We start from the raw sequence: 72,089 nt of genomic DNA on the forward strand, positions 1-72,089 counted from the left end.
GTGTCACAAACTACAATGGATCACACTCCGGGGGTGAAGCTTCTACCACGGACCGCTCCAGGCGCCATCTTCCTCCGCTTCAGTGATGTCATCGCTGCCTGCGATATTCTTGTAAGTGCTCAAATTGCTTCGGATCCACTGCAGAAAACTTCCTTCGGGTTGCCCCTTGTGAATCGAGGGGTCTGGAATCTATTTTACTTCTGTTTTCATTGGACACATCGCCCGGGAAGATCCTGTCACGGACCGCTGTTTCCATCGGTTCCCTGGCTTCTCGTCTGGCGGTGACGTCACCGCTGACTGCAGCCATCTTCTGGAGGCTGCAGAAGATTACAGCTGCTCTGTCTGCATAATATTGACTTATTGCTTGCTTGGTTTTATTGAGGGTGGGGAAGGGGCGGGTATTTTTTTTGCCTGAAAAGGTCTTTTTTGTCCATTTCCTTTTAGCAGTTACTTTTAAAAAAGTGAGAGTTGTTTCTGATTAATATAATATTAATAATAATAATTATAGAAATCTTATAACAAATTTATATTGTATATTTATATATTTGACTATTTACATATTAGGTCACTTTTATCTGTTTCTTATTGGGAGATAACATTTTAAAGTAAGAGGTTGGTAAAATATATAACAAGTTTCTATGTCATAACCTATACAATATCACATTGTGGTGGGACCTTGTCTTACCTTCAATCACTTTTTTATAATACCGCTGGACACCATGAGTCAGACTCATCTCACCTCTAAATCATCTTGTTCTTCTAGAGCTCAAAAACAAAATAAGGACCCATGGGCTAATCGTGGTTCTTCAAGGGACTTGGTTAATTTGCTGAGTCCAGTTAAGTCTCGTTCTCCTATTGAGAGAGAGCTCTCACAGTCCTCTATCAAGGCCCTTTCTCATTCCGCGTCCACACCTAAAGCTTGCTTAGCAGAGCTCGGTGTGGAACTTCCCTCTTCACTCATTACTACTGAGACCATGGACCTCTCTTCCTCTTCAAAGTGGAAGGGTCCCTCAAGTTGGGGCGAAATGCGGTCCTCCATTACCAATTCTTCGGAAGAGGACTCTACTAATTATTCTCCCAATCCTAGTCCAAAAAAGTCCAAACCAAGGACCGAGAAACCATCTGTGTCTTCCCTGACTTCTTGTACCTTTTCATGATGCAACGTCGCTTGAGGCATGTATGGGATACTCTGGTTGATAAACTTAGCACCAGATTATGTCTTGATATGGACAACCAGGGGTGTAGCTAGAGCTTTTGCCGCCCGGGGCTGTTCCCGAGTTTGGCGCCCCCCCCCCCCAGAACGTATGCGATTTTCACACTTAGTCATGTACCGACGAGCTCCTCTCCCTTAAGCTCCCAATGTTCAGTGAAAAACTGAGAGAAGCAGAAGAGAAGCTCATTGTTACAGGACCATGAGTATGAAAATCGCATATGAGTGACGTGTCCATGTGTCGACGACTGGAACCTGCAGAGCTGAATCCTGACATCGCACGCTTCTGAATTCTCACAACGCATGCACTGCACACTTTTAGGATTCTCCCTTGCCAGTGGACAGTCATGTCAGCACAAGCATGTGATTTGTATACTTCTGACCACATTCCGACTAGACGTGCTCGGCCTCATTCAGTTCATTTTCATAGAGTGAGGCCACACATGTCTAGTCAGCACGTGACCGCATGTATGTAAATCGCCAGCACCAGAGAATCCTGAATGACTGCAGACTCATTACAAACCTGGACATCCCCTTTAATGCTCCTAACATAAATAAAAACATGAGAGTTAGTATCACAAATAACATTTACATCCAGGTACCTGATAGATGACGTCTCCTCTGGAGCCGTTCTCCCCATGTTGAGTTTTCTCATCCACAGCTGTCTCTGCAGACTTCCATCTTCTCCGCTCTTTTGCAGAAAATCTCCACATGACGCCTTTAAAGATACAAGTGTCATTATAATGCTCCTGAATATAAAATTTCCCCTCACTATATTGTCTGCATAAAATATGACCCCCACACTGTCTGTCTTATGGTACATGCTCTTCACACTGACCTCCCCTTTCTATACCGGACCTCTCTTCACACTGACCTCTCACACTGTGTCCCCCCTATAGGGCCCAGTATTTATACTGTACTCTCTCATCACACTCCCCCTCCTTTGTATACTGTCCCCTCCTGGCTGTGCCCTTACACTGTCCCCCATGCTACGCATGCACACATCCCAACACCCTCACTCCCCGTACTCTGTCCACATACGTTTTTCACATCGCTACTCATACTGTGTCCGCATACATTCCCCCGTTTGACCCTAAGCTGTCTGCACCCATCCCCCATACTGTTTCCTCATATATGCCCCCATCTCCCCCTTTGCTCTTCATTTTGTGTCCTCAGATCTCCCCCACACATTAAATCCCCCCATCCCCATGACAAATCTCCCCCCACACACAATAAATACCCCATCTCCACTCATATTAAATATCCCCAATCCAATAATATATCCCACTATCCCCACTCACATGAAATCCCCCCACAATATATGCCCCCATCCCCACTCACAGTAAATCCCCCCCACAATATATGCCCCCCATCCCCACTCACAGTAAATCCCCCCCACAATATATGCCCCCATCCCCACTCACAGTAAATCCCCCCCACAATATATGCCCCCATCCCCACTCACAGTAAATCCCCCCCACAATATATGCCCCCATCCCCACTCACAGTAAATCCCCCCCCACAATATATGCCCCCATCCCCACTCACAGTAAATCCCCCCCACAATATATGCCCCCCATCCCCACTCACAGTAAATCCCCCCCCACAATATATGCCCCCATCCCCACTCACAGTAAATCCCCCCCACAATATATGCCCCCATCCCCACTCGCAGTAAATCCCCCCCCACAATATATGCCCCCATCCCCACTCACAGTAAATCCCCCCCCACAATATATGCCCCCATCCCCACTCACAGTAAATCCCGCCCCACAATATATGCCCCCATCCCCACTCACAGTAAATCCCCCCCACAATATATGCCCCCATCCCCACTCACAGTAAATTCCCCCCACAATATATGCCCCCATCCCCACTCACAGTAAATCCCCCCCACAATATATGCCCCCCATCCCCACTCACAGTAAATCCCCCCCACAATATATGCCCCCCATCCCCACTCACAGTAAATCCCCCCTGCACCGTCGGTGTCTTCAGCTCCACTGGAGCACTTACCACCGATCTGCGTCTCCTGCTCTGCCGCGCAGGTGAGTGACGTCAGCAGCGTGATCACATGACCTGATCACGCTGCTGGCGTCGCTCTGACCCGGCAGTCAGAGCTTCAATTGTACTCGCATCACAGATACGAGTACAATTGAACACTGGGAGCCGGAGCGCTGCAGCTTCTCTGTGCCGGCTGTCAGCTTGACAGTCGGCACAGAGAACAGCTGACTCCCAGTGCGGGGGGTGACAGAATGCAGCCGCCGGGGGAGACACTGCGGACCGCCGCTTTAGGCGGCCCGACTGCGCCCCCCTGCCGGCTGCTCCCCCCTAGATATGCCACTGACTCACCCCCGCATTGTGCCGCCCCCCCGCATTGTGCCACCCGGGGCGGACCGCCCCCCCGCACCCCCCTTCCTACGCCACTGTGGACAACCAGATGAAAATATTTCGGGAGGCTCTCGAGTTTTTCACTTCTCAATTGGATAACCATGAAGCCAGACTGGGAGAATTGGAAAAGACACATGCACTGTCCCTAAAGGAACAGTCTGACTCTAAGTCAGAGAATCATCAGTTGAAACTTAAGTTGGCAGATCTAGAGGACAGATCCTGTTGTAACAACATTAAAATAAGAGGTATATCTGAAGATATCTCGCCCATTAAGCTCCCTCAGTTTGTTAAGGGGATTTTTAGGAGGATGATTCCCAATCTTTCAGATGCAGATCTCTTATATATTGTATCCATCATCTTCCTAAACCTCCTTCTGTCCTTAAAGACCTCCCTAGAGATGTTATCATGAAAATTCACTTTTATCATATTAAAGAGAAAATACAAAGCCTGGTCAAAATTAAAGGAGGATTCCCGGAACCCTATCACCATCTTAAGTTGTTTGCTGACCTATCCAAAGCGACTATTGTGGGTCGGAGGCACTTTAGACCACTCACCTCCATGCTGAGAAAGAAAGGCCTTCCTTACAAGTGTGGTTTTCCTCTAAGGCTCATCTTTAATTGTAGGGGAAAAATGCAGTTTTCTTACACCTGAGGAGGGTCTCCTATTTTTGAAATCCCATGGTGTTATTTCTTCCGTTCCTGCATCTACTTCCACAGGTCCAGGCCATGTCACTTGAGCTCAATTTGTCATTGTTTGATTTGCGTACCTGGGTTTTCTAATATTGTATGATATTGTGCTTCTATTATTCATTTGTTCAATCTTAAATATTTGTTATTGGTACTAATGAGGGTCTCCTTGGCCTTGCGCTGCATGGACTTTTCCCCCCGGTACAAGAAGGAGAGCCATTTTCTTGGTTTCCCTCTAATGCTCTAGTACTGTAAAGTTTAAAGTTGTACTTTTCTTTGTCTATTTAGTCTTGGTAGTGATTTCTTTTTCTTGTTCCTTTCCAGCCAGTGATTGCCTACCAACACCAACTTTTTCTTTCTTTTTTCTCTCATGGTGCTTACTTTGGTTACCTATAATGTGAGTGGTCTTAATAGCCTTTTCCTTTCAGAGGGAAATTAATAAATCTGTTGCGGATGTGGTGTGCCTGCAAGAGACTAAATTTAAGATACATAATCATCCTGCATTTTCCCTAAAACATTACCCACATGTTTTTGAAGCCTTGGGTTCCTCTAAAGGGGCAGGCGTTATGACCCTGATCAGAGACTCCTTGTCATTTGAACTATTGGAGGAATTGGTTGATGTGAATGGTCATTTTCATGTCCTTGTTTGCAAGTTAAATTCCCAAATTCACACAATTGTAAATATTTATGCTCCTAATAAGGGTCAAATTAAATTTTTAGATAAGTTGCTGAAAAAATTTGAACCACTTAAAAAAGGCATTCTTTTACTTTTAGGAGACTTTAATTTGGTCCCTGATAATATGCTTGATGCCTCATCCTCAAATAGGCTTAACTTTCCCTCCTTAAGTGGCTTTTCACTTACGAACTTTATGACATCTTTAGATGTTTAGGCTCCACTTCAAGGGAATACACATATTTTTCTGACTCCAATTTGTCAGTTTCTCACATTGATCTGATATTATCAGATGTGTTCTCCCGTCCTAGATTTTCCTCTATATCCATTGGTAATAAATCCATTTTGGATCATGCCCCTGTCATTGCCAAATTGATTGAAGGTCACTCTATCAATAATCAACCGTTGTAGAAGTGTAATGCTTCTATTTTTCAAAATCCTACATACCATGAGGAAATTTCTAGATCTCTTAACCTTTATTTTTCTGAGAATGTGTATGACCCTTCCAAGCCATTTCTCCAGTGGGACACGCACAAGGTGGTTCTACGTGGTGCTCTCATTCATATTTCCTCCTGTATTAAAAATTTTAACTGCCAAAAGATTAAACGTTTACAAGCCTTAATTAAAGAGAAGGAGTTGGAACAGGCATTGGCCAATAGCCCCACCCCTTGTTCCAAAACTTTGACTGATTTATCCCATCTTAGGAATGATTTAAGAGCCACAATTTTTTCATTTTATGACTCTGCGGTCAAACAATCAAAAATCAATCACTATATGTCCCTTAACAAGCCCACTCGTTTTATGTTTAATAAAAGGTTAGAATATACGTCACTGAATCGACAAGATCATTTCTCCTAAGGGCATTTCTCTCACCCACCCACAGGACATTGCAAATGAATTTGCACAATATTTCAATCAATTATATAATTTGCGGTCTGATCCCTCTCTTCCCATTCCAGGTGCAAGATCTATTGATGACTTTTTGTCTTCTGTCAATCTTCCACAACTTCATTCCATGGATGCAGAATTTTTGGCTGCTCTTTTTACTGCAGAAGAGATTAGTGACACAATAAAACAATTGAAATCTTATAAGGCCCCTGGTCCTGAAGGTTATAGCAATAATTATTATAAATCATTCTGTGAAATTCTTGTCCCCCATTTAATTCAGATTTTCAATGCCGCTGCGTCCATTGGTTCTTTCCCTAGGGAAAATTTGAATGCCACAATTATACTTGTTCCCAAGCCTCATACTTGTCCTGATCAAATACTTAATTACCGTCCCATTTCATTAATTAATACTGATCTCAAAATGTATTCCAAAGTCTTAGCTAACCGCCTTAACTTTATTTTGCCCAAATTAATTTCCACGGACCAGATTGGATTTATCAAGCACCGGCAATCCATTGAAGGTACCAGGAGGCTGATAAATATTATTAAATTAATTAATTCCCGAAAAATTTACTCCACTTTAATTTCCCTTGATGCAGAGAAAGCGTTTGATCGCTTAAATTGGACTTAACTCAAATGTTTCTCAAATGTTGGCTTTGATTTGGACTTTATAAATAAAATTATGGCTTTATAATCTGATCCTCAGGCAAAAATTTATATTAACAATCACTTTTCTTCCCCATTTTCAATCTCTAATGGTACCCAGTAAGGTTGCCCCCTTTCTCCATTGCTTTTTGCCCTTGCCATAGAGCCATTAACCCAGCTTATTAGAGATAATCTCTCCATAGAGGGAGTTCGCAAGGATCGTAAGGAATTTAAAATCAGTTTATATGCTGATGATATTCTTCTGTCCCTTACCAATCCTTGTCGTTCTATTCCACATTTGCAAACCCTTCTTAACCCCTTTCTGACATCAGACGTACTATCCCGTCGAGGTGGGGTAGGCCCGTATGACCACCGACGGGATAGTACTTCATACGCGATCGGCAGCGCTCACGGGGGGAGCGCGGCCGATCGCGGCCGGGTGTCAGCTGCATATCGCAGCTGACATCCGGCACTATGTGCCAGGAGTGGTCACGGACCGCCCCCGGCACATTAACCCCCGGCACACCGCGATCAAACATGATCGCGGTGTACCGGCGGTATAGGGAATCATCGCGCAGGGAGGGGGCTCCCTGCGGGCTTCCCTGAGACCCCCGGAGCAACGCGATGTGATCGCATTGCTCCGAGGGTCTCCTACCTCCCTCCTCACCGCAGGTCCCGGATCCAAGATGGCCGCGGCATCTGGGTCCTGCAGGGAGGGAGGTGGCTTACCGAGTGCCTGCTCAGAGCAGACGCTAGTAAGCCTGCAGCCCTGCACAGCAGATCGTCGATCTGACAGAGTGCTGTGCACACTGTCAGATAAATGATCTGTAATGTCCCCCCCTGGGACAAAGTAAAAAAGTAAAAAAAAAATACCCCACATGTGTGTAAAAAAAAAAAAAAAATATCCTAAATAAAGAAAAAAAAAAATATTATTCCCATAAATACATTTCTTTAGCTAAATAAAATAAAAAAAACAATAAAAGTACACATATTTAGTATCGCCGCGTCCGTAACGACCCAACCTATAAAACTGCCCCATTAGTTAACCCCTTCAGTAAACACCATAAGAAAAAAAAAAAAAAAACGAGGCAAAAAACAACGCTTTATTATCATACCGCCAAACAAAAAGTGGAATAACACGCGATCAAAAAGACGGATATAAATAACCATGGTACCGCTGAAAACGTCATCTTGTCCCGCAAAAAACGAGCTGCCATCCAGCATCATCAGCAAAAAAATAAAAAAGTTATAGTCCTGAGAATAAAGCGATACCAAAATAATAATTTTTTCTATAAAATAGTTTTTATCGTATAAAAGCGCCAAAACATAAAAAAATGATATAAATGAGATATCGCTGTTATCGTACTGACCCGACGAATAAAACTGCTTTATCAATTTTACCAAACGCGAAACGGTATAAACGCCTCCCCCAAAAGAAATTCATGAATAGCTGGTTTTTGATCACTCTGCCTCACAAAAATCGGAATAAAAAGCGATCAAAAAATGTCACGTGTCCGAAAATGTTACCAATAAAAACGTCAACTCGTCCCACAAAAAACAAGATCTCACATGACTCTGTGAACTCAAATATGGAAAAATTACAGCTCTCAAAATGTGGTAACGCAAAAAATATTTTTTGCAATGAAAAGCGTCTTTCAGTGTGTGACGGCTGCCAATCATAAAAATCCGCTAAAAAACCCGCTATAAAAGTAAATCAAACCCCCCTTCATCACCCCCTTAGTTAGGGAAAAATAAAAAAATGTATTTATTTCCATTTTCCCATTAGGGTTAGGGTTAGGGCTAGAGTTAGGACTAGAGTTAGGGCTAGGGTTAGGGTTAGGGCAAGGGTTAGGGCTAGGGTTAGGGCTAGGGCTAGGGTTGGGGCTAGGGTTAGGGCTAGGGCTAGGGTTGGGGCTAGGGTTAGGGTTAGGGCTAGGGTTGGGGCTAGGGTTGGGGCTAGGGTTAGGGCTAGGGTTAGGGCTAGGGTTAGGGCTAGTGTTACGGCTAGTGTTAGGGCTAGTGATAGGGCTAGGGTTATTGCTAGGGTTAGGGCTAGGGTTAGGGCTAGGGTTGGGGCTAGGGTTGGGGCTACAGTTAGGGTTGGGGCTAAAGATAGGGTTAGGGTTTGGATTACATTTACGGTTGGGAGTAGGGTTGGGAGTGTTTGGGTTAGAGGAGTGGTTAGGGTTACTGTTGGGATTAGGGTAAGGGGTATGTTTGGATTAGGGTTTCAGTTATAATTGGGGGGTTTCCACTGTTTAGGCACATCAGGGGCTCTCCAAACGGGACATGGCATCCGATCTGAATTCCAGCCAATTCTGCATTGAAAAAGGAAAACAGTGCTCCTTCCCTTCAGAGCTCTCCCGTGTGCCCAAACAGGGGTTTACCCCAACATATGGGGTATCAGCGTACTCAGGACAAATTGGACATCATCTTTTGGGGTCCAATTTCTCCTGCTACCCTTGGGAAAATACAAAACTGGGGGCCAAAAAATAAGTTTTGTGGGAAAATAAATATTTTTTATTTTCACGGCTCTGCGTTGTAAACTGTAGTGAAACACTTGGGGGTTCAAAGTTCTCACAACACATCTAGATAAGTTCCTTGGGGGGTCTAGTTTCCGATATGGGGTCACTTGTGGGGGGTTTGTACTGTTTGGGTACATCAGGGGCTCTGCAAATGCAACGTGAGGCCTGCAGACCAATCCATTTAAGTCTGCATTCCAAATGGCGCTCCTTCCCTTCCGAGCTCTGTCATGCGCCCAAACAGTGGTTCCCCCCCACATATGGGGTATCAGCGTACTCAGGACAAATTGGACAACAACTTTTGGGGTCCAATTTATCCTGATACCCTTGTTAAAATACAAAACTGGGGGCTAAAATATCATTTTTGTGAAAAAAAAAAGAATTTTTATTTTCACGGCTCTGCGTTATATACTGTAGTGAAACACTTGGGGGTTCAAAGTTCTCACAGCACATCTAGATAAGTTCCTTGGGGGGGTCTAGTTTCCGATATGGGGTCACTTGTGGGGGTTTGTACTGTTTGGGTACATCAGGGGCTCTGCAAATGCAACGTGACGCCTGCAGACCAATCCATTTAAGTCTGCATTCCAAATGGCGCTCCTTCCCTTCCGAGCTCTGTGATGCGCCCAAACAGTGGTTCCCCCCCACATATGGGGTATCAGCGTACTCAGGACAAATTGGACAACGTTTGGTGTCCAATTTATCCTGATACCCTTGTGAAAATACAAAACTGGGGGCTAAAAAATCATTTTTGTGGGAAAAAAAAAGAATTTTTATTTTCACGGCTCTGCGTTATAAACTGTAGTGAAACACTTGGGGGTTCAAAGCTCTCAAAACACATCTAGATAAGTTCCTTAGGGGGTCTACTTTCCAAAATAGTGTCACTTGTGGGGTTTTTTAATATTTAGGCACATCAGGGGCTCTCCAAACGCAACATGGCATCCCATCTTAATTCCAGTCAATTTTGCATTGAAAAGTAAAATAGCGCTCCTTCCCTTCCGAGCTCTGCTATGTGCCCAAACAGTGGTTTACCCCCACATATTGGGTATCGTAGTACTCAGGACAAATTGCACAACAACTTTTGTGGTCTAAATTCTTCTCTTACCCTTGGGGAAATAAAAAAATGGGGGTGAAAAGATCATTTTTGTGAAAAAATATGATTTTTTATTTTTACGGCTCTGCATTATAAACTTCTGTGAAACACTTGTTGGGTAAAAGTGCTCAACACACACCTAGATAAGTTCCTTAAGGGGTCTACTTTCCAAAATGGTGTCACTTGTGGGGGGTTTCAATGTTTAGGCACATCAGGGGCTCTCCAAACGCAACATGGCATCCCATCTCAATTCCAGTCAATTTTGCATTGAAAAGTCAAATGGCACTCCTTCCCTTCCGAGCTCTGCCCTGCGCCCAAACAATGGTTTACACCCACATATAAGGTATCAGCATACTCAGGACAAATTGCACAACAATTTTTGCGGTCCAATTTCTTGTCTTACCCTTGGGAAAATAAAAAATTGGGGGCGAAAAGATCATTTTTGTGAAAAAATATGATTTTTTATTTTTACGGCTCTGCATTATAAACTTCTGTGAAGCACTTGTTGGGTCAAAGTGCTCACCACACATCTAGATAAGTTCCTTAGGGGGTCTACTTTCCAAAATGGTGTCACTTGTGGGGGGTTTCAATGTTTAGGCACATCAGGGGCTCTCCAAATGCAACATGGCATCCCATCTCAATTCCAGTCAATTTTGCATTGAAAAGTCAAATGGCGCTCCTTCCCTTCCGAGCTCTGCCCTGCGCCCAAACAATGGTTTATACCCACATTTGGGGTATCAGCGTACTCAGGACAAATTGTACAACAAATTTTGGGGTCTATTTTCTCCTGTTACCCTTGGTAAAATAAAACAAATTGGAGCTGAAATAAATTTTGTGTGAAAAAAAGTTAAATGTTTATTTTTATTTAAACATTCCAAAAATTCCTGTTAAACACCTGAAGGGTTAATGAACTTCTTGAAAGTGGTTTTGAGTACCTTGAGGGGTGCAGTTTTTAGAATGGTGTCACACTTGGGTATTTTCTATCATATAGACCCCTCAAAATGACTTCAAATGAGATGTGGTCCCTAAAAAAAAATGGTGTTGTAAAAATGAGAAATTACTGGTCAACTTTTAACCCTTATAACTCCGTCACAAAAAAAATTTTGGTTCCAAAATTGTGCTGATGTAAAGTAGACATGTGGGAAATGTTACTTATTAAGTATTTTGCATGACATATGTCTGTGATTTAAGGGCATAAAAATTCAAATTTGGAAAATTGCGAAATTTTCAAAATTTTCGCCAAATATTGGTTTTTTTCACAAATAAACGCAAGTTATATCGAAGAAATTTTACCACTATCATGAAGTACAATATGTCTCGAGAAAAGACTGTCAGAATTGCCAAGATCCGTTGAAGCGTTCCAGAGTTATAACCTCATAAAGGACAGTGGTCAGAATTGTAAAAATTGGCCCGGTCATTAACGTGCAAACCACCCTTGGGGGTGAAGGGGTTAAAAAATGTTCATTTTTTTCGTATTTTAAAATAAACGAGTCCAAGTCGAAAATTTTCAATTTAACCTCACTGATTCTCAAATCCGGAGTATAAAGCATATTTCGCCCTGGGGTTGGGCGGAGATGGATATTGCTTATTTGGGTCTGAGATTTTCTAGAAACCTTAATTCCTTGATTCCCAGCAATTTGGATTCTGTTATTGCTTCCATTTCTAAAGAGCTTAGATTTTATGATGATAAAGACTTATCCTGATGGGCAAGGTGCCTTATTGTAAAATCAATAATTCTTCCCAAGATCCTCTATATCTTCTGGTCCCTTCCTTTACTTATTTCTACTTACTATTTGACCAGTTTGCAGGCACACCTCAATCTGTTTGTTTGGGGCAACAAGAGGGCTCGTATAGCCTCTAGTTAACTGTATAAACATAAATTGCATGGGGGTACAGTATGGGTCTACCAAATGTTTCGGCCTATTAATTCTCTAATTTAATTAAACAGAGTCTATATTGGTGGTCTGCAGATCATACACCTTCATGGGTGGAATTGGAATTATATTTTAACAGAAATTCTCCACCTTGTAATATTATTATCAATTTATTCACCTCTAAGTCTTTGCTTTGGTCTGATCATCTGATATTTGTAGCTGTTCTTGTGGCATGGTGGAAATTTCTCAAAATTAAAAGTGGTTTCACTAGGATGGAACTTATGCTGAGACTTTTTGGCTACTGTTTTCTCGTTTGATCTGCATTCAAGTTGGGCTGACTGGGGAATCTCTAAACTACATGACATCTTTGATGGTAACAAGTTTGTTTCATTTACCCACCTTAAAGATAGGTTTGGTGTTCCCTCATCGGCTTTTATGCAGTTTACTATTTTAAAGGATTTTTTAAGGCCACTGGTGACTGGTCGCCCTCCTTTATCGGAGCCGGCGATTAATATTTTATGCAACTCCGGTCATAGCATATTTCGGTCTACTTAATATATCTACCAGTGGTTTAATAACAATTTCAAAATTATAAAATCCCCATACATGAGCAAATGGGAATCTACTTTGAATCTTTCTGTAGCTCTAGATGATTGGGAACTGGCCATGTCCTTGACTTATTCTGCCACCATGTCCATGGCTCTTCATGAGTCTTATTTTAAACTTATCTCTAGGTGGTATTATTCACTGTCTCCCTTAGCATTTATTAATCCTTCCAATTCCCTTCTCTGCTGGAGGGATTGTGGACATTATGGTAGCCTTTCCCATTTGTTTTGGTTTTGTCCACGTATTAGACCTTTTTGGGATGAAATCTCTTCTATTCTATTATATTAAAACGTTTAGATTTTTCTCGGTCTCCTCAGTTGGCCCTGCTTTCGTTGAATGCAGATCAATTGACTCCACCTTTTAGGAAACTTGTTATACATCTGCTTTTAGTTTCTAAGAATGCTATTGCTTTTTTTTGAAAATCTTCTAAAATACCCTGCTCACAAGAAATTATTGACAAACTGGCTTTGCATAAATCCTATGAACAAAAATTGGCATTACTGAATGGCTGCTTTCCTTCCATTTTGAAAAAATGGTCTCGCTGGCTGGAAATATTTCCATAAGAATTTACTGTATTTATTGTTTTGTTATTTTATTTTATTCTATTTTTAATTTTATGCTTCATGAATGTTTCATGCCATTACATTTATGTTAACCTTGCTCTCTCTATGTCTTGTTTTGGTTGAAAATGTTAATAAAATTGTTTGGAAAAACAAATGGCCAATATTCTGAACAAATGATGAAGGACCAGGACATTCAGGAAAGTCATTCTTATTTTAAGGTCAATTATTGTGATTCTGTTTTTCCTTCATAAAAGCTGCTAGTTCTTATTGGTGGACTCTTAGAATATTTTCCTCTGGCAGCATTAATAATCAACATACTGCTTTCTAGATAACCTAAGCTATAATAGAGATATGAAAAATAACAAATGTGAAATGATATCCCATTTAAGATGCTATGTCATGGTCATTTAAAAAAAACTATGTTGTTTCAAACTAAGAGCAGACTTTGGGGTTGTGGAACTAGCAGGAAATTACAAAATACATCTCCTTGGGATTTCACGTTTCGTACTGAAGTGGTTAACTGATACTATCAAGTGTGTTTCAGCCATTCTTCCGCTTTTCTTGGAGGGTAATATCTGCATTATCTTTTTCATTTTAGAGTATGCTAAAGTATTAGATCCCTGATGTTACTAGGATAACGTGTGTAACATTGTTAACAAATGGTGATTGCAGATTTTTCTTTCTTATATCATTAAAAAATGGACTCAAGTTCAGTAAAGAGATAATTATGTCTACCTCAGACATTGCAAAAAAATTCATAGATTTGTAAGAAAATTGTTTCCTACATAGCTGAATTTAGGTTTTAATCAAACTGGAATTTAAAGAATTTCCCTGTTGGATACATTTTAAAATTCCTATTTATGCTGTTCCATCTAACAGGTTAATCTATTGTTTCTTATGAACAAAGCAGGTTTCATGTTCTGATTGTTGTCTTCGGCAGTAGATACGGTGTGCTGCAATGTTTACTTGGAAGAAGTCATTTTAAACTCAACACAAAAGAAGGTTACATTATTTGCATTACATCGTGTTGCACTGGTGAGTGGGCAGATGGTTTGATAGGCGATATGCAATATTTTATATTGCTTGGTTGCTATTATATCATTAGTAGCTTATTGTTGCATAAGAAGACAAAATTTATTCTATTTTCATTTGTTTCCCTGTCAAGAATGCTTATTCCTTTTATATCAATTTTCTTCCCTGTCAGACTCTTTTTAAAATTATCTGGGAACAAGCTGTGACTTATATACTGCATACTGCAAAACTTCCATCTAATTACTTAACCACTGGAAATCCTATATAAGTTTTAGGGAAAGCAACTGAATTTGAAAATAAAAAGGACTTTTTATATGTTTCCATTGTTCATGTTAATAGATTCCCAAAAGATACACAGTGTTTAACTGAAACCTCACAGTGAACATGATGCACACTATTAGAATTCTCCAGAGTCAAGAGCAGGAAGTCACATCACCACATTCTGACTAGACATGCACAGCTTTATTCAATGCAAGTGGATTGAGGGAGTCAGAATGTGGCCAGTCATTGTTGACTTATTGTCACACTTAGTGAGGGAAAAGCTAGGTGCACAACAATGGAAAGAGGGTGGGGTAGCCTAAACACTAGGAAAGGGGGAAGTGGAAACCCCTAGGCAAATCTGACAACACCCTGTCTGCCATAACATCCCTAAATAGGTTTTGCAAAAGTCACCAACCAGGAACCTAATCCCTGAGTGCCCGATAGTCAGCCCTCACTACGGCTAAAGACAAAGGAGGAAGACAAATGAGAGAATACACTTAGCTTGAGATGACACAAGACAGCTCATGACACCAATCTTCCAAGAGGCTCCAAGAAGAAACTAATCAACTTCTAGCACTTCTAATAGACAAAGATAAATAGATCTAACACCAGCCTTGCTGAGGGGACTCAGGGTATTTAACCCCTTAGTGACAGAGCCAATTTGGTACTTAATGACCGAGCCAATTTTTACAATTCTGACCAGTGTCACTTTATGAGGTTATAACTCTGGAACGCTTTATCGGATCCCGCTGATTCTGAGATTGTTTTTTCGTGACATGTTGTACTTCAAGTTAGTGGTAACATTTCTTCGATATTACTTGCGATTATTTATGAAAAAAATGGAAATATGGCGAAAATTTTTAAAATTTTGCAATTTTCAAACTTTGTATTTTTATGCCCTTAAATCAGAGAGATATGTCACAAAAAATAGTTAATAAATAACATTTCTCACATGTCTACTTTACATCAGCACAATTTTGGAAACAATTTTTTTTTTTGTTAGGGAGTTATAAGGGTTAAAAGTTGACCAGCAATTTCTCATTTTTACAACACCATGTTTTTTTTAGGGACCACATCACCTTTGAAGTGATTTTGAGGGGTCTATATGATAGAAAATAACCAAGTGTGACACCATTCTAAAAACTGCACCCCTCAAGCTGCTCAAAACCACATTCAAGAAGTTTATTAACCCTTTACGTACTTCACAGGAACTAAAACAATGTGGAAGAAAAAAATTAACATTTTACTTTTTTTTGCAAACATTTTACTTCAGAACCATTTTTTTTAATTTTCACAAGTGTAAAAACAGAAATTTAACCACAAATTTTGTTGTGCAATTTTTCCTGAGTACGCCGATACCCCATATGTGGAGGTAAACCACTGTTTGGGCGCACCGCAGAGCTTGGAAGTGAAGGAGCACCGTTTGACTGTTTCAATGCAGAATTGGCTGGAATTGAGATCGGACGCCATGTCGCGTTTGGAGAGCCCCTAATGTGCCTAAACAGTGGAAACCCCCCACAAGTGACACCATTTTGGAAACTAGACCCCCCAAGGAACTTATCTAGATGTGTGGTGAGCACTTTGAACCCCCAAGTGCTTCACAGAAGTTTATAACGTAGAGCCGTGAAAATAAAAAATCGCATTTGTTTTCACAAAAATGATTTTTTCGCCCACAAATTCTTATTTTCACAAGGGTAACAGGAGAAATTAGACCACAAAAGTTGTTGTGCAATTTCTCCTGAGTACGTCGATACCCCATATGTGGAGGTAAACCACTGTTTGGGCGCACCGCAGAGCTTGGAAGTGAAGGAGCACCGTTTGACTTTTTCAATGCAGAATTGGCTGGAATTGAGATCGGATGCCATGTCGCGTTTGGAGAGTCCCTGATGTGCCTAAACAGTGGAAACCCCCCACAAGTGATACCATTTTGGAAACTAGACCCCCCAAGGAACTTATCTAGATGTGTGGTGAGCACTTTGAACCCCCAAGTGCTTCACAGAAGTTTATAACGTAGAGCCGTGAAAATAAAAAATCTCATTTTTTCTACAAAAATGATCTTTTTGCCCCCAAATTTTTATTTTCACAAGGGTAACAGGAGAAATTAGACCACAAAAGTTGTTGTGCAATTTCTCCTGAGTACGTCGATACCCCATATATGGGGGTAAACCACTGTTTGGGCGCACCGCAGAGCTTGGAAGAGAAGGAGTGTTGTTTTACTTTTTCAATGTAGAATTGGCTGGAATTGAGATCGGACGCCATGTCACGTTTGGAGAGCCGCTGATGTGCCTAAACAGTAGAGACCCCCCACATATGACACCATTTTGGAAACTAGACCCCTTAAGGAACTTATCTAGATGTGTGGTGAGCACTTTAAACCCCCAGGTGCTTCACAGAAGTTTATAACGTAGAGCCGTGAAAATAAAAAAATCGCATTTTTCCTACAAAAATGATATTTTTGCCTCCAAATTTTTATTTTACCAAGGGTAACAGGAGAAAATGGACCCCAGAAGCTGTTGTACAATTTGTCTTGAGTACGCCGACACCCCATATGTGGGGGTAAACCACTGTTTGGGCGCATGGCTGAGCTCGGAAGCAAAGGAGCGCCATTTGACTTTTCAATGCAAAATTGACTGGAATTGAGATCGGACGCCATGTCGCGTTTGGAGAGCCCCTGATGTGCCTAAACAGCAGAAACCCCCCAAAAGTGACCCCATTTTGGAAACTAGACCCCCCATGGAACTTATCTAGATGTGTAGTGAGAACTTTGAATGCCCAAGTGCATCACAGAAGTTTATAATGCAGAGTCGTGAAAATAAAAAATATATATTTTTTAACAATAAAGATTTTTTAGCCCCCAAGTTTTTATTTTCACAAGGGTAACAAGAGAAATTGGACCCCAAAAGTTGTTGTCCAATTTGTCCTGAGTATGCTGGTACCCCATATGTGGGGGTAAACCACTGTTTGGGCGCATGGCAGAGCTCGGAAGGGAAGGAGTGCCATTTTGGAATGCAGACTTTGATAGAATTGTCTGCGGGCGTTATGTTGCCTTTGCAGACCCCTAATGTACCTAAACAGTAGAAACCCCCAACAAGTGACCCCATTTTGGAAAATAGACCCCCCAAGGAACTTATCTAGATATGTGGTGAGAACTTTGAATGCCCAAGTGCTTCACAGAAGTTTATAATGCAGAGTAGTGAAAATAAAAAAATATTTTTTTTCCCACAAAAAAGATTTTTTTAGCCCCCAAATTTTTATTTTCACAAGGGTAACAAGAGAAATTGGACCCCAAAAGTTGTTGTCCAATTTGTCCTGAGTATGCTGGTACCCCATATGTGGGGGTAAACCACTGTTTGGGCGCACGGCAGAGCTCGGAAGGGAAGGGGCGCCATTTTGCAATGCAGACTTTGATAGAATTGTCTGCGGGCGTTATGTTGCGTTTGCAGACCCCTAATGTACCTAAACAGTAGAAACCCCCACAAGTGACCAAATTTTGGAAACTAGACCCCCTAAGGAACTTATCTAGATATGTGGTGAGAACTTTGAAAGCTCAAGTGCTTCACAGAAATTTATAATGCAGAGTAGTGAAAATAAAAAAATATATTTTTTTCCAACAAAAAAGATTTTTAGCCCCCAAGTTTTTATTTTCACAAGGGTAACAGGAGAAATTGGACCCCAAAAGTTGTTGTCCAATTTATCCCGAGTACGCTGATGCCCCATATGTGGGGGTAAACCACTGTTTGGGCGCACGGCAGAGCTCAGAAGGGAGGGAGTACCATTTGACTTTTTTAGCGCAAAATTGGCTGTCGTGTTTGGAGACCCCCTGATGTACCTAAACAGTGGAAACCCCCCAATTCTAACTCCAACCCTAACCCCAACACAGCCCTAACCCTAATCTCAACCCGATCCATAATCCTAATCACAACCCTAACGATAATCACAACCCTAACCCAAAAACAGCCCTAATCTCAACCCTAACCATAACCCTAATCAAAACCCTAAATCCAACACACCCCTAACCCTAATCCCAACCCTAATCCCAAACGTAACACTAATCCCAACCCTAATCCAAACCCTAACCCTAATCCCAACTCTAACCCTAACTTTAGCCCCAACCCTAACTTTAGCCCCAAACCTAACCATAACTTTAGCCCCCGTCGTCACAAAAAAAGTTCAATGTAACCTTTTTTTTGTACGTCGCGTCCGCCATTTCCGCGGATGCGTGGCCGTAACTCTGCCCCCTCCTCCCCAGGACATAGACTGGGCAGCGGATGCGTTGAAAAACTGCATCCGCTGCCCACGTTGTGCACAATTTTCACAACGTGCGTCGGTACATGTGTCCCCATGCGACGCTAGTGCCACCATTGTGCTAAGTCGCCGTATGGGACTACTACTCCCATCCGGTATTAGGATGGGAGAGTTGTCCCTGTGTCCGGCGACTTAGCACAATTGTAAAGTTACACAAAACACCTACACACAATACACATACATGACACACAGTACATACAACATATAACACAGAGTATATACTCACCAACAGCACACTTGTAGGCGAAGCCCTCGATCCTCCAGGAAAAAATCCAAAAATAATAAACCAAATTCATACTCCCTGTCCGCAGAATCCATAAAACGAGTGTCCCACGCCGATCGGCTGCTCTCCGGCGATACACTGCCAGGAGCGAAGCTCCTAGCAGTGTATCGCGTACTGTTCCGGAGTTCAATTACTCCGGCGTCTCGGTTAACAGCAGTACAGCTGCGTTGAACTTTCCCACGCAGCACTGCCGTTAAGCGAGAGTGCCGGGGTCAATGACCGCCGGTAAACTCGCTCGCGCATGCGCAGTGACACACCGACAGGAACTATGGCTCCTGTCAGTGTGTTGCTGCAGCCGTGGAGAGCAGACATATCTCTGGATGTGTCTGTTCTCCATGGAAAATCTTGATACGTGGCACTTAAATATGTGGCAATTAAATACGTGACACGTGGCACTTATACGTGATACGTGTCACTTAAATACGTGGCACTGAAATACGTGATACGTGGCACTTTGATACGTGGCACGTGTCACTTAAATACGTGGCACGTGGCACTGAAATATGTGGCACGTGGCACTTTGATACGTGGCACGTGTCTCTTAAATACGTGGCACGTGGCACTGAAAGATGTGGCACGTGGCACTTTGATACGTGGCACGTGGCACTTTGATACGTGGCACGTGGCACTGAAATATGTGGCACGTGGCACTTTGATACGTGGCACGTGGCACTTTGATACGTGGCACGTGGCACTTTGATACGTGGCACTGAAATATGTGGCACGTGGCACTTTGATACGTGGCACGTGGCACTTTGATACGTGGCACGTGGCACTTTGATACGTGGCACGTGGCACTTTGATACGTGGCACGTGGCACTTTGATACGTGGCACTGAAATATGTGGCACGTGGCACTTTGATACGTGGCACGTGTCACTTAAATACGTGGCACGTGGCACTGAAATATGTGGGACACGTCGCACAAAAAAGTTACATGTAGTTTTTTTTGTGTCGACGGTCCACCGAAGCACGACGCATCCGTCGCACGACGGATGCGACATGTGGCAATCCGTCGCAATGCGTCGCTAATGCAAGCCAATGGAGAAAAAACGCATCCTGCAAGCACTTTTGCAGGATGCGTTTTTTCTCCAACGACGCATTGCGACGGAAGCCAAAAAACGCTAGTGTGAAAGTAGCCTAACCCTAACCCTAGCCCTAACCCTAACCCTAAATTTAGCCCCAACCCTAACCCTAACTCTAACCCTAACCCTAACTCTAACCCTAACCCTAACCCTAACCCTAATTTTAGCCCCAACTTGTCTTCTCCTGCCGGCCGGCAGATGGCAGCAGATGGCGGGCGCACTGCGCATGCGCCCGCCATGATGAAAAAGCCGGCTGGCAGGAGAAGACAGAAGAGGACCCAGGGACCCCGGGTGAGTATGATAGGGTCCCCGAATCCCCCTATTTCTCTGTCCTCTGATGTGCGATCACATCAGAGGACAGAGAAATAACTGATCGCTTTTTTTTTTTTTTTTTTTTTTGCGGTCGCCGGTAAACTGTTAATTACCGGCGATCGCAAAGCAGGGGTCGGTGCAAATCGACCCCGATCATGTTCTTTGGGGTCTCGGCTACCCCCGGCAGCCGAGACCCCAAAGAACATCCGGGTGCCGGGCGGCGGGCGCACTGCGCGTGCGCCCGCCATTTTTTCCCGGAAAAAAGATGGCGGCGCCCATGGGGAGACACGAGGAGCACCGGGGGAGGTAGGTAAGTATTGGGGGGCTATTGGGGGCCATCGGGGACCACATTTCTCTGTCCTCCGATGTGCGATCACATCGGAGGACAGAGAAATTAAACGGCAAATCGCGTTTTTTTTTTTTTTGTTGCGACCGCCGGTAAACGGTTAATTACCGGCGATCGCAACTCGGGGGTCGGTAAAAACCCCCCGAATCATGTTCTCTGGGGTCTCGGCTACCCTCGGCAACCGAGACCCCAGAGAAAATCCGACTCTGGGGGGCGCTATTCACTTTTTCCACAGCACCGTTAATTAACGGCGCTGTGGTTTAAGTACCCTTAGCGGCCGCCGTTAAAAGGCGTATCGGCGGTCGTTAAGGGGTTAAACATCCAGCAATAAGCAGCAGAAGGTGGACGTCACTTCTAGGTCCTAAAGGGAGAAGGATATCACTTCCATAACAGAGGAAAATCAAGAAGGTGCTTGCAAAGCCAAGCGCAAAGACCTTCTAGAGAAAGATCCAAAATGACTGTGTGTCACACCTGGCACACTCGTGACACTTATACCCTCAGACAAAGCCAATAAGGCAAACTGTTCGTCCTATTGAAGTGCTTCTGAATTGATGTAATAGTTCAGCCATAGTGATTATATATGGGATAAAATCTTGATGTAAATTAAAGGGAATAAGAAGTCTTCCAAAAGTCTTATAACCATCTACAAGCATGGCTGCATGTCACAAAACTCTGAGATGACTACTTAGAAATTTATAGCAAGAGTATATTACTCCTAAAAATATTTTTCAGATGCTGCATCTTGTGCTTAATTTCCATAGCAGATTATATAATGTTAACTTCTTCCCATCAAAATGGACGCCCAAACTGTGCCAACCATTGTGTCTCCACAGTATCTATTACAGTGTAGCTCTAAAGGTCAGCAAAAATACTGCTTAACTTGTGTCATTTATAATGTTCTCAAGTCTCAGTTGCAATGGCTGCAAGTGTCATCCACAAAAAAAGGATTGATAAACCCTGCTGTATACAGGTACAACAATATATAGCTAGAAAAATGAATACATATAAGACAGGTATTAAAAATGTAATTTTGTTTTTCCTACTTTAAAAATCCAGGCTTGTTACTTCTGCTGTCAGTTTTGGAGTGTACACAGATCATGCTTGATTAATATTCAATAAAAAATGTTTTCATGCCTGATAATAAAACATTTCTTTTGTTATATTATGAGGAGATATTTGTCATTTGCCTGAATCACATTAACATTTACTTTTCATCAAATCACATTTGCTATCAATCTATGAAGCTGAAGTTTGCACTGGTAAATTTGCAATTCCTTCTTCAAGATTACTTATCTGTCATCTATTTAATTTTTCCTCACTGTCATTATTTGACAAGTCAACAAATATTAAAATCTGATTAAATCTTTCAGGAGAAAATAGATAATCCTATAACAAACATATAGTCGAAAATGATAAAATATGTGAATTTCAACAGAGAAAATCCCAATTATTTATGTGTTCAAATATTTATCATATTAAAAACGTGCTTTAAAACAGTCTCAGGTGATGGCAAAACATTGGGTAACTTATTTTGTGGTTACTTTTTTCCTTGTTATTCATTTACTTCTATCAGCTTAACCCCTTCCTGACATCGGACGTACTATCCCGTCGAGGTGGGGTGGGCCCGTATGACCACCGACGGGATAGTACGTCATCACCGATCAGCGGCGCTCACGGGGGGAGCGCGGCCGATCGCGGTCGGGTGTCAGCTGCATATCGCAGCTGACATCCGGCACTATGTGCCAGGAGCGGTCACGGACCGCCCCCGGCACATTAACCCCCGGCACACCGTGATCAAACATGATCGCAGTGTACCGGCGGTATAGGGAAGCATCGCGCAGGGAGGGGGCTCCCTGCGGGCTTCCCTGAGACCCCCGGAGCAACGCGATGTGATCGCGTTGCTGCGAGGGTCTCCTACCTCCTTCCTGGCTGCAGGTCCCGGATCCAAGATGGCCGCGGCATCCGGGTCCTGCAGGGAAGGAGGTGGCTTACCGAGTGTCTGCTCAGAGCAGACACTGGTAAGCCTGCACCGATGTAAGTGAGATCTGTGATTTGATAGAGTGCTGTGCACACTATCAGATCATCGATCTGTGATGTCCCCCCCTGGGACAAAGTAAAAAAGTAAAAAAAAATTTTTCCACATGTGTAAAAAAATAAAAAAAAATTCCTAAATAAATAATAAAAAAAATATATATATTATTCCCATAAATACATTTCTTTATCTAAATAAAAAAAACAAAACAATAAAAGTACACATATTTAGTATTGCCGCATCCGTAACGACCCAACCTATAAAACTGTTGCACTAGTTAACCCCTTCAGTAAACACCGTAAGAAAAAAAAAAAAAAACGAGGCAAAAAACAACGCTTTATTACCATACCGCCGAACAAAAAGTGGAATAACACGCGATCAAAAACACTGATATAAATATCCATGGTACCGCTGAAAACGTCATCTTGTCCTGCAAAAAACAAGCCACCACACAGCATCATCAGCAAAAAAATAAAAAAGTTATAGTCCTGAGAATAAAGCGATACCAAAATAATTTTTTTTCTATAAAATAGTTTTTATCATATAAAAGCGCCAAAACATAAAAAAATGATATAAATGAGATATCGCTGTAATCATACTGACCCGTCGAATAAAACTGCTTTATCAATTTTACCAAACGCGGAACGGTATAAACGCCTCTCCCAAAAGAAATTCATGAATAGCAGGTTTTTGGTCATTCTGCCTCACAAAAATCGGAATAAAAAGTGATCAAAAATGGTCACGTGTCCGAAAATGTTACCAATAAAAACATCAACTCGTCCCGCAAAAAACAAGACCTCACATGACTCTGTAGACCAAAATGTGGAAAAATTCTAGGTCTCAAAATGTGGAGACGCAAAAAATTTTTTGCTATAAAAAGCGTCGCTGGTTTCACACTTGCGTTTTTGTCTGCAGCGTTTTTTGCACAAAAAAACGCATGCGTTTTTTCCCTATATTTAACATTGAAAACGCATGCGTTTTTTTGTACGGGTTTGGTCGCGTTTTCAAACTCATGCGTTTTTTTTCTGCATGCGTTCATTTTCAGAAATACAACCTGCAGTATTTTCTTGCGTTTTTAAGCACATGCGTTTGCGTTAAAAACGCATGCGTTTTTATTGAAAAAAAAACAGAAAACACACTGAAAAGCCACCCACCATCAAGGTGATAAAGAGATCAAAACCCTAACCCTAACTCTACCCCTAACCTCACCCCTAACCGTTTAATGAACATTTTCTGACAGTCATAGTGCCACGTATTTCAGTGCCACGTATTTCAGTGCCACGTATTTCAGTGCCACATATTTCAGTGCCACGTATTTAAGTGCCACGTATCACATATTTCAGTGCCACGTATTTCAGTGCCACGTATTTCAGTGCCACGTATTTCAGTGCCACGTATTTAAGTGCCACGTATTTCAGTCACGTTTAGGGTTAGGGGTAGGGGTAGGGTTAGGATTAGGGCTAGGGTTGGAGGTAAAGTTAGGGTTAGGGTTGGGGCTAAAGTTATGGTTGGGGCTAAAGTTAGGGTTTGGATTACATTTACGGTTTGGATTAGGGTTGGGATTAGAATTATGGCTGTGTCAGGGCTAGGGGTGTGGTTAGGGTTACCGTTGGGATTAGGGTTAGGGGTGTGTTTGGGTTAGGGTTTCAGGTAGAATTGGGGAGTTTCCACTGTCCAGGCACATCAGGGGCTCTCCAAGCGCGACATGGCGTCCAATCTCAATTCCAGCCAATTCTGCGTTGAAAAAGTAAAACAGTGCTCCTTCCCTTCCGAGCTCTCCCGTGCGCCCAAAAAGGGGTTTACCCCAACATATGTGTTATCAGCGTACTCGGGACAAATTGAACAACAACTTCTGGGGTCCAAGTTCTCTTGTTATCCTTAGGAAAATAAAAATTTGGGGGGCTAAAAATCATTTTTGTGGGAAAAAAAGATGTTTTATTTTCACGGCTCTGCGTTATAAACTGTAGTGAAACACTTGGGGGTTCAAAGTTCTCACAACACATCTAGATAAGTACCTTGGGAGGTCTAGTTTCCAATATGGGGTCACTTGTGGGGGGTTTGTACTGTTTGGGTACATCAGGGGCTCTGCAAATGCAACGTGACGCCTGCAGACCAATCCATTTAAGGCTGCATTCCAAATGGCGCTCCTTCCCTTCCGAGCTCTGTCATGCACCCAAACAGTGGTTCCCCCCCACATATGGGGTATCAGCGTACGCAGGACAAATTGGACAACAACTTTTGGGGTCTAATTTATCCTGTTACCCTTGTGAAAATACAAAACTGGGGGCTAAAAAATCATTTTTGTGAAAAAAAAAAGAATTTTTATTTTCACGGCTTTGCGCTATAAACTTTAGTGAAACACTTGGGGGTTCAAAGTTCTCAAAACACATCTAGATAAGTTCCTTGGGAGGTCTAGTTTCCAATATGGGGTCACTTGTGGGGGGTTTGTACTGTTTGGGTACATCAGGGGCTCTGCAAATGCAACGTGACAGCTGCTGACCAATCCATTTAAGTCTGCATTCCAAATGGCGCTCCTTCCCTTCCGAGCTCTGTCATGCACCCAAACAGTGGTTCCCCCCCACATATGGGGTATCAGCGTACTCAGGACAAATTGGAAAACAAATTTTGGGGTCCAATTTATTCTGTTACCGTTGTAAAAATACAAAGCTGGGGGCTAAAAAATCATTTTTGAGAAAAAAAAAAAAATTATTTTCACGGCTCTGCGTTATAATCTGTAGTGAAACACTTGGGGGTTCAAAGCTCTCAAAACACATCTAGATAAGTTCCTTAGGGGGTCTACTTTCCAAAATGGTGTCACTTGTGGGGGGTTTCAATGTTTAGGCACATCAGGGGCTCTCCAAACGCAACATGGCGTCCCATCCCAATTCCAGTCAATTTTGCATTGAAAAGTCAAATGGCGCTCCTTCCCTTCCAAGCTCTGCCATGCGCCCAAACAATGGTTTACACCCACATATAGGGTATCAGCGTACTCAGGACAAATTGCACAACATTTTTTGGGGTCCAATTTCTTCTCTTACCCTTGGGAAAATAAAAAATTGGGGGCAAAAAATCATTTTTGTGAAAAAATATGATTTTTTATTTTTACGGCTCTGCATTATAAACTTCTGTGAAGCACTTGGTGGGTCAAAGTGCTCACCACACATCTAGATAAGTTCCTTAGGGGGTCTACTTTCCAAAATGGTGTCACTTGTGGGGGGTTTCAATGTTTAGGCACATCAGGGGCTCTCCAAACGCAACATGGCGTCCCATCTCAATTCCAGTCAATTTTGCATTGAAAAGTCAAATGGCGCTCCTTCCCTTCCAAGCTCTGCCATGCGCCCAAACAATGGTTTACACCCACATATGGGGTATCAGCGTACTCAGGACAAATTGCACAACATTTTTTTGGGTCCAATTTCTTCTCTTACCCTTGGGAAAATAAAAAATTGGGGGCGAAAAGATCATTTTTGTGAAAAAATATGATTTTTTTTTTTACGGCTCTGCATTATAAACTTCTGTGAAGCACTTGGTGGGTCAAAGTGCTCACCACACATCAAGATAAGTTCCTTAGGGGGTCTACTTTCCAAAATGGTGTCACTTGTAGGGGGTTTCAGTGTTTAGGCACATCAGGGGCTCTCCAAACGCAACATGGCGTCCCATCTCAATTCCAGTCAATTTTGCATTGAAAAGTCAAATGGCGCTCCTTTCCTTCCGAGCTCTGCCATGCGCCCAAACAGTGGTTTACCCCCACATATGGGGTATCAGCGTACTCAGGACAAATTGTACAACAACTTTTGGGGTCCATTTTCTCCTGTTACCCTTGGTAAAATAAAACAAATTGGAGCTGAAATAAATTTTGTGTGAAAAAAAGTTAAATGTTCATTTTTATTTAAACATTCCAAAAATTCCTGTGAAACACCTGAAGGGTTAATAAACTTCTTGAATGTGGTTTTGAGCACCTTGAGGGGTGCAGTTTTTAGAATGGTGTCACACTTGGGTATTCTCTATCATATAGACCCCTCAAAATGACTTCAAATGAGATGTGGTCCCTAAAAAAAAATGGTGTTGTAAAAATGAGAAATTGCTGGTCAACTTTTAACCCTTATAACTCCGTCACAAAAAAAAATGTTGGTTCCAAAATTGTACTGATGTAAAGTAGACATGTGGGAAATGTTACTTATTAAGTATTTTGCGTGACATATGTCTGTGATTTAAGGGCATAAAAATTCAAATTTGGAAAATTGCGAAATTTTCAAAATTTTCGCCAAATTTCCATTTTTTTCACAAATAAACGCAAGTTATATCGAATAAATTTTACCACTAACATGAAGTACAATATGTCTCGAGAAAACAATGTCAGAATCGCCAAGATCCGTCAAAGCCTTCCAGAGTTATAGCCTCATAAAGGGACAGTGGTCAGAATTGTAAAAATTGGCCCGGTCATTAACGTGCAAACCACCCTTGGGGGTGAAGGGGTTAAAGGATAATTCCATTTACAAGTGATAGCTGCAATAATGCTTCATTTGGTTGTGAATTATTTTAGTTCTTTTCAGGTTTTCATCTATTTTTTAACCTCCAAATTAACACTTGAGTATTAGAGTATGGTGCAAAAGTTTTAGGCAGGGGGGAGCAATTGTTGCAAAGTAAGAATATTTTTAAAAATAGAAGTGTTAACAGTTTATTTTTTATCAAATGAAATGCAAATGATAGATCAAAAGATAAATCTAAATCAATTCATTGTGACCTTTCCCTTCAAAACAGAATCAAGTCTTTTAGGTATGCTTAAACAAAGTCAGGGATTTTGGAGAATAATAGTCAGGTGTACATGCACCATTTATACCATACAGGTGATAGTGATCAACATTTTCATATATGGGCTGAAAGCAGTAACTGGAACAGAAACAGTTGTGTATGAGACACAAAACTTGATGAGGAATATCTAAACTTTGCTACAAAGGTGAGGTTGTGGAAGAAAATATTAATTGGAGGATGATCAGTGACGTCACCTCAGAAGTGGTAGAAACTAGTGGGATCCAGCTACAACCATCTTATAGAGTTCATAAACATCTGTTCAGAAGTGGTTTTCGTGGAAGAATTGCAGCCAAAGGTATACCTTTGACATGGAAGCAAAACCAAGCAATGCAAGTATGCATAAAAATGCTGTGGAGAAAAAAATTAAATATTTGGCTAAAATTGAGGACAGTTTGATCACTGAAGAATTAGAGACAAGTACAGTAATGAGTATAAGCACGCAACAGTGAGGCACGGTGGTGGTTTCTTGTAATTTTAGAGAGCATTCATCTGGGAATTTGGTCAAAATTAATGGTGTCTTCATTGTTAAGAAGTACAGGCAAATACTTATCCATCATGCAGTACTATCATAGAGGCCTCTGATTGGCTCTAAATGTATTATTCATCTGGACAATGACCCCAAACAGACTATAGATTAAGGGGTGCTCACTGCTTTAATGAAGGTGCTCAGGAGAAAAAAATGTCCAAAATAATAGAAAAAACTCCGGCACACAGAAATGGGACGGGTGATATTTATTATTCTTCAACAAGAAATTCCCAATGATAGGACTCCAATTGTCCAATGTAATGTTTTCCAAAATAAATTTTCACAAATATGAAATTCTTCTTACAGACATGAGATTCAATGAATTTCTTGTTGAAGAATAATAAATATCACTTTTCTCATTTCTGTGTGCCGGAGTTTTTTCTATTTTCAATGACCCCAAACATACATCTAATGTCATTCAGAACTATCTTTAAAGTAAAAAAGAACAGGAAGTCTTGGAAGTGATTACACGGCAGTCTGCCTGTCTGCATTGTATTTATTGAAAAATTCTCATTAGATTATCAGATGTGCAATAGCAAAATTTATTTTTTCCGTTACCAATGTTATGAGCTTCCCTACCGGCTGAGCTAGAATCTCTAAGCCATAGCCCTGGATGGGTAGCCCATGCAAGAGGTAAAGATGTAGCAGAGTGTGCTGATGGACAACAGGTGGATTAACATGGACCAGGAAAGCAGGATATGCAGGTTTACAGGCAAGCATGATGCATTTCAGTTGCACTGAGATAACAGATTTCAGATGTCAAAAGACATTGATGGAACAGGCAGCTGACAGCTCCTTGTTTCATCATTGCTTTCAATTATGCCTGCATCCAGGATTCAGATACCATTGAAAGTATGACACCAAGCGGTTTAGGCCCAGAGACAGCATCAATTTCATGTTCCCTGTCTCGCAGGCCCCATGGCAGCCCTGTGGTCCAGGGATGGACTGGGGCTCAAATTCAGTTCTGCCATTTGAAAGTACACAGGCACATGCTGTTCTCACCCCATAGCACCAGATGGTGATATCTATTACTAATATTACCTTGCCTAGAGGAAATCAATATTTACTACTTTCATAATACCAAAAAACAGCTATATATGATTGAATAATAATAATAATAATAATAATAATAATGCAATAATAATATTGCAATATAACAGACAAATGCCAACAAACCATAACCAAATATTACCAGTATATTATTATTGCTAACTAGATTGTGGCCCGATTCTAAAGCATCGGGTATTCTAGAATATGCATGTCCCCGTAGTATGTGATTCGCGGCAGACTGTGCCCGTCGCTGATTGGTCGAGGCAACCTTTATGACATCATCGTCGCCATGGCAACCATTATGACATCTACGTCGATACTGTGCCCATCGCTGATTGGTCGGGGCCTGGCGGCCTCGACCAATCAGAGACGCGGGATTTCCAGGACAGACAGACAGAAAGACAGACAGAAAGACAGACAGACGGAAAAACCCTTAATTATATATATAGATACCACTATACTGAACATCAAAGGGGTTGTCCAGGCTTGAGGTTAAAGTCTATGTGACTTCTGAATCTTCACAGTGCTCACTGTCAAAATTTATCACATTCAGAGTAGCCGTCATGTGACCGCAAGTATGTGATATCCACACCTCTGGCCACATTCCAACATATTTGGCTTTGCTGAATTCACTTGTATTGAGCAAGGCTAGACACATCTAGTCAGCACATGATCGCATGAATGCAAATCACTTGATTGCCTACTAGCAGTGCAGTCACCGGAGAATCCTCACAGCATGCAATGCACACAATGTGAGGATTCAGAAGTCTGCAGTCACACAGAGTGACTGGAGACTAACTTCCAGCCTGGATCACCCCTTTAACAAAACCACTGTACTAGGACTGATACCCCCACCATACAATGACCATATAATGATAATGTTTTGTCTACACCAGTGCTATCAGACCACCTATGTCTATAATGTACAGGTTCTCACCAGTGAAGTTCTCGCTGATTGCTGTCATTCATTTTCCCTTTTCTTTTGCATTCGGCCCAGACAACCATGACCTCTTCTTCCATCCATAGCTTGTCCCTGTAAAATGTAGCACACTGATCTCTTTACTTTACTGCCTTTCCAGGACCCTTGTCACATTCTACCACCACTACACAACCATACGATGCTATTATCACTGCCCCAGAGAGTAATAATGCCCCTTCATTGCCCTATACTACCCTCCTATTGTACCCCACAGAATAACAGAGCCCTCTGAGTGCCCCTACACAGTTATGTTTCCTCTGTACTTCCTCATAGGAATAATGCTCCCTCATGCCTCCTTACAGTTATAAAGCACCCTATAAAAATAATATCTCCCTGTGCCTTATTATGATCATTCTATGCTATGCCTCCTTACAGCGATACAGCACTATACTGTAATAATATCCATTTGTGCTGCCTTATAATTCCCTTTGTGCCTCCTTTAACCCCTTCATGACCTTGGGATTTTCCGTTTTTCCGTGTTCGTTTTTCGTTCCCCTCCTTCCCAGAGCCATAACTTTTTTATTTTTTCATCAATATGGCCATGTGAGGGCTTATTTTTTGCGAAACAAATTGTACTTTTGAACAACATCATTGGTTTTATCATGTTGTGTACTAGAAAATGGGAAAAAAATTCCAAGTGCGGTGAAATTGCAAAAAAAAGTGCAGTCCCACATTTGTTTTTTGTTTGGCTTTTTTGCTAGGTTCACTAAATGCTAAAACTGACCTTCCATTATGATTATCCAGGTCATTATGAGTTCAAGGACACCTAATATGACTAGGTTATTTTTTAACTAAGTGGTGAAAAAAAATTCCAAACTTTGCTTTAAAAAAAAAAAAAAATTGTGCCATTTTCCGATACCCGTAGCGTCTCCATTTTTCATGATCTGGGGTCGGTTGAGGGCTTACTTTTTGCATGCCGAGCTGGCATTTTTAATGATACCATTTTTTTATTGATAGATTGGGCAACTCTGAACGCGGTGATACCGTCCGAGGTCCGAAAGGGGTTAATAATAAACTCACTTGACCCTTTATAATAGTTATCCTGTACTTCCTTATAAAAATAAAATAAGAAAATACAGCTAAACACAGAAACCCCACACAGTATGATGGTCCCCACAACCCCCTCAAACACTTTGATGATACCCCAGCCCCCATATAGTATGATGGTCCACCCCAAAGTCCCCTATACAGTATGACGAGCCCCAAAACAGCCCCCTATACAGTATGATGATCACCCCCACTACCCCCCATATAGTATGATGGTTCTCCCAACAGTCCTCTATAGAGTATGATCATCCTTCCCACATCCCCACACAAACTGGCTGTATACCGCACACTGGAACTGGGCATACTGTATGCCGTACAGAGCCCTCACACTGAACAGATGGCACTCACACACTAGACATATACTGCACCTAGCACACATATACTGTACACTGATGTCACGAGTATACACAGGGTATACATTAGATATAAACACACTCAGATAGAAGTACCCGAAGCTTAGCTGCCCCTATCCCCCCACGGTAATATCAGGTGCAGCACAAGTTACGAAATGAGGCTGCTCCTCATGTGAGTACGATAAACAGCTGAGTTCCAGGGCTACAGAAGAAAGGAAATCTGGACCTTATTGGTCAACGTTTGGCCAATCAGCACAGGCTGCAGTCACGTCACCTGTCTCCTCTGCAGGGTTACTGCTGAACAGCCAGATGATGAGATGGGATAGAGATGGAGGACATGGCACCATTCCACCTCCTCAGTGCCATGCAGGCCTTTCTCTCTGGTTGTAACCGTGCTTTGACAGGAGACTGTGCAGGAGCCCAGAAGGAGGGGACGTTGCCCCCACTGCAGTCTGCCGATCAGCACCCTGTACGATTGCACATATTTAAGCCTGGCCATGGCTACCAGTATGGAGAGAGTAGAGATGTGGTGGGCACTCAGACGATCAATAGATTTCTTGCTCAGTGGTAGAATAAACTTGATATGGAATGAAATACCACGGCACAGATATATTCTAATGAAAAAGACATAATTTTAAGGCTGCAGCAAAAACATGCCTGTACAAGATTTTTGGCCAACGTTTCGGTCCTCAGACCTCATTCACAGCCTACAAAATACACATATATACACACACACATGAAAAAACTGGATATATGCAGATTGTGAAAAAAATATAGAATAAAAAACATTAAAAATAAAATTGTAAATAATACATACTGCGAATGCAAAAGTTTATAAATAGTGATGAGCGAACTCGTTACTCAAGATTTCCTGAGCACGCTCGGGTGTCCTCCGAGTATTTGTTAGTGCTCGAAGATTTAGTTTTCATCGCCTCAGCTGAATGATTTACATCTGTTAGCCAGCATAAGTACATGTGGGGGTTGCCTGGTTGCTAGGGAATCCCCACATGTAATCAAGCTGGCTAACAGATGTAGATCATTCAGCTGCGGCAATAAAAACTAAATTTCCTTGTACTAAAATATACACCCGAGCATGCTTGGGATATCCTGAGTAATGAGTATATTTGCTCATTACTATTTATAAATGCATGAGGGGTATCAATAAGAATGCAAATTAATAATAGTTATATGTCAGTAAATACATGTAAATAAGCCATTGAGAAATAGAATAAGTAAAAAATGTAGAAAAAAATAGAAGACAAGGAAAATAAAAGGGAAAAAAATGGAAATATGTCTCGGAGGTGGGAACAAATCACATAAGGACTAAATGAAATGGGATAGCAGTAAAGGTGAAGAAAAGAGTAATTTATAAGGGTGCATAAGGATTAAAGTAGGTGAGAAAGTCAAGGGAAAGGACTAGATATAGAAAGTGGGGAAAAAAGAGAAAAAAGGGGGTGATAAAATAAATAATTATATAACAGGAAGGGTAAATAAATGTAAGGATGAAAAAAAGAGAAGAGCAAAAAAGCCAGCAATAAAATGGCGAGCACAGGCTAAAAAATGTAATGCAGCAAACTATTATGATGGAAATTGAAGACAAACAGGCGGGAACTAGGAGTGAGGAGAAATGAGGACTGCAATGCAATGAATAGAAATACTCTGAAAAGAGTGTCTGCATGACAGATAACTGGTAAATGAGCATGGGGAGGAGGCGTCACAAGCACTCACAGGTCAGGGGAGACAGATGTCCATCTGCTGCTGAAGATGCAGGAGGTGTCAGCAAGCCTGGTGTGAATAAACCGCTCCTGAAGGAGAAGATGAAGTCATGAAGTGATTGCATTAGAAAAGAAGTGTGGCAGAGAGAGTACACCATGCAGGACAGAAGTGGGGCAGAGGAGAGAGGCGGAAGAGAGGCACTTAAAGAACACACACTGAGAAGAGGCAGATGTAGATAAGATGGAAGTGGGGCAAAAGAATATGAAAAGGCAGGTATACAGGCTTTTAGCACAGTGTGGGGGTCCTGATGACACCGACACTGTTAACAACGTAGCTGACAATGCGGCCCACTACAGGCTCCAGCCCTTCTGGCATTTGCCAGAAGTGCCCGATGATCATGCCAGCCCTGCTGTGGTCTACCAGTATTTGTGGAATGCTCCAGCTGCTGTAGCATCCAGGAGTTTCATGTACTGTTTCTCAAAGCTGAGAACCTCAGGGTATATGGGAAGGACATGGCTTGGAACTTTGAGGACAGATGTGATCAGTTTCTCTTTGCCATTTAAGCCACACTGATATAAACAAAACCACATTTTGTAGTTATTCTTTTCTCTTTTTCATCAAGAACCAAAATACCCTACAAAATTGTTGGGGAGAAAAAAAAATATTCAGGAAACTTAAAGGGATTGTCTGAAGGCAAAAGTAAATAGTAACTAAATCCTTATCTATTTATCTATTATCCTTATCTATAATCTAAAGGTACCTTCACACTAAGCGACGCTGCAGCGATACAGACAACGATGCCGATCGCTGCAGCGTCGCTGTTTAGTCGCTGTGTGGTCGCTGGAGAGCTGTCACACAGACGGCTGTCCAGCGACCAACGATGCCGAAGTCCCCTGGTAACCAGGGTAAACATCGGGTTACTAAGCGCAGGGCCGCGCTTAGTAACCCGATGTTTACCCTGGTTACCATTGTAAAAGTAAAAAAAAAACACATACTCACATTCCGGTGCCCGGAATCCGCTTCCCTGCACTCCTCCTGCATCCTGTGTCAGCGCCGAACATCTCCGGCATCTCCCACAGAGCAGAGCGGTGACGTCACCGCTCTGCTTTATGGCCGGCACTTACACAGGATGCAGGAGGAGTGCAGGGAAGCGGACGCCGGGCACCGGAATGTGAGTATGTGGGGTTTTTTTTACATTTACAATGGTAACCAGGGTAAACATTGAGTTACTAAGCGCGGCCCTGTGCTTAGTAACCCGATGTTTACCCTGGTTACCAGTGAAGACATCGCTGGATCGGTGTCACACACCGATTCAGCGATGTCAGCGGGAGATCCAGCGACGAAATAAAGTTCTGGACTTTCAGCAATGACCAGCGATCTAACAGCGGGATCCTGATCGCTGCTGTGTGTCAAACACAACGATATCGCTAGCCAGGACACTGCAACGTCACGGATCGCTAGCGATATCATTGTAAAGTCGCTTAGTGTGACGGTACCTTAAGCTATTTTCTAATATACTTGCTTTTAAAAAAAACCCTACAATTCCATAACTACACTAACAGCTAATCTATTTTTTTTCTTCGTTTCTAGTGATGTTTTATTTGAGTGCATCCTGGGATATTCAAATGAACCGTCATCAGAGCAGGGGGCAGAGGCTGCGGTCACTGCCAGAGCCTCTGCCCCCTCCCTGAAATGAAGCATCATCAATGACACTGGTTTCAGGGGCAAGGAAAATCTTTGCTTTATCTGTGCACTGTGTGATCGGGCCTGCTCTCTTGTCAGCTCAGATCTGCAGGAATGACAGTTTCAAGAGATTTAAAGTTGCATTTCAGTGATGACAAAATTCTTTGACAATGACAAATTATATCACTTAGGAATCCAACCAATTTATCAGGAGGTCTTAAAAAGCTCTTGAACTCTCTTAGAAAAGCTCTACAATCTGATGTTAGACAAGTAATTGGAACACTGAAGACAAAACATATAATCTCTTGTTCCAGAAAACACCACAGTAAAAATAAATGGAGGAATCTACAAAATCTCATAAATCTTTGAGTGTCTCACCACTGTTATTCCAACCGATTCAGAGAGTGGTGCTCTGCAGTGATGTTCTGAATGGTGCACATCACCACTCTATTCATTGTCAGTGGTATTGCTGAAGATGGATACATTCTCTCCTTTGAAGAGGTCCGTGAAAGAATGTGGAGACAAACTATGAAGTTCAACTATGACATCATATGTTGAAAGGAATCTACACTCCATCTAGTTACTAAAAGTATTCTCCAATATAGCATAAATAAAAACATAGAATTATGTGTGCCACATGTGAAAAACATCAATCTGTTCACATTATGTGCATGTTTTTATCAACATAATATGTAGATTCTGTTCACATTAGGTGCAGTCTTTGTGCATTTTTAGTGCCGTTTTGTTGTCTTTAAAGGAGTACGTTTTTTAATAAGTAACTAGCTAGATGATATTCATTGTTGCTCTTTGTCTGATTGTTTCTTGTGGGAATCACATGATAGTAGAGGAGGTGGAGGAAGAGGAAGACAAGGAGGTTATGTTGCGTATTGCAGGAAAGGTTTTCTTGTAATGATTCTTCCATAAAGGCCATATTTGTGCAGCTGTCTCTTCTGAACAGTAGAGCAATGTACCACAACTCCAGAGTCTGTTATATCTTTCTGAAGGCCTTTTGCAGTCAAGCGGGGGTTCTGATTTGCCTCTCTAGCAATCCTATGGGCAGATCACACTGAAATTTTGCTTGGTATTCCAGACCTTATCTTGACCTCCACTGTTTCTGTTACCTGCTATTTCTTAGTTATATTTGCAAATGAGGAAAATGCAACTTGAAAATGCTTTGCTATCTTCTTATAGTGTTTTCCTGCTTTGTGTCATTTTCAGAGTGCAGCTGCTTAGAGGAACGCATGGCTGCTGTTTTTCGGCACAAGCTAGAGGAGGCTGGGTTTTTATAAAGCTGGGAAATTTTCATCACCTGACCCTTTCCAATGATGAAAATGAACAAGCCATAACCCTAACAGACAAATTAAGGTCTTAAACCTTGGTCAAAGTTATTTGAGCACACGTATCTCCAGGAATGCCCAAACTTTTGTATTGGTACAATTTCCTTATTGTAATTTTTAAAATTAAAAGAAAAAAAATGGCAGTATATTTTTTGTATTCTAAAATACAAAGGAAATGTAACACCTTTTACTTTAGGCCTTTTAGAGATCATTACATTTTCAAATTGCCTAACTGAAAGTTTGACCAGGGGTGCCAATACTGTTACATGCCACTGTATATCAGATTAGTCAGAGAAGCAGCTTGCATAAACTAACCACAAAACTTGGTAACTTTTCTCCTGCCAACTGATCCTCATTATAGATGGCTTATTCATTTTTAGCATAAATTTTTCACTTACAGTTTTTGTAGAATATTTTAAGACTTATTTTATTTTATTAATGTCTTTGTGGGATTTCTTATACCACGGGGTCAAAGCCTTTCTTTTTCTATGGTCTTAAAAACATCCATGAGTTTTAATGTATGTAAAAACTGGTCTGAATTTATCAATGTCTTGTATCAAATTTTCATCTAGTAAGCTAGTTTTAACCATCAGTGTTTCATCAGAGATTTTCACTTATGAAAAAATAAATGTATTATAAAACTTCTCCTATTCGTTTGCAGCTTAATAAAAGAGAGCACACAGACTTCAAATAGATTCTATCCAAATGCTGCCCATAATTTTTGTGAACCCATATACTTGTACAGTCCCCAAAAAATATGGACATGTAATCAGCCCCGTAGACTATAAAAGGTATGTATAATATCATTGAAAACTATGGATTATTATCTTTGTTATTTATTATTATAGCGCCATTTATTCCATGATGCTTTACATGTGACAAGGGGTATACATAATAAAAAACAAGTACAGTAATCTTAAACAATACAAGTCCTGACTGATACAGATGGAGAGAGGACCCTGCCATCGAGGGCTCACAATCTACAATTCATGGGTGAGGATACAGTAAGTGAGGGTGAAAGGTTCTAGCAGGAACGCGGGATGCAGTGACGGTCGGGAGGCAGAGCAAGGGTTAACAAGTTTATTTACAGGGGAAACACTCCATGCAGGTAGGTAAACAGTGTAAGTGGCAAAACTGAAGTAGGACAGTACAAATAACGACCATAAGGTAGCAAGGGTTACAGGAAGTCCAAGCACAGCAGCTCGTGCTGCGTACTCTATAGTGCGGGAGCGGTGTCCTTGCTAATAGGGTTCAGCACACAACAATGCCCCGTCTTCTGGTGACAGCGGTCGGTCTCCAGTGCCTCCCACTGCCCCTAGTCCATATACTGTAGTGGCCAACTAACAGTGAGAGCCACAGTCCTGTACGAGCCCAGCATGGCTCTAGTAACATACGCTGGCAAGGTTAGGTCACAAGTGTCTGGGCCGATATTAACTAGCACAGTCAGGGGTAGCTGATGGTCATGCTCCGGTCTCTGTCAAGCAGCACTCGAGCGGTACTCACTATCCTGAAGCAACTGGCATCTGGCTTTACGGCGGTCACTGGGCATGCACTGCCCGTCTCTCTCTCTGGTCCCTGCGGTCGATGACGGGCGTCAATGGTTGCTGGTCTGTGTGGCACTGGTGCTCCCTGGCTGAAGCACTCCTCTCTTTGACTGCTGCAGCACACCTGCTTGGCTCTGCTCTGTGGGCACGGCTCTGCAATACACTGCTCTGCATGACTCTGGCTCTGCACGGCTCTCTCCACAGGCAATGGGTGCTCCTTCTATATGGCCCGTCACTACGTCAGTCCTCTCAGGTGGGGGAAGCAGAGCGCACTGCTCACCATTCTGCACGCCGCTCTCCGCCGACACCAGACTGCTCTGCTTCGAGCGCTTTACTCCTCTCCTACTCCTTCACTGCGCACGCTTCTTTTTCTCTTCCCACAGTCTATCTCCTTTCAAGGGTAGAGCTGGTCATACAGTGATTTGGTCGATTGGTGGTTACTGCAGGTTGTAGGCTAGTTGGAAGAGGTAGGTCTTCAGGTTATTTTTCAAGGTTTCCATGGTAGGCGAGAGTCTGATATGTTGGGGTAGAGAGTTTTAGAGTAGGGGGGGAAGCATGGGAGAAATCTTATGTCCGATTGTGGGAAGAGGAGATAAGAGGGTAATCGAGAAGGAGATCTTGTGAGAATCTGAGTTTGAATGCAGGTAAGTACCAGGTGACTAGATCACTGATGTATGGAGGAGACAGGTTGTGAATGGCTTTGTAGGCCATGGTTATTTTGAACTGTAGTCTCTGGCAATGAAGAGCCAGTGCAGGGAATGACAGAGGGGAGAGGCTGGAGTATGATGAGGGGACAGGTGGATTAGTCGGGCAGCAGACTTTAGAATAGGGGTGAGAGTGTGTTAGAGGGGAAGCCACATAGCAGGAGGTTGCAGGAGTCAAGGCGGGGGATGATGAGAGCATGGATTAGGGTTTTTGCAGATTCTTGGTTGAGGAATGTACAGATCGGGAAAATATTTTAGAGTTAAAGTCAGCAGGAAGTGGAAAGTGCTTGAATATGTGTGTTGAAGAAGTCATCAGGGTCAAGGATTACCCCGAGGCAGCGAGCGTATGGGACTGGGGAGAGAGAGCAGCCATTTACTTTAATGGATAGGTCTGTCTGGGGAGTTGAGTGAGATGGGGAAAAGATGATGAATAGTGTTGAGCATTCCGATACCGCAAGTATCGGGTATCGGCCGATACTTGCGGTATCGGAATTCCGATACCGAGAGCCGATACTTTTGTGGTATCGGGAATCGGTATCGGGATTAATATCAATGTGTAAAAGAAAGAATTAAAATAAAAAATAGGGATATACTCACCTCTCCGGCGGCCCCTGGACTTTACCGCCATAACCGGGAGCCGTTGTACCTAAGAATGCGCGCTTGAAGGGCCTTAGATGACGTCACGGTGCTCTGATTGGTCCGTAGCGGTCGCGTGACCGCTACGCGACCAATCACAAAGCCGTGACGTCACCTAAGGTCTTTCAAGCGCTTGAAAGAGCTTAGGTGACGTCACGGCTTTGTGATTGGTCGCGTAGCGGTCACGCGACCGCTATGGACCAATCAGAGCGCCGTGACGTCATCTAAGGCCCTTCAAGCGCGCATTCCTAGGTACAACGGCTCCCGGTTGCGGCGGTAAAGTCCAGGGCGCGTCAGAGGGTGTGTATATCCCTATTTTTTATTTTAATTCTTTCTTTTACACATTGATATGGATCCCAGGGCCTGAAGAAGAGTTTCCTCTCCTTCAGACCCTGGGAACCATACAGGATACCATCCGATACTTGGTGTCCCATTGACTTGTATTGGTATCGGGTATCGGTATCGGATTAGATCCGATACTTTGCCGGTATCGGCCGATACTTTCCGATACCGATACTTTCAAGTATCGGACGGTGTCGCTCAACACTAATGATGAATTCTGTTTTGTCCATATTAAAGGGAAGGTACCACGTTTGTAGATCATTAATAAATCAATGTAATGTAGCATAACATGCTGTTATAACCCAGTTTTGAATGCATGTGAAACATATTTCATGTGTTATAGGAGTTTAAAAAAGGCACTGGGGGCTGACATCTTGTTTTCACAGCAGCAGCACAACACTATCAGTTTCATAATATGGCACCCCATGGTCATAAGAGATAACAGACCGCCACTAACCCTATCTCTAACATTGCAGTCGCATTAGCTGTGAACTAGGCACGCCTCTGTAGGCTGCACAATTCACAGCTATAGGCCGCCATTTTATTATAGCCCAGTGATATCCACTGAGCTCCACTTACTCTCTATCACAAGGAAGGCTGTAGATGCAGAGGAGGTGGACAGCAGAGGAGAGAAGCGGTCAATGGAGCCGGAGGATAGAGAATAGTGAGTGCGGGTGATTTACCTCAGTGCTTCTCTGTCCTGTTACTCCTGGCACTGCGCTGTGCATCCTGAGCAGACCTCCTCTGCTCCTCATAAGCTGCAATGCTCTCCTGTGTCCTCCTGCTCTGTCTCCACCTCGCACACAGTCCCAGTGATCTCCGATCTCCAGTAAGCTATATTCACAGCCTGCAGAGAGAGGAAGCTGACACCTGGAACGCAAAGCAGGATAGCTGACAAGACAGTGATTAAAAGGTGGGGGGATGACAAGAATGTTATTCACAAAACATTGGAGAGAAGTAGCATGCACACAACAGGGATCATATATCCTTCCACCATATATCTCCCTCTGTGACAATGGAAGTGACTGTCTCTCCCCATGTGTGCTGTCTCTCTCCCCATGTGTGCTCTTTATCCCCCTGTGCCTGGTCTCTCTCCCCATGTGTGTTCTCTATCCTCCTGTGTGTTTATCCTCCTTTTCCTGGTCTCTCTCCCCATGTGTGCTTTCTATCCCCTCTGTGCCTGGTCTCACTCCAAATGTGTGCTCTCTATCACCCCTGTGCCTGGTCTCTCTCCCCATGTGTGCTCTCTATCCCCCTGTGCCTGGTCTCTCTCCCAATGTGTGCTATCTCTCCCCCTGTGCCTGGTCTCTCTCCCCATGTGTGCTCTCCATCCCCCCGTGCTTGGTCTCTCTCCCCATATGTGTTCCCTTTCTCCATGTTTGCACATCCTCCTCTGCCTGCTCTCTCTCCCCATCTCTCTCCTGGTCTCTATCCCCCTGTGCCTTGTCTCTCCCCATGTGTGCTCTCTCTCCGCCCTGTGCCTGGTCTCTCTCCCCATGTGTGATCTCCATCCCCCTGTGCCCGGTCTCTCTCCCCCTGTGTGCTCATCCTCCTGAACCTTGTCTCTCTCCCCATGTGTGCTCTCTTCCCCCTGTGTGTGGTCTCTCTCCCCATGTGTACTCTTTATCCCCCTGTGCTTGATCTCTCTCCCTATGTGTGCTCTGCATCCCCTCTGTGCCTGGTCTTTCTCCAAATGTGTGCTCTCTATCACCCCTGTGCCTGGTCTCTCTCCCCATGTGTGCTCTCTATCCCCCTGTGCCTGGTCTCTCTCCCCATGTGTGCTATCTCTCCCCCTCTGCCTGGTCTCTCTTCCCATGTGTGCTCTCCATCCCCCTGTGTTTGGTCTCTCTCCCCATATGTGTTCCCTGTCCCCCTGTTTGCTCATCCTCCTCTGCCTGGTCTCTCTCCCCATGTGTGCTCTCTATCCCCCTGTGCCTTGTCTCTCTCCCCATGTGTGCTCTCTATCCGCCCTGTGACTGGTCTCTCTCCCCATGTGTGCTTTCTATCCCCTCTGTGCCTGGTCTCTCTCCCCATGTGTTATCTCTATCCCCCATGTGCCCGGTCTCTCTCCCCCTGTGTGCTCATCCTCCTGTGCCTGGTCTCTCTCCCCATGTGTGCTCTCTGCTCTCTATCTCCCCTGTGCCTGGTCTGTCTCCCCATGTATGCTCTCTATCCACCTGTGCCTGGTCACTCTCGCTCCTATGCACTCCTCTCCCCCTGCATGTGTCTCTCCCCATGGGTCGCTCTCTCTCCTCTACCCCTGCATGTCTCACTCCCCATGGGTCGCTCTCCCCCTGCATGTCTTTCTCCATTGCACACACAGCTCAGTGAATGCGACAACAGGAGCTGTGGGGGTCATGCTGTCACATGTCAGCGTCACCCTACAGCTGTAACTGTCACCTGCAGTAATGCTACCACCGTTACTGTCAGTCACAGCGCTGCAGGATTGTTCTGGCAGCGGTGACCTGTGGTAAGAAAAGCAGGCATGGACCAATGAGACTACTGCTCCCATCGGGCTATGTCTGATTGGAAAATAGTAGTATCATCTGCCGGTACCTGTGCTCACAGTTTTTTTTTTTAAAGTTACCGTACATTACATTCAAATTCACATAAAAATAAAAGAACATTATACTCACGGCGGTGCAGTGATCCACTGCAGGGGGCGATCACCTCCTGTCAGTGTATCGCCGGCTGTCTTTGAGAGCAGTCATATCACTGGTATGACTGCTGTCAAAGTGATCAAGATCATCGTTGGACATTATGGATTATCTTCTCTGCAGACAGGTGAGGAATATCTGTGGTTTATTATTATATTTTTGTTGCAGGAGACGAGGGAGTCGGGGATTATGTGTTTGGTAATTATGGTTTAATTAAGATTAAGAAAGGACTTTATTCTGGCTGTGCCTTTATTTACAATACAACTATAGGATTAGTAATGGATAAGTGTCTTATAGACGCCTCTCCATTACTAAGCCATGGGCTTGATGTCATCGGACAATACAAAGGTAACATCAACCCCACAAATATGAGCCCCACTTGCCACCGCTACAGGGCAATTTCTGGGGTGGCAAGAGCCATTTCTGGGGTGGCTGAGAGCTTTTTTTTTGCCTGGGGGCAATATCCATGGCCCCTTCCTAGGCTATTAATATCATCCCATAGCTGTCTGCATAGCCTTTGCTGGTAATTAATTATAGTGGGACCCCATGTCATTTTTTTGTTTGGGGTCCCCCATTTTAATAGCCATTAAAGGCTAGGTATACAGTTGTGAGCGTGTGCATCAGCGTGTGAGTGTGAGCGTCAGCGTGAGCACACTTCCCCCATAGACCAGCACACTGTTCTCCTGAAATACTCTGTGCTCCTGTCACCCTGCTTCCTCCACGATATATCTCTCTGTGACCCCCCATAGACCAGCACACTGCCATATGGATCACACATAATGCTGCCATATCTATTTATCACATAATACTCCCATAAACACCACACATTATACCGCCATGTATATTTATTACATAATACTGCCATATAGATCACACATGATGCCGCCATATATATATATATTTTACACAGAACTGCCATATAGACCACACTTGATGCTGCCAAGAATTATGTGTGATTTGTATTATGGCATTATGTGTGATCTATATGACGGCATGATATGTGATCTGTCTGGTGGTATTATGTTTGTTCAGTATGGTGGAATAATGTAAAAACTATATGACTGTGTTATATGAGAACTATATTGTGGGATTATGTGTGATCTACATGGTGGTGTTGTGTGTGATCTATATGACGGTATTATGTGTGATCTATATGGTGGTATAATGTGAGGAGTATATGGCGGTATTATGTGAGAAGTATATGGCAGTATTTTATGAGAACATGCTATGTGCAAAAAGAAAAAAAAGAGCATGAACCGCACATCCCAAAATCATACGTTGATCTAAAGCCGCTAGGCAAAAATTTAAATACTGAACATGAGGTTTTCAGTTTAACATTCTGATCAGACTGTATGAAGCCCACTGCCCCTTCACGGCAAACCTCGTAGTGGGTCCTAACGCCCTAACGGAGTGGAGCCGTGCGGTGACCACCACCGCAGCGGCCATGCACCAGCAGGGCGGACGGCCTGTTGTCCCACAGCACCCATGCTGCGAGACTGAGTCCCCAAGACTCCAGACCGCGCCGCCCCACCAGCACAAAGCCACAGCAACAATGGCCGCCACACAGCACCAGCACCAAAATGAAGGGAGCATTTAAACTCACCTTCCTCCAGCTCTTCAGTGAGAGCCAAAATGGGCTAGACCCCTTACTTTGCAGTCTCCTGCTAATTAAAATCACCTGAGCCAAATGGGAGGAGTGCTGGTCCAAAAAAAGAGACAAGTACATGCTATGTGCAAAAAGAAAAAACACTATGGCCGTATTATGTGTGATCTATATGACGGTATTATGTGAGAACTATATGGCGACATTATGTGTAATCTATATGGTGGTATTATGTGAGAACTATATGATATTGATAGCCTAGGAAGGGGTTAATACCCATGGATCTTCCCAGGCTATGAATATCAGCCCGTAGCTGTATATTTAGCCTTTACTGGCTATTAAAATGAAATGACGTGGGGTTCCCCTATAATGAATAACCAGAAAAGGCAATGCAGACAGCTGCTGGCTGATATTAATAGTCTTAGAAGGGGCCATGGATATTGCCCCCCCAGCTACAAACACCAGCTCATAGCTGCCCCAGAAATGGCGCATCTCTAAGATGCGCCAATTCCGGCACTTAGCCTCTCTCGTCCCACTGCCCTGTAGTGGTGTCATATGGGGTTCATATTTGTGGGGTTGATGTCACCTTTGTATTGTAAGGTGACATTAAGCCTGCTTAGTAATGGAGAGGTGTCAATAAGACACCTATCCATTACTAATACTATAGTTGTAAAGGGGTTAAATAAACACACGTCCAGAATAAAATATTTTAATGAAATAAAACACTACACAGTTTCCCATCATTATTATTCAGCTAATCCATGTGACGTCCTCAATCTCCTGTAAAAAAAATAAAATAATAAACCAACAGCATACTCCCTGTTCCCACACACACCCGCACACACACATACATGCAGATACACCCAGACACCCACACACAGACACGCACATATTCACCGCTCACACACATGTCCACCCACACACAGTCTCCACCCAAACACTCTTCCTCCTCCCTATTTGCTTGTCTTCAAAGAGAGATTTGTAGTTAAAATTATGTGCTGCCGCTAAGATGAATTTCAGGATAGTATAGTTGATTCACAGTGGTTTTATTCAACGCGTTTCAGGGGTCTCATGCCCCCTTCATCAGGAAATACCATACAGAATATACAGGCATCACAGGTATAAATAGTTTTGCTAGATTACAAAAAAAAGGGCGCCAACAGGTCAGATGACTCAGTGTCAAAGTTCAATGATAAAAAACAATTAACAATTCAAACGATTAGAGAGGTATATATAATGAAAAAAATACAATGACATCTTTTATATTTCTAGACAATAGTTCCAAATTTGCAGCATTTAGGAGGAGAAAAAAAAGAGCTCTACTTAACCCTCCGTCAGGCGCAATAGATCTGACAGGCACACAGTAATTAGTTTCACTTCTCTCTCCTTGCCCACTTATCAGAAAACCCCACCCCTCCTAGTTATCTCCTGACTCTACAGGCTCTGTGAAACCTGATATCACAGTGACTCAGCAGACCTTCTAGTGAGCAGATATCAACACTTTGGCTTCCCAGGCACATTGCGCCTGATTTCAACATAAATTGAAAGGTTAGTATTTTCTTTTTTTATTCATCACGATTGTGTATTTAGCTTGTTTTATGAAGGATTAATGCTAAGTTAGTGTACATAAGTACTGTTTTCTTAGACAAAAGGAGGGTGGCTTCTAAGGCACATTGCGCCCTAACACATACTCTTTCCCTCTTGCTTCAGATTTTCTGCTGCAATGGCCAGAAAACAGTATGATTCATCTAAACCCCTTCATTTAGAAGAAATGAAGATTTTTTTGTTAGAAGATGATGAGGAAGAACCAGCAGTAACTGAGGATTTAGAGGAATCTAGTGACATTTCATCTGAAGATGAGGTAGCAGAATGTAACACTGATTCTGGAACAGAGCAGGATGGTGATGACACTGATACAGAGGAAACAGACACAGATCTAGCTTATTATTTGGGCAAAGATAAAAATACAAAGTGGAACAAAAAGGCACCCAAGAACAAACAGCGCAGAGAATCCCACAATATTATTACACACCTTCCTGGAGTTATTGGAAGTGCTAGAAAAGCTAAAGGCCCCGTCTCACATAGCGAGATCGCTAGCGAGATCGCTGCTGAGTCACAAGTTTTGTGACGCAACAGCGACCTCCATAGCGATCTCGCTATGTGTGACACGTACCAGCGACCAGGCCCCTGCTGCGAGATCGCTGGTCGTGTCGGAATGGCCTGGACCTTTTTTTGGTCGTTGAGGCCCCGCTGACATTGCTGAATCGGTGTGTGTGACACCGATCCAGCGATGTCTTCACTGGTAACCAGGGTAAACATCGGGTTACTAAGCGCAGGGCCGCGCTTAGTAACCCGATGTTTACCCTGGTTACCAGCGTAAATGTAAAAAAAAACAAACAGTACATACTCGCCTTCTGATGTCCGTCAGGTCCCTTGCCGCCTGCTTCCTGCTCTCACTGACTGCCGGCCGTACAGTGAGAAGTGAGAGCACAGCGGGGACGTCACCGCTGCGCTCTGCTCTCACTGTACGGCGGCTCAGTCAGAGCAGGAAGCAGACGGCAAGGGACCTGGACACCGAAAGGCGAGTATGTACTGTTTGTTTTTTTTGGTAACCAGGGTAAACATCGGGTTACTAAGCGCGGCCCTGCGCTTAGTAACCCGATGTTTACCCTGGTTACCCGGGTGCTGCAGGGGGACTTCGGCATCGTTGAAGACAGTTTCAACGATGCCGAAGTCGTTCCCCTGATCGTTGGTCGCTGGGGAGAGCTGTCTGTGTGACAGCTCCCCAGCGACCACACAGCGACTTACCAACGATCACGGCCAGGTCATATCGCTGGTCGTGATCGTTGGTAAATCGCTTAGTGAGACGGGGCCTTTAAACTGCAGTGGAATGTTGGAGTAATCTAATTACAGATAGCATGTTGGAAACTATTGTTCGGTTCACTAACCAGTATATTGACACAATCAAAGAGCAATTCTCCAGAGAGAGGGACATCAAAAACACTGATGTGATTGAACTCAAGGCATTTATTGGCTTGTTATACCTAGCTGGTGCTTTCAGAGCAAATAGGCAAAGTTTGGAGGAGCTGTGGGGGACAGACGGTGATGGCATCGAAAAATTCAGCCTTGTGATGAATCTGAAACGATTCAAAGTCCTGATCCGTTGCCTCCGTTTTGATGATCGAAGTACCCGGACAGAACCAAAAGGTTATGACTGGCTTGCACCAATTCAGGACATATTTCAACAATTTATTATGAATTGTCAAAAAAGCTATTGCCCAGGGCAAAACCTCACTATTGATGAGATGCTTCCAGGTTTCCGTGGAAGATGTGGTTTTCGGCAATATATACCATCGAAGCCAAACAAATATGGAATTAAAATTTTTGCCATGGTTGATGCAAGGATGATGTACACTATGAACATGGAAGTTTATTGTGGAAGACAGCCACCAGGTCCTTTCAATGTGAGCAACAAGCCTAGTGATGTGGTAAAGAGAATTGCTGAGCCAATGTTTGGATCTGGTCGAAATATCACTGCTGACAACTGGTTTACTGACTTTGATCTGATTGATTTTTTAAAAACGAAAAAGCTGTCATATGTGGGAACTGTTAGAAAAAACAAAAGGCAGTTGCCGCCAGATTTTCTATATACAAAAGGCAAACAACAGTATAGCACTATGTTTGGGTTCAGTAATGGAAAGATTTTAGTTTCTTACATCCCACGCGAGAGGAAAAATGTGATTTTGGTCTCTTCATTACATAATGATTACACCATTGATCCAGAGTCTGGGGAGCTAAGGAAACCAGAAATCATAACTTTTTATAATTTGACCAAAAGCGGCGTTGACACTGCTGACCAAATGTGTGGCAATTTCAATTCAATTTTCAATGTAAGTCGAAATACCAAACGCTGGCCGATGGTAATCTTCTTTACAATGCTGAATGTGGGTGGCATCAACTCACAAGTAATTTACCTCGGTAATGAACTTAAACAAATGCGCAGAAGAATGTACCTAAAACAATTGGCTAATGAACTGGTGAGTGGAGAGCTAAGCCTAAGAAGTACAAAGATGGTTGGAATGCCCCTTGCCCTGCAACACCGGTTGAAGAGATATCGTCCCACGGACGTTCCAGAACAAAACACCGACTCTACCACCTTCTAAAAGACGCAGTTGTACTACCTGCTCATTTGTATCTGGTTTCAGAAGGCTTTCTAAATATGACTGCAAAATATGTAAAGAATCAATCTGCCTTTCCCATGCAACTTTCGTCTGCCAGCCTTGCTTTTCTAAGTGTACCTGTGCTGCTTCTGCTGCAATTGAAACCACTGAAGATGAGTAGAAAATAATTAAGTAACATCTAAGTGCAATATCCTTTAAGTTTTTTTCAATAATTTTATATTTAAGCAATAGTTAAGTAAAGATAACTGGAGCCTATTTGGCGGTACTACCGAAAAGTGGTACTTTTAGTTTTAATAAGTTTATGGTTAATAAATGGTTTTTTTTGCATCTGATTTGGTGTAATCTCTTTTAATACATTCCTATGAAGGTCACTGACTACTTCTATAGTCCTGAAATTGAAATATGTAGCTACTATAGGTGGTTTTCTGACCTGTGCTTGTCAGGCACATTGAGCCTGAACTGACGAGAATCTATATTGCGCCTGACGGAGGGTTAAATGGACAAGAAAGTGTAAGAAAAGGAATTACTCCAGTTCAGAAGCGAATGCCTTACAGATGAACTACCGTGTGGAATCAACAAGCTGCTTTTTCTTATCGAAAATCCAGTGGAATCTTTACATTGAATGTGGAAATTAATCTTCATATATATAGTTATATTTTTAAATGTAAAATAATAAAACATGATTTTATTCCAAATTCAATGTAAAGATTCCACTGGATTTTCGATAAGAAAAAGCTTGTTGATTCCACACAGTAGTTCATCTGTAAGGCATTCGCTTCTGAACTGGAGTAATTCCTTTTCTTACACTTTCTTGTCCATTTAACCCTCCGTCAGGCGCAATATAGATTCTCGTCAGTTCAGGCTCAATGTGCCTGACAAGCACAGGTCAGAAAACCACCTATAGTAGCTACATATACTCTCCTGAAATTCATCTTAGCGGCAGCGCAGAATTTTAACTACAAATCTCCCTTTGAAGACATTATTTTCTCTGGTCAGTGAAGACCTGTGGATCTGCAGCAGCTGCTATCTATATGCTCTAATCTCATTCTAACCAGGTGAGCAAATTTGGTGTATATTCTCCTCTGTGTAACGTGGATAAGACCCTATTGCGCTCTTTGTCTCCCCATTGTTTTGCAATAATCCTCCCTATTTGCAGCATTTCTGACACTCAATTCTGCAGTAAAACCACAGATTTTTAAACCTTCGGTTTTGCTGTGGATTTGCCTGAGTCAATTGTAGTCAATTGGTGCAGAAATGCTTCAGATCCGCAAAAAGAATTGACATGCTGCAGAAAATAAAATTCTGCAAATCCGAGCGTATTTTTCCGCAACATGTGCACACTAATTCTCAATTTCCTATTGACTAACATTGGTTGTGCACTACACTGCGGATTTGATGCAATTCCGTGCATCCAAAAACGCTGCAGAAATGCATCAAAATCCGCAACGTGTGCACATAGCCCAAGTGTTTCACGCCTGCTACTCCATGTCCATCTCTCTCCCTTGATATTCGATGTGTCTCTCTCCCCATCATGCTCCATATCTGTCTCACTCATCATACTACAGTCATGGACAAAAATTTTGACAATGAGACAAATATTAATTTTTCCAAAGTCTACTGCTTCATTTTTTCTAATGGCAATTTGCATATACTCCTGAATGTCAGAGTGATCAGCTTAACAGCAATTACTGTACTTGCAAAGTCAATATTTGCCCAGAAAATGAACTTTAACCCACAAAACACATTTCAACATCATTGCAGTCCTGCCTTAAAAGGAGCAGCTAACATCGTTTTAGTGATTGAACCATTAACACAGGTGTGGGTGTTGATGAGGACAGGGCTGGCGATCAATCAGTCATGATTAAGTAAGCATGACATCACTGGACACTTTAAAAGGAGGCTGGTGCTTGGTATCATTGTTTCTCTTCAGTTAACCATGGTTATCTCTAAAGAAACACGTGCAGCCATCATTGTACTGCACAAAAATGGCCTAACAGGGAAGAGTATCGCAGCTACAAAGATTGCACCTCAGTCAACAATCTATTGCATCATCAAGAACTTCAAGGAGAGAGCTTCCATTGTTGTCAAAAAGGCTCCAGGGCGCCCAAGAAAGACCAGCAAGCGCCAGGACCGTATCTTAAAACTGTTTCAGCTGCGGGATCGGACTACCAGCAGTGCCGAGCTTGCTCAGGAATGGCAGCAGGCTGGTGTGAGTGCTTCTGCACGCACTGTGAGGCAGAGACTCTTTGAGCAAGGCCTGGTTTCAAGGAGGGCAGCAAAGAAGCCACTTCTCTCCAGAAAAAACATCAGGGATCGACTGATATTCTGCAAAAGGTACAGGGAGTGGACTGCTGAGGACTGGGGCAAAGTCATTTTCTCTGATGAATCCCCTTTTCGATTGTTTGGGACATCTGGAAAACAGCTTATTCGGAGAAGAAGAGGTGAGCGCTACCACCAGTTTTGTCTCATGCCAACTGTAAAGCATCCTGAAACCATTCATGTGTGGGGTTGCTTCTCAGCCAAGGGAATCGGCTCACTCACAGTCTTGCCTAAAAACACAGCCATGAATAAAGAATGGTACCAGAATGTCCTCCAAGAGCAACTTCTCCCAACCGTCCAAGAGCAGTTTGGCGCCCAACAATGCCTTTTCCAGCATGATGGAGCACCTTGCCATAAAGCAAAGGTGATAACTAAATGGCTCATGGAACAAAACATAGAGATTTTAGGTCCATGGCCTGGAAACTCCCTAGATTTTAGATCTTAATCCCATTGAGAACTTGTGGTCAATCATCAAGAGACGGGTGGACAAACAAAAACCAACAAATTCTGGCAAAATGCAAGCATTGATTATGCAAGAATGGACTGCTATCAGTCAGGATTTGGTCCAGAAGTTGATTGAGAGCATGCCAGGGAAAATTGCAGAGGTCTTGAAGAAGAAGGGTCAACACTGCAAATATTGACTTGCTGCATTAACTCATTCTAACTGTCAATATAACCTATTGGTACTCATAATATGATTGCAATTATTTTTCTGTATGTGATATAAACATCAGACAAACACTAATAAAAACCAGAGGGCAGCAGATCATGTGAAAATATAATTTTGGTGTCATTCTCAAAACTTTTGGCCATGACTGTACATGTCTCTCTCCCCATTACATGTCAATCAAAAGAGAAAAAAGGATAGACTCATATGGTATGCACTACCACAAATAGCAAAAGAGTATAAATGTATCAAAATACCTTTATTAGCACCTCAAAAAAGACACACATTTAAAAACATTTAAAACATAAAATTCAAATCAATATATACACCATACCCCAGGGCAGACCGAAATACCATCATAATGCCAACAGTATCATATGAATGCATATGGCCCTGTATATCCCAGATAAATCCTCTTCATGGGGTGTCTGGATTTCCTTTTATATACACACACATATAGTCACCAAATATATCATCACAATGTACAGGTAATCACAGTGAATGCAGCCTGTCAATTGGTCCAGTCGGAGTAGCAAAGTGTAGCAAAGATTAATGGCATAGGGCTACCAACAGGGGTGAAAACCCCATAAGGCAAAGGAGGAGACCCAGAACAATGGTCCAAGGAAATGGAGGAGGTATGGTGGGAGCGAGCCCCACACGTATCGCTGCCGCAGCAGCTTCATCAGGGGAAGTCCCCCATTACACTCCAAGTATCTCACCCCTGCTATTCCATGTGTATCTCTCCCCATCATGCTCCATATGTGTCTCACTCATCATACTACATGTCTCTCTCCCCATCACACTCCAAGTGTCTCACCAATGCTATTCCATGTGTATCTCTCTCCCCATCATGCTCCATATGTGTCTCACTCATCATACTACATGCCTTTCTCTCTCTCCTCAGTCTCTCTCAGCCAGATTACATGATTATCTCCCCCTCTCCACAATGCCTGGTCATTCACTGCAGACCTGGAGCTCCTTCTTATCTTACTGATGGATGAGTCACAGACAGCTCCCGCTCGGATAATGCTATAATGCTGCTCCATACACACCAGATGTCTTCACTCTTCCTCAGGTCCAGGATGCTGCAGAATCCATTGTCTTCTGCTCATCTGTTAACAAGCTGTGCTTCTGATGCAGTAACTGCTGGTGATAGCAGGTCACAGGGCAGTCACACACAAAATGGCTCTGTCCTGTGATGCTACTCTTCATTCTGCCCCAGGAATACTACACCATCCAAAAGGGGAGGGAAATGGTGATGTCAGCAGGTACTGCCCCAATTTTCTAGCTAACAGTAAAGCTGGTAAGACTCACTAGAGCTGCTTGAGGTCTAAAATGGAAAATGCTCCCCCTAGAGGTAAATATATATATTTTTGTAAGAAAATATATAATATTTTTCATATAGAAATGTTTGCAAACATTACATTAATACACTTTAATTACTATTTTAAGCTTAATTTCACAAAATAACAAGCTACAAGTAAACTGATGGCACCTTCCATTTAAGTTTTAGAAATCTAGTGGAGAAGAAGGATGACATAGTGGACAGACATTGAGGGATTTTGGTTAGTAGGGAGGTGATATCTGGTCCAGACAGGTAGACCTGTGTGTCATCAGCATAGAGGTGACACTGAAAGCCGTGAGATTCTATGAGCTATCCCAGTCTGAAGGTGTAAATGCAGAAGAGCAGGGGCCCTAGGACTGATCCTTGTAGTATTCCGACAGATAGGGAACGAGGTGAGGAGGTGGTGTCTGTGCTAGAGGGAGATGCTGAATTTCCGGTCTGTTAGGCATGACGAGATCCAAGATAGAGCCATGTCTGGATAGAACACATACATGAAAAATTGTCTTATGAATGAGGCCTATGAATTGTCTTATCCCTTTGGCTACACAGACAAGCATCCTACTTGAATTCTGTGAGATCTGCTGAAGCTGGAATCTTCACTAGGGTTGAGCGACCTTTACTTTTATAGGATCGGGTCGGGTTTCACGAAACCCGACTTTTTCAAAAGTCGGGTCGAGTGAAATCGGCCGATCCTATAAAAAAGTCGGGGTCGGGGTCGGCCGAAACTCGAAACCCAATGCAGTGCATTGGGTTTCCAATGGTTCCCAGGGTCTGAAGGAGCGGAAACTCTCCTTCAGGCCCTGGGATCCATATTTAAGTATAAAATAAAGAATTAAAATAAAAAATATCGCTATACTTACACTCTGACGGGCCCTGGTACTAACCGGGAACCTTCCTTCCTTAGAATCAGCCTTCCAAGACCTTGCGGTGACGTCGCGGTGATGTCGCGGTGACGTCGCGGCTTGTGATTGGTCGCGCGGCCCCCATGTGACCGCTCGCGTGACCAATCACAAGCCGCGACGTCACCGTGACGTCACCGAAGGCCCTGGAAGGGCTGATTCTTAGGAAGGAAGGCTGCCGGAACGAAGCCGAGGGTGAGTATATTCCTATTAGGTATATACTCACCCTCGGACATGCCCTGCTTCTTTCCGGCAGCCTTCCTTCCTAAGAAACAGCCCTTCCAGGACCTTCGGTGACGTCACCGAAGGCCCTGGAAGGGCTGATTCTTAGGAAGGAAGGCTGCTGGAATGAAGCCGAGGGTGAGTATATTCCTATTAGGTATAAACTCACCCTCGGACACGCCCTGCTTCTTTCCGACAGCCTTCCTTCCTAAGAATCAGCCCTTCCAGGGCCTTCGGTGACGTCACGGTGACGTCGCGGCTTGTGATTGGTCACGCGAGCGGTCACATGGGGGCCGCGCGACCAATCACAAGCCGCGACGTCACCGCGACGTCACCGCAAGGTCCTGGAAGGCTGATTCTAAGGAAGGAAGGTTCCCGGTTAGTACCAGGGCCCGTCAGAGGGTAAGTATGGCAATATTTTTTATTTTAATTCTTTATTTTACACTTAAATCTGAATTCCGATATCAATTCCCGATATCTTAAACATATCGGGAATCGGTATCGGAATTCCGATTCCAGATTCAGAAGATCGCCGACCTCATGGCCGACCCCACACAGGGGTCGGGTCGGGTTTCATGAAACCCGACTTTGCCAAAAGTCGGCGACTTCTGAAAATTGCCGACCCGTTTCGCTCAACCCTAATCTTCACATGTACTACTGATTTATGGAAAGTTGTTTATAATTGGAGACACATTTTGAATTTCTCCATTGTACTATGACATTTACATAACCACAGCAATAGGTAGCAGAGGAAAATGTAACTACACAATTATGCAGAATTCTATTCCATTCAATATACATGGGAAGCTCCATGAATTAATAGAAATATTTAAGTGATGCAAAGTCTTTAAAAATGTCAGACATACATAAACATTAGGTAATGTTATTTGGTGGAAAGAAAACCTTTTATTGAGATGGAATTCTCATTAACATGACCATTTAGAAGCTTGGGATAAAATGTCTGCAGCTCAAGTCACTAAGCTATAAAACAGAAATAACTATAAAATTAGTTATATGCTTTAGATTCTGACATTGTATATATGGCTAAATAAATATTAAAAACAAAAAAATAAGTAAAAAAAATATTGTTTCATGACATCTGATTTTAAGTCACAAATACTTTTTTGCACTTTTTATAAATGGCATACAGTGGCTTGTAAAAGTATTCACCCCCTTTGTTTTTACCTATTCTTTTATATTATAACCTGTGTTAAAAAAAAATTAATCTGATTTGTGTGTGATGCATCAGCACTAAATAGTCTTAGTTAGTGAAGTGATAAAAAATATAGGCAAAAATTTCTGTTATGGGATAAAATAAATAAAAATTGGCATGTGCATATGTATTCACCGCTTTTGCTATGAAGCCCTATACATTTCTGGTGCAAGTAATTACCTCTGTAAGTCACATGCTTAGTGAAAGAGAGTCCACCTGTGTGTAATCTAAGTGTCACATGGTCTCTCAGTATATTCACACTGAAAGGCATATGTACTTTCTGAAATATAGATATTTTCTGTACATATATTTTCTGAAAAGCCACATAGGTTGCAACAAAATTAAGCAAGAGGCACCACTAACCAAACAACATCATGAAGACCAAGGATATCTTCAAAGAAGTCAGGGACAAAGTTATTGAGAAGCACAAGTTAGAGTTGGGTTAGAAAAAAATGTCCACTCTCTCATGGTCCTCGGAAGACCATCAAATCCATTATCATCAAATGGAAAGGACATGGTACCACGACAAACCTGCCAACAGATGACCGCCCACCCAGCCTCTCAGCCCGGGCAAAGAAGGCATTAATAAGAGTGGCAGCACAAAGAGCAAAGGCAATCCTGACAAAGCTGCAAAGTTCCCAAGCAGAGACTGGAATATCTGTTTATATGACCATAATAAGACATACACGCCATAGAGGTGGCCTCTCTTTTTACTTACTGAGTTAGTAATGAGGGATGTCTGATAGACGTCTCTCCATTACTAACCTGTGTGCTTGAAGTCAGCGGACATTACACAGCTGACATCAACCCCACAATACCATTACTCCGATTGCCACCACATCAGGGCAATCGGGAAGAGCCGATGCTAAGCACCAGAATTGGCGCATCTAATGAATGTACCATTTGTGTTGCCGCTGAGATCTAGTGTTATTATTTTTGGAAGGAAACAATATCCCTGGCCCTTGCCAGTTTATTAATATCAGTTCCCTGCTGTCTGCCTTGCCTTAACTTTTCATTAAAAATAGGGGGGACCCAACATCATTTTTTTAGGGTCCTCCATTTTTAATAACCAAGAAAGCAAAGCAGACATCTGGGGGCTGATGTTAATAGGTTGGGCAGGTCCAACGGCAGGAGACCCAGATAACAGTAGTAGTCATCAGCAGCACCTGTTCGGTCATAACCTTGTCACAGCCACTCACAGCCGCTTACACGTTGTCCTCTATGTGACAGCATAGGAACCGCGATACATAGCGGCTGTCACCAGTGGTGACTTCAGTAAGGTTTATGATAGCCGTATGTTCGGGTCGACCACTGACATGAATCGGGTTTGGGTTAAAGTTCGGAAACACCGTCCTGGTACCCAAATTGAACTTTTTTTTTTAAAGTTTGGCCCAACCCTACAAACCCAAACACTCATGGGTCCCTTCAGGCCTATCAACAATATCAGAACTACGTTAAAGCCAACCGGTTTTTTATTCTTAGGAGTAGAAAAATGTAACAGAAATTGTTTACCTTACTAATTGTTTGTGTCACAAACATTTTTTCTTTGCACACATGTATTATTAGTCACATTTAACATCCATTCAGTCTTTTGTGGCATGGATTAAATAATTGGTAGAAATGAGCAAATAAATTGGCAGGAACCTGCCCATTAGCTAGGTCAATGTTCCATTGCCACTGGATTAGACTGCTGTTACAGGCTCACAACTCTTAAGCTGGAGTCACACTAAATGACTTACCAACGATCACGACCAGCGATACGACCTGGCCATGATCGTTGGTAAGTCGTTGTGTGGTCGCTGGGGAGCTGTCACACAGACAGCTCTCTCCAGCAACCAACGATCAGGGGAACGACTTCGGCATCGTTGAAACTGTCTTCAACGATGCCGAAGTCCCCCTGCAGCACCCGGGTAACCAGGGTAAACATCGGGTTACTAAGTGCAGGGCCGCGCTTAGTAACCCGATATTTACCCTGGTTACCATTTTAAAAGTAAAAAAAAAAAAAAAAACAACATACTCACATTCTGATATCTGTCATGTCCCCCGCCGGCGTCCACAGGGTTAAAACTGCTTTTGGCAATAGCACTGCTAATGCACGCGCTGCTGCCGAGAGCTTCCCTGCACTGAATGTGTCCGCACCGGCAGTAACACCGGTGACGTCACCGCTGTGCTCTGCTTTATGGCCGGCGCTGACACAGTCAGTGCAGGGAAGCTCTCAGCAGCAGCGCGTGCATTAGCAGCGCTCCTGCCGAAAGCAGTTTTAACCCTGTGGACGCCGGGGGACGTGACAGACATCAGAATGTACGTACTGTTTTTTTTTTACTTTTACAATGGTAACCAGGGTAAATATTGGGTTACTAAGCGTGGCCCTGCGCTTAGTAACCCGATATTTACCCTGGTTACAAGTGAACACATCGCTGGATCGGCGTCACACACGTCGATCCAGCCATGACAGCGGGTGATCGTCGACCAAAAAATGGTCCTGATCATTCCCCAACGACCAACGATCTCCCAGCAGGGGCCTGATCGTTGGTCGCTGTCACACATAACGAGATCGTTAGCGGGATCGTTGCTATGTCACCAAAAGTGTGACGTTGCAACGATAATGTTAACGATATCGTTATGTATGACTCAGCCTTTAATGAATCAGAAGCAACTGATGAGTGGTATGAACCTCGGGGACTAGAGGAAGATTTATGGTATAAGGATCACCACCACTTGTCATAAATTTGGGGATTGCCACTACCTCTTCCAGCCCTAGCTCTGTCCACTTTTATGACCATAGTTGAAAATGATATATTCACAAATATTCAAATGTCATGGTCATTTTAACCCACCTTGAATAAATCAGCAGTTTATGTCATTTTAAACTGGGCAATATATCTTATCAGAGAAATCTGTCTTTCCCCACTTATCAGCCACTTCTTCTCCCCTCTGCTTTCTGAACTCATGGACAGAGATGATGGACTTCCAAAACAGGGAGGAGTCTGGTTACCCAGCCTAAGCTCTGTGGAGATGGAAGGGTGGAGAAGGAGTGTGAGACACAGTGAGTAAACTTGTTGAGTCAGAGACATACAGATCATGCAGCAGTTGAGGATAATTTAGTTTATTATAAAGGTGAATTCACAGTAAATATGCTCTGTACTTTTGGATGCAATTTTGTAACTTGTGGGCCTCAATGTTACATCTTTAACCAGCTATCACAGGTTTTTGTCCAATGGGATCTTTGAGACTCCTCAAGTTTCACAGGTTCCACATCTGAACTCACTACAGTTACATGGGTCAGTTGAATGACCACAATGTCTCATGATTTGACCCCCTTAGACTTTTATCTTTGGGGTCATCTGAAGGCAATTGTCTATGCTGTGAATATATGAGATGTTCGGCATCTGAAACAATGGATTATGGAAGCCTGTGCTAGTATTTCTTCTGCGGTGTTGCCATCAGTGTGTCAAGAGAAGGAGAAGAGGGTTGCATTGATAATCCAACACAATGGTCAGCACTTTGAACACATTTTATAAGTGGTCATAAATAGAATAAAGATACGTTAAAACCAAGCACACCATTGTTTTTCTTGTGAAATTATCAATAAGTTTGGTCTGTCACATGACCCTCTTCCAAATGGAAAAAATAAAGTTGGGTCCAAAATGGACAACTTCAAAATGGCTGCCATGGTCACCACCCATCTTGAAAAGTTTTCCCTCTCCCATATACTAATGTGCCACAAACAGGAAGTTGATATCACAACCATTACCACTTTATTTAGGTGTATCCATATAATTGGCCCACCCTGTACATCTTATAACATTTACTACCAAAACTCCCAAGCAGCATGCCCACTGTTTTGGGGTCATACTCATCTCAGATTGTTTATTCACCCTCTATATCTAGTCATTTTCTTTTACCCCATTACCTTCACTTCAAAAACATCTCCTGAATCTGTATTTTCTTTTCTTTGAAACTGCAAAAACTGATATCTTACTGGTATTCATTTGTTCTGCAACTATTATGGAAAATTGGTTTGGATAAATCTATCCCTGGTTTGCTGCGGCCGTTCCCAATAAGACTGAGTATTTTGAGAGCTCATCAAGAATGAGACTGTACACTATGGTGACAGAATAACATTCCATCAATACTGACGGTTAATTGTACAGACATGGTTTTATAATTGCATATAGAAAGGGGGTTGTTAGGGGTGGTTAGTTAATTACCATATTGTCAAGCTCCTCCGCTATTGGTTATCTAAATATATATGGAATATTGTGATTAATGCACATATGAATGCTGATTAAGCAACTCATGTGTAGCTGTCTCCATTTTCTGCATCTAGGACAAAGTTGAAACATCTGATCATCACTTAGTACATCTGGTGCTGTTCCGCTTTTGCCTGGAAAGCCCCAAACAGTCTGTCTGGCTTATATCAGTTGATGTCAGCCATTTTAAGCAATTGATTATAGTGTATATATTAGCTGTGAGTATATATGAGTGTATATGCAAGTGAGATCTATATGAAATATATATATTTCCATCACACAACGCTGTACTAATCGGCTTCTATTTCACTAGAGGCTGCCCTTTTCAATTTATCCTGAATGCAGAATCCTGCCTCAACTTTCTGTCCAGCAACTACACAGATACCTCTACACTTTGCCAGTCATTGAAATGATTGCCCATCCACTATAGAATTGTAATGCAACATAAACTTATCACACACCACCATAAAGATCTCCACAGTTCTACCAGTTCTACACCACCTCACATCTGCTTCCTCATCTCTGCCTACCACACTGCACATACTCTCTGTTCTGCTAATGATCTAAGACTCACATTCTTCATAACCTCTGATTCCTATCTCCAAAACTTTTCTCGTTCTTTGCCAGTTTTCAGGAATGCACTATCCCAGAAAATCTAGTTATTTTCCAGTACCCATAGCTTTTAACTTTACCCTAAAAACACAACTCTTTAAAAGACAGGTTTATCACATCAAATCACTAATCTAACATAACTGGTTCTTTCTATCATCGGTTCCCAAACCTTTGATGCACTCAGCAGCACTTTGTGTCAGGACATGTACAGATGATGACTGATGACTGGTTGAGTAAACTTAACATGAATATCCTCATTTTTTATAAAGATAGCTTGATCATGCAGTATAAGCACCATTTACCTTTTGTAAGGTCCCTATTTCATGATAGATTCTAAGCTTGCAAGCAGAGTCCTCATTCATTTTATTTAAATTAGTGAATTACTGTTTGAGTTACTCTATAATGTCTGATAATTTTGCATATGCACCATCTAATTATAATGTATTAAGAAATATGTTGGAGATATATAAATACAATTATATTAAATTATTATTATTATTATTATTATTATTATTACAGAATAATGTTTATGCCCTAATCCATTGATTTTACATAGACCAAAACATTAAGTTGCATATTTCATAGCAGATTTAGCAAAATGAATATTACATGTTTATTTCATATGATTGATATTTTTCTTTATTACCGGGTCTACTGATGAAGTCTCTCATGTTAGTCCATAAAATTGAAAAGTAAAAAAAATACAATTGACTTTGAATGTTATTTAAAAACATTTCCCTGAACAACAAAATTGTTTTAAATCAAATTTCTGAATGCATCATAGATATTGCTTGAGGTGCTCTGCTTTACTTATATTGCTGAGCTTCCATAGCCAACTTTATTAAAGTTATAAATCACATAGTTTATGCTCATTGGACCCACTGGGCAGTGCTTACACAGCACTATAGTACATCTACTTTCTTTATCATTTATACGAAGGGCTGAATAATAATGATGTCATAAGGATAAGAAGAGTGGCCTTAATCTCAGTTAGGTCATTTCTATTTCTACAAAGGATTTTACTGGGATCTAAAGTACTGTGTAATCAGAACCACTGTAATTGCACATCTCTTAAAATTCCAATTGTCTCCAGCGATACAAGAACAGAGAAATGTAATCCTGGACATAATCCAAAGCAATTGCTTTTTCCTTAGAACAGTCTTGGGTAGCATAAAAGAACAATCTGAAACACTACAAAGATTGATATAATTAAATCTGTTTTACTACCATTTACTATGGTGCACAGTTAATGCAAATTGTTCTTCTTTTGTTTTATTGGCAGTCAAACTGTCACCTGTAAACAATAGAAGTCTCATTCTGATCGCATTCCCTAATTTATTTTGTTTATATTCACTTGAAATTTAAAGTAAATACATACTGCTTCAAGATTTGGTATACATTTTTACTGCTGATTCTGTGCTCTTTCTGAGACTTCCATGCACAACTCATTTCCAGAAACAAAAAGATTAAGACAGCCTCTAAAGTTAATTTCACCAGTTTCACTGAAATATAAAAAAGCTTGATGAATGAATCGCAAAGCCTCTAATTGCCCAGAAACCACAAATAACACTTTGAGGTCTCCTTGGTGTATGTTAAACCCCTATAGAGCTCTGTAATGCAAACACTAGGGTTGAGCGAAACGGGTCGTTCATTTTCAAAAGTCGCCGACTTTTGGCAAAGTCGGGTTTCATGAAACCCGATCCGACCCCTGTGCGGGGTCGGCCATGCGGTACGCGACTTTCGAGCCAAAGTCGCGTTTCAATGACGCGAAAAGCGCCATTTCTCAGCCAATGAAGGTGAACGCAGAGTGTGGGCAGCGTGATGACATAGGTCCTCACCATCTTAGAGAAGGGCATTGCAGTGATTGGCTTGCTGTCTGCGGCGTCACAGGGGCTATAAAGGGGCGTTCCCGCCGACCGCCATCTCACTGCTGCTGCTCTGAGCTTAGGGAGAGGTTGCTGCCGCTTCGTCAGAAGCAGGGATAGCGTTAGGCAGGGTCCATTAACCACCAAACCGCTTGTGCTGTAGCGATTTCCACTGTCCAACACCACCTTCGGTGTGCAGGGACAGTGGAAGCTACATTTTTTTTTTCCTCAGCGCTGTAGCTCATTGGGCTGCCCTAAAAGGCTCCCTGATAGCTGCATTGCTGTGTGTACGCCAATGTGCAAACCAACTGCTTTTTTCAAAGCACAAATCCTCTTGTTCCTTCCTTTCTGCACAGCTATCTTTTTTGTTTGTCCACACTTTTTATTTAATTTGTGCATCAGTCCACTCCTTATTGCTGCCTGCCATACCTGGCTGAGATTACTGCAGGGAGATAGTAATTGTAGGACAGTTCCTGTTTTTTTTTTTTTTTGTGGGAGATTAAGATTGGCATTTCTGCTAGAGTGCCATCCCTGTGTGTGCCATCTCTCACTCAGTGGGCCATAGAAAGCCTATTTATTTTTTTGCTTGATTTGGGTTCTAAAATCTACCTGAAAAAAAATCACTACATCAATCAGTGGGAGAAAAATATTGGCCTCGGGGCTTGTGTGCCTCTCCTGACTCCTGTGTGTGCCATCTCTCACTCAGTGGGCCTTAGAAAGCCTATTTATTTTTTTGCTTGATTTGGGTTCTAAAATCTACCTGAAAAAAAAATCACTACATCAATCAGTGGGAGAAAAATATTGGCCTCAGGGCTTGTGTGCCACTCCTGACTCCTGTGTGTGCCATCTCTCACTCAGTGGGCCATAGAAAGCCTTTTTTTTTTTTATTATTTGGTTTCTAAATTGTCCCTGAAAAAATCATTTTATCTTATTTGGTTTCTAAAGTCTCCCTGAAAAAAAATAAAATAAATAAAACAGTGGGAGATTAATATTGCCCTTTCTGCTTGTGTGCCAGTCTTGACTCCTGGGTGTGCCATCTCTCTCTCTCAAATTGTGGGCCATAGAAAGCCTATTTATTTTTTTGCTTGATTTGGGTTCTAAAATCTACCTGAAAAAAAAATCACTACATCAATCAGTGGGAGAAAAATATTGGCCTCAGGGCTTGTGTGCCACTCCTGACTCCTGTGTGTGCCATCTCTCACTCAGTGGGCCATAGAAAGCCTATTTATTTTTTTGCTTGATTTGGGTTCTAAAATCTACCTGAAAAAAAATCACTACATCAATCAGTGGGAGAAAAATATTGGCCTCAGGGCTTGTGTGCCACTCCTGACTCCTGTGTGTGCCATCTCTCACTCAGTGGGCCATAGAAAGCCTATTTATTTTTTTGCTTGATTTGGGTTCTAAATTGTCCCTGAAAAAATCATTTTATCTAATTTGGTTTCTAAAGTCTCCCTGTAAAAATCATTTTATCTTATTTGGTTTCTAAAGTCTCCCTGAAAAAAAAAAAAAATAGGTGGGAGATTAATATTGACATTTGTGCTTGAGTGACAGTCCTGCATGTGTGGCATCTCTGTGATTTGGTGCCACAGAAAACAGAGTGTGTAACATTGGGCCTGATTTTCCTTGTGGTCTCACCAACCTGTAAAGGGATATTGAAATCATACTGAAGTTATAGCTCACCGTGTAAGTTGTTTGACAGCAACAAATAAAGTTACTTTGGTTAAGTTTTTAAAACAATGAGGAAGTCTGGTGCAAGAGGTCGTGGCCGTGGGCGTTCATTGTCAGCTGGTAATGATGGTAGTGGTAGTAGAGCATCAGGTGGTCGTGGGGATAAAAATATTCCACCTAAGTCTGGAGCTGTGGAGCCAGGTTCGTCGTCTGGCTACACAAGGCCTCGAACGCTCTCTTTTCTGGGAGTAGGAAAACCGCTTTTAAAGCCGGAGCAGCAACAGCAAGTTTTGGCTTACCTTGCAGACTCAGCCTCAAGCTCTTTTGCCTCATCTTCTGAAACTGGCAAATGTAAAAACAGCGCGTCGCTTGTGGATGTTCACGGTCAGGGACAAGTCGCTTCCTTGTCCTCTTCAGCAAAAACAACAAGAGAGAAGGATGCAGCAGGCGACACAAGGGGTTACTCCATGGAGCTCTTTACACGTACCGTCCCTGGCTTAGAAAGTGAAACACTTAAGAGGCCATGCCCATTACAAGTAGATTCTGACATGGAGTGCACTGATGCACAGCCACAGCCAGAGTACTATGCTGCTCCTTTGACTCAGACCACAACATTGCCCTCTCAGGGTACTGATCCACAATCAGACCCTGATGAGACTATGTTGCCCCGCCACGAACGCTATACCACCGACCGACACGGTGACACAGACGAAGTTGCACACGAGCTCGAAGAGGAGGTAATAGATGACCCAGTTGTTGACCCCGATTGGCAGCCATTGGGGGAACAGGGTGCAGGCGGCAGTAGTTCAGAAGCGGAGGTGGAGGAGGGGCATAACATCGCAACAGGTTCCATCTGCCGGTCCCGTATCTGGGCCAAAACGCGTGTCAAAGCCAAAACCTGTTGGAGGACAGCGTGGCCATCCGGTTAAAGCTCAGTCTGCAATCCCTGAAAAGGGATCCGATGCTAGGAAGAGTGCAGTCTGGCATTTTTTTAAACAACATCCAATTGATCAGCGCAAAGTCATCTGTCAAAAATGTTCAACTAGCTTAAGCAGAGGTCAGAATCTGAAAAGTCTCAATACTAGTTGCATGCATAGACACTTAACCACCATGCATTTTCAAGCCTGGACTAACTACCAAACGTCCCTTAAGGTTGTAGCACCCTCGGCCAATGAAGCTAGTCATCAACGCAACATCCCTTCCGTCACTGTAAGGCCACCATTTTCCGCACCACCGGCAGTATCTGTGCAGGTTTCTTTGCCAGCCAAAAGCAGTCAGGGTCAGGGAATCACCAGTTTTGTAGGAGGAAATATTGCATCTAGGGCACCGGCGGAAACAATACCGTCTCCAACCGTCTCTCAGTCTGCCATGTCCACCGGCACACCCGAAAGTTCCACGATCTCCAGCTCTCCAGTCCAGCTCACCCTACATGAGACTCTGGTTAGAAATAGGAAGTACTTATCCTCGCATCCGCGTACACAGGGTTTTAACGCCCACATAGCTAGACTAATCTCGTTAGAGATGATGCCCTACCGGTTAGTTGAAAGCGAAGCTTTCAAAGCCCTGATGGAGTACGCTGAACCACGATACGAGCTACCCAGTCGACACTTTTTTTCCAGAAAAGCCATCCCAGCCCTGCACCAGCATGTTAAACAGTGCATCGTCCATGCACTCAGGCAATCTGTGAGTACAAAGGTGCACCTGACTACAGATGCATGGACCAGTAGGCATGGCCAGGGACGTTATGTGTCCATCACGGCACACTGGGTGAATGTGGTGGATGCAGGGTCCACAGGGGACATCAATTTCGGGACAGTTGTGCCTAGCCCACGGGCTAGGAAACAGTTGGCTGTAGGCGTTCGCACCCCCTCCTCCTCCTCCTCGTCCTCCTGCAGAAGCGACAGCTCTTCCACAGACCGCAGTCGGCCAACCACTCCATCGGCAGATGACACTGTTGCACACCAGTGGTCCCATTATGGGCCAGCTACTGGCAAGCGTCAGCAGGCTGTATTGGCTATGAAGTGTTTGGGCGACAACAGACACACCGCGGAAGTTCTGTCCGAGTTCTTGCAACAAGAAACGCAGTCGTGGCTGGGCAAAGTAGATCTTGAGGCAGGCAAGGTAGTGAGTGATAACGGAAGGAATTTCATGGCTGCCATCTCCCTTTCCCAACTGAAACACATTCCTTGCCTGGCTCACACCTTAAACCTGGTGGTGCAGTGCTTATTGAAAACTTATCCTGGGTTCTCCGACCTGCTCCTCAAAGTGCGTGGACTTTGCTCACATATCTGACGTTCGCCTGTACACTCCAGCCGTATGCAGACCTATCAGCGGTCTTTGAACCTTCCCCAGCATCGCCTAATCATAGACGTTGCAACAAGGTGGAACTCAACACTGCACATGCTTCAGAGACTGTGCCAACAGAGGCGGGCTGTTATGTTTTTGTGGGAGGATACACATACACGGGCAGGCAGTAGGATGGCAGACATGGAGTTGTCTGGTATGCAGTGGTCGAAGATACAAGACATGTGTCAAGTCCTTCAGTGTTTTGAGGAATGCACACGGCTGGATAGTGCAGACAATGCCATAATAAGCATGAGCATCCCCCTAATGTGTCTGCTGATGCAAAGTTTGACGCACATAAAGGATCAGGCGTCTGCACCAGAGGAAGAGGAAAGCCTTGATGACAGTCAGCCATTGTCTGGTCAGGGCAGTGTACAGGAAGAGGTAGCGGGCAAAGAGGAGGTGGAGGATGAGGAGGATGATGGGGATGAGTATATTTTTAATGAGGAAGCTTTCCCGGGGGCACTGGAAATTGGTTGCGTGGCAAGGCCGGGTTCTGGTTTTTTGAGGGACACAAGGGACGTAGATTTGCCTGAAACTGCCCCTCAACCAATCACAACTGGAGATTTGACAACTGGAACTTTGGCCCACATGGCGGATTATGCCTTACGTATCCTAAAAAGGGACACACGCATTACGAAAATGATGAACGATGACGATTACTGGTTGGCCTGCTTCCTTGATCCACGCTATAAAGGCAAATTGCAAAATATTATGCCACATGAGAACTTGGAACTAATATTAGCAACCAAACAATCAACTCTTGTTGACCGTTTGCTTCAGGCATTCCCAGCACACAGCGCACGTGATCATTCTCACACGAGCTCCAGGGGCCAGCAGACTAGGAGTGTTAGGGGTGCACACATCAGAAGTGGCATTGGACAGAGGGGTTTTCTGACCAGGTTGTGGAGTGATTTTGCTATGACCGCAGACAGGACAGGTACTGCTGCATCAATTGAAAGTGACAGGAGACAACATTTGTCCAGTATGGTTACTAACTATTTTTCATCCCTTATCAATGTTCTCCCTCAACCGTCATTCCCATTTGATTACTGGGCATCAATATTAGACACCTGGCCAGAATTGGCAGAATATGCATTGCAGGAGCTTGCTTGCCTGGCAGCTAGTGTCCTATCAGAAAGAGTATTCAGTGCTGCAGGTTCAATATTAACCGAAAAAAGGACTCGTCTGGCTACCCAAAATGTTGATGATCTAACATTCATTAAAATGAACCACAACTGGATTTCGAAATCTTTTGCCCCACCTTGCCCGGCCGACACCTAGCTTTCCTATGAAAAGCTCTTGCCTGTGGACTACTGTGAATTACTTTTCTAATGTCTAATTTGCTGCAGCTGATTGTCCAGCATACGACATGTTTACACCTCCCTAAATGGCCAAACTCCCCACACGGGGCCGTGGTATCGCGACTTGGCGCAAGCACCCGTGAGACTGCTGTTTGTCTGAAGAGGTGGGTGTGCTCGCTTTTGGTCGACGGCATTGCTACTGGGTCCCTCATAGTACAATAAAGTGTCTCTGGCGGTGGTGGTGCGCACCCAACGTCAGACACACTGTTGTAACATGAGGGGCCCTGGGCCTGTACCGCCGGCCACAAGAGAGTTCACCCACCCCCAGGTCAAACATTGCTCTACCACTTCCACAGTTATCTCTCACACTTCCACCAATATTTAGTCTATGCACTGACATCCTTCCATACCTGCCACTGACAATACCATTGTGTTGACATGTATGATGGTACTTAACATAGTCAGGGGCAGTGTCCTCTATTTACCACAGTAAATACTTTGCGCTAAATTAGTAGGTCTGAAACAACGCAGAGGATCCCACCCCTGAACCTAATGATTGCACCCTTTAGTGTTTTTGTTTTGTTTTAATGCGAGACATTCACATTTATTTGTTGTTTTGGACTACTAACTGGCAGACACTCATTACAATCGGCCTACGTTGACCAGACCAATGCTGCCCATGTACCCCTGGAACCAATTATAAAGTGCCTACAGCCAGCCCATTTTATTATGTTAGGCCTTCGAAGCCTGTCTGCAGTCCCTCCTTCCACTAGGCCTCCACTGACCAGACCACTGCTGCCCGTATACCCCTGGAACCTATTTTACAGTGAATAGAGCCTGCCCATTTTATTATGTTAGGCCTTCGAAGCCTGTCTGCAGTCCCTCCTTCCACTAGGCCTCCACTGACCAGACCACTGCTGCCCGTGTACCCCTGGAACCTATTTTACAGTGCATAGAGCCTGCCCATTTTATTATGTTAGGCCTTCGAAGCCTGTCTGCGGTCCCTCCTTCCACTAGGCCTCCACTGACCAGACCACTGCTGCCCGTGTACCCCTGGAACCAATTATAAAGTGCCTACAGCCAGCCCATTTTTTTTATGTTAGGCCTTCGAAGCCTGTCTGCGGTCCCTCCTTCCACTAGGCCTCCACTGACCAGACCACTGCTGCCCATGTACCCCTGGAACCTATTTTACAGTGCATAGAGCCTGCCCATTTTATTATGTTAGGCCTTCGAAGCCTGTCTGCGGTCCCTCCTTCCACTAGGCCTCCACTGACCAGACCACTGCTGCCCGTGTACCCCTGGAACCTATTTTACAGTGCATAGAGCCTATTTTTTTATTTTATTTAATATTAATAAAGCCATGATGGACTACGCTGTACCACGCTATGAGCTACCCAGTTGACAATTCTTTTGCGAGAAAAGCCATCCCACCCCTCCACCAGCATGTTAAAGACCACATTGTCCTTGCATTCTGTCAATCTGTGAGTCCCAAGGTACACCTGACAACAGACACATGGACCTGTAGGCATGGCCACGGAAGGTTACGTGTCCTTTGTGGCGCAATGGGTTAATGTATTGGAAGCATGGTCCACACAGGGGACAGCCTGGTAAGTCTGTCTGCAGTCCCTAATTCAAGTTGTCCTCAAATGAATAAATCTGAGCTTCCACCTTCTGGATCTCATTAAGTGCTGTTTTTTAAAAGATTGTTGGTTCCGGCCTACTAACGGTGTCTGCCCCTGCCTGGTGTTGTCCTCCACTGAACAAAGCTGAGCTTCCACCTTCTTGCTCTCTTTAAGTGCAGTGCTTTTAAAAATAGGTGGTTATGGGCCTACTAACGGTGTCTGCCCCTGCCTGGTGTTGTCCTCAACTGAATAAAGCTGAGCTTCTACCTTCTGGCTCTGATTAAGTGCTGTTTTTTAAAAGATTGTTGGTTCTGGCCTACTAACGGTGTCTGCCCCTGCCTGGTGTTGTCCTCAACTGAATAAAGCTGAGCTTCTACCTTCTGGCTCTCATTAAGTGCTGTTTTTTAAAAGATTGTTGGTTCCGGCCTACTAACGGTGTCTGCCCCTGCCTGGTGTTGTCCTCCACTGAACAAAGCTGAGTTTCCACCTTCTTGCTCTCTTTAAGTGCTGTGCTTTTAAAAATAGGTGGTTATGGGCCTACTAACGGTGTCTGCCCCTGCCTGGTGTTGTCCTCAACTGAATAAAGCTGAGCTTCTACCTTCTGGCTCTGATTAAGCTTTTTTTTTTTAATTGCTGTATGGGACCTAATACCTCTGTTTGCTGCTCCCTGGTGTTTGTCCTCAACTGAATAAAGCTGAGCTTCAACCTTCTGGCTCTCATTAAGTGCTGTTATTTTAAAAATTGGTGGTTAGGGCCTACTAACGGTGTCTGCCCCTCCCTGGTGTTTGCCCTCAACTGAAAAAAGCTGAGCTTCTACCTTCTGGCTCTCATTAAGTGCTGTTATTTTAAAAATTGGTGGTTAGGGCCTACTAACGGTGTCTGCCCCTGCCTCGTGTTGTCCTCAACTGAATAAAGCTGAGCTTCTACCTTCTGGCTCTCATTAAGTGCTGTTTTTTAAAAGATTGTTGGTTCCGGCCTACTAACGGTGTCTGCCCCTGCCTGGTGTTGTCCTCCACTGAACAAAGCTGAGTTTCCACCTTCTTGCTCTCTTTAAGTGCTGTGCTTTTAAAAATAGGTGGTTATGGGCCTACTAACGGTGTCTGCCCCTGCCTGGTGTTGTCCTCAACTGAATAAAGCTGAGCTTCTACCTTCTGGCTCTGATTAAGCTTTTTTTTTTTTTTTTTTTTTTTAAATTGCTGGATGGGGCCTAATACCTCTGTTTGCTGCTCCCTGGTGTTTGTCCTAAACTGAATAAAGCTGAGCTTCAACCTTCTGGCTCTCATTAAGTGCTGTTATTTTAAAAATTGGTGGTTAGGGCCTACTAACGGTGTCTGCCCCTCCCTGGTGTTTGCCCTCAACTGAATAAAGCTGAGCTTCAACCTTCTGGCTCTCATTAAGTGCTGTTATTTTAAAAATTGGTGGTTAGGGCCTACTAACGGTGTCTTCCCCTGCCTGATGTTGTCCTCAACTGAATAAAGCTGAGCTTCTACCTTCTGGCTCTCATTAAGTGCTGTTTTTTAAAAGATTGTTGGTTCCGGCCTACTAACGGTGTCTGCCCCTGCCTGGTGTTGTCCTCCACTGAACAAAGCTGAGTTTCCACCTTCTTGCTCTTTTTAAGTGCTGTGCTTTTAAAAATAGGTGGTTATGGGCCTACTAACGGTGTCTGCCCCTGCCTGGTGTTGTCCTCAACTGAATAAAGCTGAGCTTCTACCTTCTGGCTCTTATTAAGCTTTTTTTTTTTTTTTTTAATTGCTGGATGGGCCTAATACCTCTGTTTGCTGCTCCCTGGTGTTTGTCCTCAACTGAATAAAGCTGAGCTTCTACCTTCTGGCTCTCATTAAGTGCTGTTTTTTAAAAAATTGGTGGTTCCGGCCTACTAACTGTGTCTGCCCCTCCCTGGTGTTGTCCTCAACTGAATAAAGCTGAGCTTCAACCTTCTGGCTCTCATTAAGTGCTGTTTTTTTAAAAATTGGTGGTTAGGGCCTACTAACGGTGTCTGCCCCTCCCTGGTGTTTGCCCTCAACTGAATAAAGCTGAGCTTCATCCTTCTGGCTCTCATTAAGTGCTGTGTTTTCAAAAATTGGTGGTTAGGGCCTACTAACGGTGTCTGCCCCTCCCTGGTGTTTGCTCTCAACTGAATAAAGCTGAGCTTCATCCTTCTGGCTCTCATTGAGTGCTGTGTTTTCAAAAATTGGTGGTTAGGGCCTACTAACGGTGTCTGCCCCTCCCTGGTGTTTGCTCTCAACTGAATACAGCTGAGCTTCATCCTTCTGGCTCTCATTAAGTGCTGTGTTTTCAAAAATTGGTGGTTAGGGCCTACTAACGTTGTCTGCCCCTCCCTGGTGTTTTTCCTCAACTGAATAAAGCTGAGCTTCAACCTTCTGGCGTTGGGCCTATAGTATCAGATATTAAACTGCATTTGGCCTTCAACATTGGTTACGGCCTACTAATGGTGTCTGCCCCTGCCTGGTGTTTTTCCTCAACTGAATAAAGCTGAGCTTCAACCTTCTGGCTCTCATTAAGTGCTGTTATTTTAAAAATTGGTGGTTAGGGCCTACTAACGGTGTCTGCCCCTCCCTGGTGTTTGCCCTCAACTGAATAAAGCTGAGCTTCAACCTTCTGGCTCTCATTAAGTGCTGTTATTTTAAAAATTGGTGGTTAGGGCCTACTAACGGTGTCTGCCCCTCCCTGGTGTTTGCCCTCAACTGAATAAAGCTGAGCTTCAACCTTCTGGCTCTCATTAAGTGCTGTTATTTTAAAAATTGGTGGTTAGGGCCTACTAACGGTGTCTGCCCCTCCCTGGTGTTTGCCCTCAACTGAATAAAGCTGAGCTTCAACCTTCTGGCTTTGGGCCTATAGTATCAGATATTAAACTGCATTTGGCCTACTAGTGTGGTTGGGCCCTTAAAACAGTGTCTGCTGCTCCTGGGTTTGCTACTCCACTGAACAAAGCAATGCCGCCTGTTTAGTCCTGTCCTGTTACCAATTTTGAACTGCATTTAGCCCACTTTATTCTTTGGCCCTATATCTGTTTCCTCCTCATCCTGCCCATTGCCCAGCCACTGCTAGATGAGTCTGCTGGTACATTGACCTAGACCACTACATTCCCCTTGCACTCTACACAGCCAGAATCTGACCCTGCTGAAAGTAAGGTTCCCCTTCCCGCATGTTATACCACCTTACACAGGGACAAAGAGGAAGGTGCAGATGAAAGTGCAGGTTCCTTCATCAGGTGGGGGGGCATACTCGTTGGCGATGTCACTGGCACAGGGCCCCTCAGAGTACGCAAAAGTGTCGCTGCTGGTGGGAGGCGCCCCTGCCGTGCAAACACACCGCTGTACTTTGAGGGGCCCTGTGCCAGTGCCAATGCGAACAAGTGTGCCCACCTGCACTTGCAACGTTGAAATACTTTCCTCTCCCTGCTCCACCGCCGTGACGTAGTCCACGATTCCTGGGCCCACTAAAACCTTGAACCAGCCCTACCCCCCACAAATTTGCCAAATGACCCCCAAGTTCCATTGAACAACTATTATAAAGTTAATTAAGATTGACAAGCTTCAGAAACAAGAATGGATGTTTTTGGCATTAAAATGGGCACTGTAGGTGTTTTCCTGGCCTCCACTCACTGTCGACTATGCTTCCCCATTGACTTGCATTGGGTTTCGTGTTTCGGTCGATCCCCGACTATTAGCGATAATCGGCCGACTGCACTCGACTCGACTCTGGACAAAGTCGGGTTTCACAAAACCCGACTCGACCTTAAAAAAATTAAAGTCGCTCAACC

General features: G+C 43.2%; 1 long non-coding RNA gene across 1 annotated transcript; it reads right to left on the minus strand.

Annotated features, from left to right (window-relative positions):
- Nucleotides 1-5,824: 5,824 nt before the first annotated feature.
- On the minus strand, nucleotides 5,825-35,475 carry LOC143782717 (uncharacterized). Its single transcript, XR_013217032.1, has 4 exons — nucleotides 35,348-35,475; nucleotides 33,299-33,375; nucleotides 21,815-21,905; nucleotides 5,825-6,006 (listed from the first exon to the last, which is right to left on the minus strand). It is a non-coding gene; the product is annotated as an uncharacterized LOC143782717 (long non-coding RNA).
- Nucleotides 35,476-72,089: the final 36,614 nt, after the last annotated feature.

The sequence above is a fragment of the Ranitomeya variabilis genome, chromosome 1 (genome assembly GCF_051348905.1).
Source record: "Ranitomeya variabilis isolate aRanVar5 chromosome 1, aRanVar5.hap1, whole genome shotgun sequence".
Classification (NCBI taxonomy): Eukaryota; Metazoa; Chordata; class Amphibia; order Anura; family Dendrobatidae; genus Ranitomeya; species Ranitomeya variabilis.